The sequence below is a fragment of the Pteronotus mesoamericanus genome, unplaced genomic scaffold (assembly GCF_021234165.1).
Source record: "Pteronotus mesoamericanus isolate MK-2021 breed Mesoamerican mustached bat unplaced genomic scaffold, CSHL_Meso_final scaffold_31, whole genome shotgun sequence".
Taxonomy (NCBI): domain Eukaryota; kingdom Metazoa; phylum Chordata; class Mammalia; order Chiroptera; family Mormoopidae; genus Pteronotus; species Pteronotus mesoamericanus.
This window is the reverse complement of record NW_026555312.1, coordinates 30,150,017-30,222,105: the sequence shown is the minus strand read 5'-3', so window position 1 is coordinate 30,222,105 and position 72,089 is coordinate 30,150,017. Positions and strand designations below refer to the sequence as shown.

Below are 72,089 nucleotides of genomic sequence, written 5' to 3'. Positions count from 1 at the left end.
CATCAGTAGATGATTGGATCCAAAATTATGGTACATTTACACAATGGAATACTACACAGCAGAAAGAAAAAAAAGAACTCCTACCCTTAGTGACAGCATGGATGGAACTAGAGAGCATTATGCTAAGTGAAATAAGCCAGGGGGCAAAAGACAAATACCATATGATCTCACCTATAAGCGAAACCTAACCAACAATACAAAGATGCAAGGAAAATAAGCCCAGCAACACTGATAGGAAAAGAAACCAACAGAGACAAGAGGGAAGGAGGGAGGGGGAGTGGGGGAAAAGGAAGGGAGGGGGGAAAGTCAAGGAACATATAGCAAGGACTTATGGACAAAACTAAAGGGGTAGAGTTGAGGGAGGGTGGGAGGGAGGGAGGGGGCAAGGGAAATTGGTGGGGGGTAGGCAGAGACAAATGTAGTTGAAAAAATAAATGAATTAATTTAAAAAAAATTAAAAGAAAAGAAAATTATGGTTATGACAAAACTTAGAAATAATTTTCTCCAACATCCCTCTTTTCAGATGAATCCTCTCTACATCATATTTTACTAGTTATACTATATCCTTTGCCAAAGCATATCCAGTGATAAAACTCCCTACTTAACATTGCAGCCCATTCTATGTCAGCTCTGTATGCCAGAGTATTCTTTCTTACACTCAGTTAAGAGGGGGTTTGCTCTAACCTTCATCTTTTTTTCCCAGGTTAACCTCAGTAAATGGTACCTGGCTAATACCATCAGATACTCTTGGGCAGAGTGTGAATGCAAAAGGCAGAGCAAAGAATAGCCTCAGGGCACCAGGAGCAATCCGAAATGTTTCCCTTCATATCCAGCAGGCTGGAAATGTTATCACTTCCCAGACTCAGTTTTAACATGAAGACTGTGAACACTGGAGGAGCAAGCCAAGTGTCTCCTGCAGAAAGTTCTGGAGGTTGCTAAATGCACCATGCCATAACTTTCTGGATTGGACAGAACCTCATCTGCTAAACTAGCCCCAATACCACATTGCATGCTGGGTTCCTTGTCGATCCTCAACCAGCATAGAAAGGACCAAGGGCTCTGTGTGTGCAAGATAAGACTATTCTCCTCCTTGGTCTACACTTCCCTTGGCAGGAGTCAAGGTGAAGCCATACAGATCAGTGTTTCAGAGTTTAGAATGGAGCCCTAACAACCTGTTGGTAACATCATTCCTCTTCTGGTCCCTATATCACCACTGTGGGATGAAGAGGGGGCCCGGTCTCTGGGCCTTTACCATCTTTTCTGTTTACCCCTTTGCCCCATAACCAAATTCTGTCATGTCTGCCTCAGACCACCAGGCACCTCATCCTGCTCACATCCATCTCTGCAAAAAGCCCAGGCCTCTGGAGTCACCACCTGTATCACCACAGGGCTCTGTACAAACTCTGATTCTGTTTTCCTTCTCTCCCCATCTCTTGAAACAAGAGATGGCTTTACTATGGCTCTAATGAAGAAGCTTAGGTTTCAGGGACCCTCATGAAATGTATCCCTCCTAACTCTGGGCTTTTTCCCCTCCAGGGCAAGGGAAAGGAAGAAGCAGTGTCAGCCAGGTGTTGGAGGCCTGGGGTGCTGCTTGCCTTAGCATCTCTCTCTGTGCCCTGGCATGGGTCCTGGCCACTCCACAACAAGACACCTTACTTCCATGCACATCTTGAGCATCCATACCCTATGAGAAGCATATGAATTCTGTAGCTGATCCAGAGCCAAGCAAGCTATAAGGGCTGCAGTTTTCAGAGTGCAACCCCTAAGCAAGAGCATCTAAATAGGAATCTGGAAAAAGTTTTAGTTGTGGAATTACCAATAAAAAATTATGAAAATTGACCCCTGGCTGATGTAGCTCAGTGGGCTGAACATTGTTCTGCAAACCGAAAGGTTGACTGTTTGATTCCCAGTCAGAGCACATGCCTGGGTTGTCGGCCAGGCCCCTGTTTGTAGGCATGTGACAGGTGATTGATGCTTCTCTCACACCAGTTTTTTCTCCTTTCTTTTCTTCCTTCCTTCCCCTCTCTCTAAAGAAAATAAATAAAATCTTTAAAAAGTTATGAATATTGAAAGAAAAATGTTTTAATAATTAAAAAACAATACTAAACCTCCCAAATCCCCACCAACCATGCTTGAGAAAAGGCAGAATTATTTTGCTGTTTCCTCTATAGAAAATATTACAAAATCACTGTTGTATGGAAAGATAACTAAAGAAGATTTAGATGAATAATAGGAAATAATGTAGAAACAAGGAGTTATAGAAGTGTCAGACCATTCATTAACACTATTAATAGTATTTTTCCTAAATTTTAGGGTATTTACTTGTAATTTTTTATTCATTTTCTAAAAGGGGGTCTCCATTTGGCTTTGTCCATGGGTCCTTTATAAGTGCTCCTAGACAACTGTACTTGAACAACAATAAAAAAAAAGAGTACAGGTAAAAAAACCCCCAGCCCTCCACAGATATAGGGCTTTATCCTGAAATAACCTGCATTTATCCCAGAGTTATTTCTTAAAGATTTCATCTTTTGCTTTTGTATTTTCTCCAACTCTACTCCTATCTTAAATTTGACTTTAATATCTATGGATATGATTTTCCAGATATCCTGGCCTCTCATTTCCTTGCCATCCTCTTCTTTGAACACTATTTCCTTCACTCAGCCTCAGTCATTCATTGACTTGATTATCCCTTTACACCTTGTCCTTATTAATAGGGGCAACTCCTCCTTCATTTCAGTTCAAGCATCCCTGACTCAGATCATGACCTTTTATCTTTGTGGTGCACTTGCTTTATGTCCAAACTCCTACAAAGCTTGGGCCTTACCCAGATCCCATTGACCCATGTGTCTTTCACTGCCTCTCACCTCCTCATCTACCTTATCATTTTTTTTTTTACCCAGTGCGGAGCCTGTGCCCCACTATTATAATTAATCTCTTACACACTCTCTCGGCTCCCTCCCTCCCTCCTTTCTTTCTTTCTTTCTTTCTTTCTTTCTTTCTTTCTTTCTTTCTTTCTTTCTTTCTTTCTTTCTTTCTTTCTTTCTTTCTTTCTTTTCTCCTTCTTTCCTTCCTTCCTTCCTTCCTTCCTTCCTTCCTTCCTTCCTTCCTTCCTTCCTTCCTTCCTTCCTTCCTTCCTTCCTTTCCTCCTCCTCCCCTTCCTTCTCCTCCTCCTCCTCCTCCTTCTTCTTTTCTTCTTTCTTTCTTTTTTTTTTTTTAATAAAAACCATACAGTTAAAGCCAACTCCAGCCTGACATGTACCATCATGTTAGCTGGAGAATATTAAACCAAGTTAATGGTTCTCATTTAAATTTGTGACTGCTGGTGTCCACTGGGCCATTATGTCACTGAGTTATTGATCTATATTCACCTGGTCCCCTTACTCACCCACTTTCCCCAACTCCTCTTCACCACTTGCCTCAGCTTCCAGCTTTTCTTAGCTGATTTTCATTTTTCAAAGAACATAAAAGTACACAGGAAATATCACCTACATACTTTTACCTGCAAGTTTACCTACTTGCCTGCATATGCTCCTTTCTGGCTTCCTTCTTTTGGTGGCTGTGGTGACATTTTCCCTTCACTAATAGAATGCACAGAATTTTGTCTTCTCTTATGTAGTAGCAGCTATATCTCCAGCAATCTCTCCTCTCTCTTTCTGTATCTTTGATCTATTCCTTGTCCTGGATCATTCTTGGGGGTATATAGACATGCATTTGTCTTTTTTAGTCTAAAAGCCCCTTCTTCAGATTCCATATCTCACTGCAGCTACTACTTTACATCTCTCTTCTCCTCTATAGAAGATCTCTTCAATGTACACATTTGTTCTATCTAATTCTTCTCTTCTTATTATCTTTTGAATCAACTTCAATCAATTTTTTTATATTGTCCTTATCAAACTGAAGACCAATGTTGCTAATACAATGTTCAAATCTAAGTCTTTAGGATAGTTTTATGGTCAGTGACATCTGATACAATCATTTCTTCTTTAGTGAAACATTTGTTTTGCTAAGTTTCCAGAAGGTGACATTGCCTTAATTTCCTTCAATTTCACTTACTTCTCCTTCTCAGTCTCCTGTTCTGGTTTTCTTTATCTCTCTGATCTCTAAATTCACCTTGTTCTTGAGCTAAATGCTTGCACATCTCTTGTTCAAATATACTCACATATTAGGGTTCTCATCTAGTGTTCTGGTTTTAAGTATCATTTGATATCCTAAAAGCTCTCTGAATTTATTTCTCTAAATCAAATCTTTCTCCTGAAATAAAAATTCAGATATCTGGTCATCTCTTTGACATCTCCACTTTGATATTTAATAAACACTTAAAATATACCACCTCTAAAAACAAATCCCTAGTCATGTCAATAAGCTTCAACTTTATCCTTCTAAGTCTTTCACAGCAGTGTTTTTTACTCATTTTCTCATTCTTCCCTTTATCTCATACATCTCATCAAATCCATGAGCAAATCATGTTGGCTTTACCTTAAAAATATATCCTGAATCATAGCTGTCACCTCTCCATCATGCTCTTTCATTTGGGCCTTTAGAGTAGCTTCCTAACATATTTTTTTTTGCTTCTGTTCTTCCACTTCCTACTTCTTATCACAGTGTTTTCTCTGCAGAGCAGCCAGAGTGATTCTTTCAATATGTAAATCTGATCATGTTTTCCTCTGATTCAAAATCTTCCAAGGCTTCCCATCTCTCAAAAGGAAAATGCAAGTGCCTGATGGTGCCCTACACAGGTAGTATCCCACTGCTTCTCCGACCTTCTTGTACAAGCCCACTACTCACTCATTGGGCTCCAACTCAACTTCTTTGTTCTTCCAATGTTCCAGGTAGAACCCTGCCTTGGGGTCTTTGCACTTATGTTCCCTCTGGCTGGAACTCTCTTCCCTCAGATAGCCTTGTCTCACTTCTTTTGTTTTAAATTATATTTTATTGATAAAGCTATTAGAGTTGTCTCATTTTTTTGCCCTTTGCCCCCCTCCATCCCACACTCCCTACTCCCTCAGGCAGTCCCCACACCAACGTTTATGTCCATGGGTCATGCATATAAGTTCTTTGGCTACTCCATTTCTATACTGAGCTGTATGTCCCCATTGCTATTCTTTAACTACCTACTCTTTAACTACTTCTTCATCACCTCATATCCTCACCCATTCCCCTACAACCCCCTCCCATCTGGCAACCAACAAAATGCTCTCTGTATCTATAATTCTGTTTCTGTTCTTATTGTTTGTTTAGTTTGTTTTTTAGAGTCAGTTGCCAATAGATGTGTATTTATGTATTGATCTACTTCTTTTTCTGAAATAAGTCACTTTAATATTTCATATAATAATGGTTTGGTGATGATAAACTGCTTTAGTTTTTTTCTTATCTGGGAAGCTCTTTATCTGCCCTTTGATCCTAAATGACATCTTTTCTAGGTAGAGCAATCTTGGCTGTAGGTACCTGCTTTTCATGACTTTGAATATTTCTTGCCAATCTCTTCTAGCCTGCAAGGTTTCTTTTGAGAAATCAGCTGACAGTCTTATGGGAACTACCCTACAGATAATTAATTGATTTTCTCTTGCTGCTTTGGATTCTCTCTTTATCTTTAACCTTTGGCATTTTATTTATGATGTGTCTTGGAGTGGGCCTCTGTGCATCTATCTTGTTTGGGACTTCCTGTGCTTCCTGGACTTTCATTTCTATTTCCTTCACCAAATTAAGGAAGTTTTCTTCATTATTTTTTTTCAAATAGATTTCCAATTTCTTGTTCTTTCTCTTCTCCTTCTGGCACTCCTATGAAGAGAATGTTGGAATGCTTGAAGTTGTCCTAGAGGCTGCTTATACTCTCCTCATTTTTTTGGATTCTTTTTTCTTCTTGTTGTTCTGATTGGTTGTTTTTTGCTTCCTTATGTTCCAAATCATTGATTTGATTCTCAGCTTCACTCACTCTACTGTCGTTTCCCTATAAATTGTTCTTTATTTCAGTTAGTGTGTCCTCTGTTTCTAACTGGGTCTTTTTTATGCTGGTGAGGTCCTTGCTAAGGTCCTTGAGCATCCTCATAACCAGTGTTTTGAACTCTGTATCTGATAGATTGCTCATTCCCATTTTGTTTTGTTATTTTTCTAGAGTTTTGATCTGTTCTTTCATTTGGGGCCTGTTTTTTGGTCTCTTCATTTTGGTGGCCTCCCTGTATTTGTTTCTATATATCAGATAGAGCTGCTATAACTCCCTGTCTTGGTAACATGGCCCAATATAGTAGATGTTAGGTGTCCTATAGGGTCCAGTGGCACAGCCTCCCCTATCCCCCAAGTTGGGTACTCTAGGTGCACCGTTCTTGTAGGCTGAATATGTTCTCCACTTGTAGTTGAGCTTTGGTTGCTCTTCGCAAGTCACTGGGAGGGATTTACCCAGGCCATTCACTTGCAAGGATTGGCTGTGACAACTGACCACCATCTCCACCCTCCATGGAGGATCAACTGTGCAGGGGCAGGGTGGTGGTGCTTTGACATGGTCTGTAGCTGTCTGCTGGGTATGGCCTCACTTCTTATCTCCACCAAATCTTTGCTCAAGTGTCACTTGTCTGACCATAGTTTCTAAAATTGCACTTTCTACCCCAGAAATTCCTATCTCCCTTACTAACTTTCCTTTGTCCCATAACAATTTTCATCTTTTTTTTGGTTTATTATCTATTCTGTTTATTGCCCTCACTTAAATGTCAATTATAGTTTTGTTTTCATGGTATGCCCATTGCCTACGGGAATGTCCACTACATACTAAGTGCTCAAAAAAAATTTTTTTTCAGACAAGTGGATTAATGGTATATATGTGTTCAAATAAAGGGACCAGCAGCGATGAGATGGTAGCTGAGGCAGCAGATCCCATGACGGAACAAAGAGGAAGATAGAAGGAGAAGAGTTGGTTATGGCAGAAGATGGAGCAAGAATGCAGATAGGGAGCAGCTGTACTACCTGAATGTCAAATGATTACAGGAGGACAAGGCCTTGAACTTCAGTGAGGGAGACTTCTAGACAAACTAAGGAGTCAAGGAAACTGCTGTTAAGCTACAGAGCAATGCTATATATATTAAAAAAATTTTTTTCAATGCTCTATTTTAAATGATATTGCAGTTTCTGTGACTTCTGAGATTCTTATCTCTTTTACTTTTTTATATATATTGTATTTGATAATATAAAAGATGCATCATTTTCTCCTCAAGGAACTGTAACAGAAAATGACCCTGTATCCAGTGCCTGTGTTATGGATGGAATGTTGAAAACTGAAAACATAAAAGAACAAATTGACTTAAAGGTAGAAGGAAGTTCATATTACCCCACTGTTACTACTTAACAGTATATATAACTAACATCAATGTAATTTCTTAAATTATTTAATTACTCTGTTAACTCTCAGAAACACTTATGCTCAACATAAATGAAACATGCACCTAGAAATATTAAGTAAATGTTGATAGAAAGCCCAATCCATAAGTCCACCATGTGTGGAGTGAACTGCAGGAGAATGGCCATGCTGTGGCCTCCTAGTGGTGGAGGGACATCACTTAGTAACAGCCAAGCCTGCAGTTTCCCACTCATTGTTGCCTTATTTTAAAAAATAGCAAACCACATGTTCATAGGTAGAATTTTGGTAGTTCCCTTAACATTTTAGGTTTGTATTTACTGGTACCCTAACCCATGGCTCAAAAATAATGGAAGCTTTACTAAGTATTAATGATTTAGTAAAATAAATTAGGAACAAGGTTGCTAAGTGACATTTTGCCCACTGAAACCTGAATAAATAATAAGGATTCTATAAATGAAGAACAGAAATAAGAAGCTGGTAGATATAACAGCATGAGAAAAAACAAAACAATCTCCAAGGTGGCCAAAACCACAACATTGTATAAAATTAAATATTAAATAAAAGAAATGTAGAGAATTTAGTGGCCATTAAAATAAAAATGTATCACCAATGATTGGTGACAATAGATAGATAGATCCTCTCTTGTTCTGGAACAGGTTAATAAGGAGAATTGAGTTTTACATAATACAAAATATACTAACTGCATATTAAGTTGAAACCATCAACTTCAACAAATAACTTATGATGCTAAGAAAAAAAAAGGCTAATTTTTGCTTTTTATAGATTGTAGATATGACCAAAGTTTTTAAATTATATATCCCAAATGGAGAAAAAAGAGAAGTTGACTCTTCTTTTAATGGATGCAATTTGTGCTTATTACTACTTTTGGGCATGAGAAAATATACTACAGAATTGTGTTAGCATGTTGTGCCAATTTCATGAAAGGTCATCAAGTCTAATAATCAAAAAGAGATATTATACTGAAGAATCTCAAATAAAATTTATATTGGTTTCAATGCAAATGGTGGATACATGAGGATGAAGTCAAGTTGTTAACAGAGAGCGGTCCAGGCAATCTCAGCTTTGTTAGTCTATGCCAAGTGTTTGGAAGATACACTTATTTAGCTGTAATCCCAGAAAGGCTATGGCCATATGTAAGTTTCAGATGGGACTCTTCGTCTGTGATTTAAAGGATCAGGAAGAAGGAGTGGAACAGGTGGGTGCAAGCCTGGGCTTCTAATGTGGCCCTGATATGGAGGAAGGAAGTGGCCCTCTTTGACAAGTGTGAGTGATTTAAGACTTCATGAAATGCAAAATATCAAGAGTCAGTGGTAAAATCTTTTAAGAATGTGGAATTAGCAATGCCTCCAACTCTATGGAGAATGATTTATTGTTTGAAGATAGTGATGTCTTAGTATTCAGTAGAGAGAATCCAGTGACGATAAAAGAGAATCATCTGGATTCCAGCAGTAAGAATGTATTTCCAGGAGGGTAGTTTCCCTGCTTTTGAAGATTAGGGTTTTCTAGTCTTTGAGAATGAAGATTGAATCATTTGATACTTTTTTTCTTCACATTTATTCTGCCTATTTCATATGCATTTATAATAGTTATTGAAACAGCAGTTTCTATTAGAATACATTTTTAATCACTTTTCTTATTTGTATTATTATTAGGGTTAGATATACTTTTAGTCACATAGAAACATGATATATTTCCTTCAAATTTATTTTTCTATATATTCTTTGTAACTTAAATTTTTTTGTCTACATTTGTTATAACTACCTGTTTAGGAATTTATTCAAAGTTTTATGTTGCTGCTTATTTGTATAAGGTTTTACTGCTATATTTACTTTTTATGTTTTCTTTTATAAGTCAGTCAAAGTTATTTTATAATGTGGCTTGCTTTTTAGTTCCTAATAGTAGCTAGAATATAATAATATTATTTGTTCTTGCAGTTCCTATACATAGTGAGACAATTTTCCAGCAAATATGACCTGTTTTGTTACTTGATATATCCCCATATTAACTACCATATTTTTCTTTAGCTTTGTGATTTGACAATTTTCTTCTAGAGTTCATAGATAATATTACATATCTAAAAATTTAAAATCACTTTTAACACAGGATAAATATTTTTGAAAATAACTTCTTTATGAATGATGTGCATTTTATGTACTCACACTTTTTGTGTGAAAGTAAATATGTTTATAAGTCATTAATATCCAGGGTTATCTAAGAGTATCAATTTCCTCACAACCTGAAATTGTCTAATTCATGCAGAAATACATATGTTGAATTGTATTTATCTTAATGTAATTGTAATGTGCTGGAGTTGGTTTGAAAATAAGAGATTGGCAATAAAGAATTTGAGGAATTATGAACATTTTGTATCCAGTGTGGCTGATGTAGCAAACCAAAATATTAATTAGTAGCAAATACTGCTTTGTGATTCTGAATTTTTCTGTCTTTTTACCAGGGAAGAAATATGCAATTTATTAACAAATTTAGGAATAGAAAATAAAATACATATCTGACTTCAAATTTTTTAAAGTTTGTTAAGATATCTCAGGAAGCCTTAAATTTCTTCTAAAAGCAAATTTTGTTTAATATTTCTTGATACCTTTTATATGGAAAAAAATAAAATGTACAAATACTGAAAGTCATATAGCAAAAATTAAAGTACTCATCTTTCAATGTTAATAAATGTTTATGTGTTAAAATATATTTTAGTTTATTCTTTATATAAAGTAAGCATATAGGTAAGGTCAAAGTCTCAGGTATCTTTTCTACTAACCTAACAACTGTCAGTCACATCCTCTCCATTTGAACTTTGCAAGCTGTTGAAAAAAAACAACAACCAAAAAGGAGCAAGTGAGGGCTGGAACAATCTACAACCCTGAGATGCTTCAACTTTGATCCAAGTAATTTGGATCTAGACCATTTTGCTGCTAACTCTCCCTTCATAGTTTTTATTCAGGAAACATAGTCCCATGTGGGTGTCAGAGAGCACTGGGTTTGAATCAAAAAATTTGCAAATTCAAATCTTGAGATTATGTAGCAAACCAGATTTATCTTAACTGTGACGAACCAGGCCCAGAGAGTAGAAGAAATGGTTTCAGGACACTGAGTTAATTCATAAATGAGCAAAGCCTAATTTCAACTGTGCCTTTTTTTCCATCTCCTATTAATTCAGCTGTTTTCTAATCAATTTGAACCAGAGCCAGCAATTTTAATATTCAGGAAATTTCAAGATCATATTTCTTAAACCACATTTAGAATGGGAAAAAAACTGAAGAAATGCTTTATTGTGCCTGCTGTCTAGTAGAACTTGAGTTATAAAAGGAGAAATTGCATAATACAGCAGAAAGTTCTTAGATACAAACTATCTTTTTTCAAGTGAGTGTTGTGTGATTAAATGGTTAACAGTGAAACTTCTCGGATATCATGGTTTGCCTTCAAAATGCTCTTGGGAATGAAAATAGCATTGGCTGAATACCCAATGATAAGAAAACAGTTTGTGCTATTTGCTAATTCTAGAATGTCCCTGTGTCCATGGAGTCTTTTATGTGGGCATTCTAAGAAAATACTATGGGTGTCTTCATGCATTTTTCATCAACTTTTCTTATCATTAATGTAGCCTTAAATGGTCCTCATTGTAGGAGGAGTGGCACTGTATCAGGAGGTTCACATAAATGACGTTAGTTCATTTGATTTTCACAATAACCTGAAAGTATATATTATTTAGAAGATTCTCAAGCATTTTACAGACAGAAGTCTAAAGAGAGATTCCCTTCCCTAGCTGGTGTGGCTCAGTGGATTGAGCATTGGTCTGCGAACCAAAGTGTAGCCTGTTCGATTCCCAGTGTAAGGCTCATGCCTGGGTTGTAAGCCAGGTCCCCAGCAGGGGTGCACAAAATGTAACCACACATTGATGTTTCTCTCCCTCTCTTTCTCCCTCTCTTCCCCTCTCTAAAAATAAATTTAAAATATTTTTAAAAAATAGAGACTCCCTTTAACATTAAAAATGACTTCTACTCAACCACAGTAGGTTGTATAGTCAGTAACACATATTTTATACTCTGTGGAATTTTTGTTTCTGTGCTATAGATTTGAAAATAGATTATGTTAGTGAGCAATTTGGATACTCCTTCCAACTTTACCATTTGACAACAAGATGTATGTACAATAGATGAGCTCAGAATACGACAGAACTGACACAATTACATACAAGCTGGGTGACTTGAGTTAGTGATACAATTAATCATCTGTAAAATGGGGGCAGATGGTTATTGTAAAAATTAGTGGGAGCTGTTACTGTTATTATGCATGCAGCAAAACAAAGTAGGCACAGCAAGATGTACAGGTGTATATGTAGTGGAAACACTTGCTTAGACTGTATAAATCCCCAGATCTAGATAGCCTTGGCTGAATTCTTCACAAAATTATATTTTCTCCTAACTCCTTTTTCTGCTCCAGTTTCCTCACGAATTGAACCTATTCATGGAATCTGTTTCTCTTTGGGTTTTGCACTATTTCCTTGAGAATTACACTATTGACAAAAATAGTGGAGTGCTGCTTTGAACTTATTATACCTTTTCACATTTTGTTGTTCTATGAAGTTCCTGGTGGATACAATGATTTGTGTTAACTAAGGGCTGACATGAGAATTTCAGGTCTTTCTCGTAAACACAGAGAGGGCTGGTAGTTGCCAGAAGGGAGGGGTTGGGTCACTGGGTGAAAGAGGTGAAAGGATTAAGAAATACAAATCGGTAGTTACAAAATAGTCATGAGGATGTAAAGTACAGCCCAGGGAATATAGTAAAAAATATTCTAATAACTACATATCATGCCCGTTGGTATTGAAAATATAGAGGGGAACATTATGTAAAGTATATGATTGTCTGACCACTAAGTTGTACACCTGAAACCAAAGCAAAATAATATTGAAAATAAACTGTAATTGAAAAATAAAAATATTTTTAAAAAATAAAGGGTGTTTCAAGTCTTTGCAGCTTTCTCTTAACAGATTAGCCACAACCCAAAAAGCTGAACTTATGATGGAAATTAATCACAGCCTTACTTAAAGCAACCAGAAATCCTGAAGTGTTTGAAATGTCAGTTTAATCAATAGTCTTTCTTTGGAAATAAGACAAATCCTTACACCTCTGGACAGACTCAGTAACAGTACAAGGAGAGGATGACTTATTCCCGTCTTGGGAAGGAAGTGGTTGCTACATTAATGAATAACATGCCCACTTATTTTCTAGAATAAAAAATTAAATTATAAGAAAATTTGTACACTTTTAATCATTATGGCATTTATCTCTTCATTTCTTACTTAAGGAAAAAAGAAGAAACAGTAACAATCCAAAATAATGACAATCCTAAAATTATTTACATTTGGTTTTGAGATGTGTTTTGCACTTACATTTTAATATGTGCCTGAAGTTCTGCCTGAAATTTGTCTTTTTACAAAATAAAGAAGTCCTCTCCCTTCCCTGACTCCATAAAGCTAGAGAAGAACAAGAGAAGGGCAGGAGAAGCTAAGAAACTGTTCAGCTTCTCTGTCCAACCATGGTGCAGATGCTCCCTGGCCCCTCAGCCAACTCAAAAATAGATGACTTCTTCAAGCCTGAAGTAAGCCAAGCAGAACTGCCTGCTCTCACTTTTTCTCTCTCAAACATTTCAACCTCTGCTTCAGAGGAAAGAAGGAAGAATAAACAGACTGCAAGATGCAAATGACTAATGTAAACAGAGATGATGCTGTGACTAAAAACTGAAAATCAAGATTCGCTCCAGGTATTTCATGATCGATGTGTCACAGGACTGTTGACTATTGGAAACATGCATTTCATTTTCTGACCACTCCATCACTGTTTGAGCATCCCTATGGGGCATTTTAGCACTACATGCAGGCTTTAACGAGCTTGAACACGTGTATAATAAATGCTGACTCTTTGACATTCAATTTTGACTCAGCTTTTAAAATGGCATTAAATATAACCAATGCAATTTCTTTCTCACCTCAGTTTTTGGTATTATATTTGTAAGATCTACCACTATAAATGAGATTTTTTTTAGATCATAGAATGTAGGAATTAAAATGCAGTTTGAAAGACCTGTGGGTAACACTTACTAAAATATTTTACTATTATTCATATTTTACTTTTCATTCAGGTACTTAGACTTTTTAATAGAAATAATTTATTCAATATTTTTTAAACTAGAAGTTAGAGTATCTCAAGGCCTTAGCATCTGGTTATATTTTGCTTAAAAATTATTTTCTGTTAAAAATGGTATTTATAAACTATTTTGATACTTTTAATAAAGTTGAAATGAATTAACTAGAGTAGTTTTTCATATATGTCTATAAATATATATACATGTGTTTCTTTGTGTGTTCAAAATCAGCACGTTTGTGAAGTGCACCAGTAATCTGGAATGAGTAACAAAAAATGTAATGATAAGTTTCTAATTTAAATTCAAGATTGGACATTTTCACAAATTAGCAACGGATTTGTTAAATGCTTACTTAATGTTGGAAGTTGCAGCATGATTTTCATAATTGTGGCTTCATTTCTATTCCTTGTCTTGGCCAGCTCTGTTGAATAGTCAGAAGGGAGAGCAGTGTGGATTTTGGGAGGGCCGTGTGAAGAGATGGCCCTGATAGTCTAGTGAGTTTGTTTAGAACGCAGCCTGTCTAATTTTAGGAGATAGTGATTAAATTGGCAAGGGGAAAACTGCACACACCAGCCCTGAGGAGTATTCTTTCTCAAAGGTCTTTTCTATCTTCCTTCCCATATTATCTATTTGTTATGAAGAAAATAGGGAGGAAATGTCTCTCATCCTTCTAGCTGAGCCCTTCCCAATGAACCCTATTGTCCTAGATAGAGTCAGGCCCCAGTCGTCCGGTACTTAGGACAGTAAAGTGTAAGAGAATGAAACTAAGGGCATACCTTGAGACTTGGTCAGGAAATTAAAAAATAGTTTTCTCAATAAATGTAATGGCATATAGAGTTTTTAATCAATGGAAATAGATACATTAAAATGTTCGTAGAAGGTTTTCATGGAACTCATATTCACACATTTCATTGGTTCACAACAAAATGCATTTGTATTGTATGAAATAAAAGACTGAATCGTGATAACTCATAATTGTTTAGGAAATCTCCACAATTGCCCCCAGGAACACGGCCCCCCAGAGTGCAGGCGTGGCTGTTAACTGCCGCCTGTTTCAGTTTTCCCTTTCGGATGCTTCTAGTGATGATTTCTGTCCAAGAGGTAGAAGCAGGTAACAAACTCGGGCTGATAAGAAATGGAAGCTGTAGCCATAAAAACCCCAGTGCCGAAACAAGAACCTCTCTCTGCGTCTGGCAGTCCTGTTATCTCGTGGGTGTTAGCTGGCGGCTCCGGGTTTCCTGCTGCAGTGAGATCATGTTGGGGCTGTTACTAGAGCACACAGCTGGCTGCCCACCACAGAGAGGAGTATGCACATTTAGCCAGGTATCTCTGGCCCAAGTCTGTCTCTTATAAACTTGCTTTACCAAAAGCTTCTACCCTACCAATTTCTAACATCCCCTTTGCTCTCAGAAAATGTACTTGGAGACTGCCTTTGTCACTAACAGTCTTTTGTCTTTTCTCCCTAACCTCTGCATCATGGGAACTGATGAGAAGAAAGATCATATTTCAGCTGAACATGTGTTTTCCCTGCTTAATAGACTAAGTACCAATATATCCGGGCCATGAGACTGAATTCACTGATTTTCATCAGAGAGTGCTGGAGCTGTATACAGTTAACTGGCTATTTTCTGAGGAAAGGTAGAGTTTCTTTAAGATAAGCTTTCTCGTTCTCATTAGTCCCTCATGGCTAAAGCCATCATCTAGCATTGTGATGCCTAGAGAAGAAGTCATTCACTAATTTTTAATTTCCTTTCTTTTGATAGGAAAGATGGGTTGAGCTAGCTTTTTACAAAATGTAAAATAAATTAAAAAAAGTGTTTTGCCAATGTTTTAAGTTTCTCTTTGACTTTTTGACAAAGTTAAAATATTCAATAGTACAGAAATAAACATCACCTACAATTAAGTAAATATAAAACCACAGGGAAGGAGATAGGCTAATATTCTTTGTAGGTTTGAAATACATGGGAAGGTAAGTCTGTTTTATATAAGGAACAGTATCTTGGATCAATCTTGCAGGCAATGAATGATAAAGAAGGGGAGGGAAACCCACCCAGCATTATTTTCTATATTAAAATTTTATCATTCCAAAGAGGTACCTATAACTGTGAGTATAGAAATATACTTTAAATGTGGCATAATAATCAAGGTAACGTGCTCATCTCAACCAGTTTTTCTTTTACACATCAGTCTTGCTGCTAATCCTGAAATAATATATTCTCCTTTCCTATGATGGACAAAGGCCAACTTCCCGTTCCCATCCTTGCACTTCCAACAAGTGATGAGGTAGGTCCCTGTGTTCAAAGCACTTGGATTGGTTTCCTGAGCCTGCTCATGCTTTGTGTAATTGCAGATTTAATGCAAAATTTCTTTTTTCATTTTACTTTGCACATATATGAAAGTCTGTGTTTTCCAAAGGACATATTTATTATCCACATCTTACTTATCATACATTTAAAATATTTTATTGAAATATTTATGAAAAAAGTACCCAACTTGTATCCTTTAACTCAAAATTTTTTTTATTTACACATGAACTGATTTAAAAATTTATTAGACTTATACACTGATTTTAAAAACACATTTTAAAATATTTATTTAAAAAGTATAGTAACATAACTTGTACCCTTTAACTCAAAAAGTTTACTTATTTGCACATAAACTGATTTTTAAATACTCTGCCTTAGACAGTACATTGATGTTTTAAAATTTCCAGAAAATAGAATAAAGCACTCCCTGTAAACTTATCCAGAACATAGAAATAATAGCAAAGCCTAATAAAAATAAACTCATTCATCTGCTCTAAATGAGTTTATGATGTTAGTTCTTCTTCTTATTCTTTTTAAACCAGGAGAGATATTCAGGGTAATGAATTTTAAATCAATCATTTGCTCCTGATAATTTCTAAAGCTTTCTTCATGTTTAGAGATAATGGTTTTTTAAAAATGGCTAAATGTCTGAGATGTTTAAGCATAGATTTTGAAACTCTTTTCCTAGGATTATGGAGTTTTGTTAACAAATCAGACATAATTTTAATGTTTCCAAAGCTGGAACACTAAACTATTAAATTACAAAGACCACAGAAAGTTGTTATGAATTTTGTTTTCTTTCACTGTCTCTCTGTTTTAATTCCCTACCCCCCAAAATAAAATAAAATAAAAGAGGAAAAAAAGGTAAGCAAAGTAGTAAGTAAATATTAAAGATTTAATTTTAAAGCCTCTTAAGAATTGAGAAATACTCAAAAAGCAATAGATATGTTAAATAACTATACTAAAATCATTTTTACAGTTCTATGTCTTAGAGGAATTTTATTGTTATTTATACATGTTTTGAATTTTTGTTTCTTTTTTCCATTTCTGTTAGTGTCTCACACATTGTTTATCTCTTATGCATTTTTTTTTCTTTTGAACATTAAGGAAAGAGCTTTCAGATTTTGTTTTTGTTAAGATGGAAATGATATTCTTTAAGATTAAACATTTTCCTTGTGAAAAATGAAAAGTGTTAAGAAGGCAACAGTTTTGGACAAGGTTTTGATTACAGCTTTTAGACTAACTGAAAGCTTTATAATTTCTTTGAAAGGATACTTAACACTCAGCAATGAAATTTAAATTACGTTTTGTGCTAATTTAAAGTCTTGTGCCCTGTTCATTATTTTATGATTTAAGACAGGAAAAGAATTCTTAAGTGGTTGATTTTGAAATATGTTATTACATTCAGCCACCAGGGGTCACAAAATAATATGTAATGATTAGAGCGGTGGGAGAGAACCAGAATGGCAAAACATTTCTCATGCTTCTGATGACAAAAGTGAAACCATATTTTCATAAAAAGGAAAACTTAAAGTTTGAATTCACTTTGCAAAGTCACACAGATTACCTAAAAAGAGAAAAGAACAGATTTTAAGAAATACTTCTGAATACAGATTCATTTTTAGATCTTAAAAAAAAAAAAGCCTTTAACAAGATATAAAGGACTACATAGTGTTTGATTTTATTTTATGTGAAATGTCCTAAATCAGCAAACCTTTAGAAATAGCAAGTATGGTTGCCTAGTGCTGGGGGTGTACTGGAATGGAGGTTTGGGGATCATAACTAAGGGGAGTAGGAGTTTTTTGAGGTAAAAAGTCCTAAAATTGTGGTGATGAATTTATAACTCTGTGAATATACTAAAAACCATTGAATTATTCACTTTCAGTGATTGAATTATATGGTAAAAATTGTATCTCTATAAAACTGCTGGCTTTTAACATATGGTTCTTTAGAAATCTTGGTGTGTAAATCCTCAAATTTATTTTCTAATGAGTATTAATAGGTTTTTGGATAATCGATTATAGTATGCATTAATGATTTAAATTTCTCTCAGGTATTTCATTTCAAGCAAATATATATTGATTTATGTAATTTCAAGTGAACCCCAAATAGTTTTGTTAGTAGTTCTGGGAAAGAATAAACTTGCCAGGAGAAACTTCATAGAGAGAGGAGCATAATGCTCCAATTTTTGAGCCTGACTTGACCATGAACTACATTGGGTGTCTGGGTGTTGTTGGGTAATTTGTCTTACCTTTCTGGATTTACTTTTTCTATTTGTAAAATGATTGGCTGAGCTTTATCCCTCAGATGCCATTTTAGCTCTAAAAATCACATGGCATCTTCTCAATGCATTTGCTTATTTGTGATTTAATGAAAAGTTAGAAACCTTTTTGTTCATTTCCAGTAACCTCTGTACAATACATGGTATTTGAGTGAGGATGCAGAAATGATTTTACTGTCTAACGCTGTTAAGCCAGCAGATGTTTGAACCATTTGCTGAGTTACATGAATTTGGGTGTCTGAATAAGACATCATTCATATTTCAAAGTTTTAATGAAATTAGCTCATTATTAAAATAATTAAAATTATAAGAATTTCCAAAGTTGGAATTATATAGGTAATAAGTGATTTAACAGGCAGTCAGATTCATATATATGTTTAATAAGTGCATAGTCTAACTTGACCTTTTAACTTAGCATATTTTAATTTAGAAAAGTGATATGTGTTTTTTAGACATTGAAGTCTTTTCAGAGAAATGTGTTTTGAATCATAAAATATTACAAGTTGATTGATTTTCTACTCTTTACTGCTTTCTTCATGAAGATCTTTTGTGGTTCACTCCATTTCTATCATTTCACTGAATCTTTATACAACCAGTAATTGGAACATAGTAGCTTGGTTTCTTTTGCTCTTTTGGAAAAATAATTTAAAAACATTGAAACAAACAGTAATCTCTCTAATTTTCCCAAATATTGTACAATCTCACAGGAATGCCTAGCCTTCAGAGAGTACTTGAGATGTGGTGGTAAATTGGGTGATGTTTCCCTTGACATTTTTTATGCCGCCAGTTTTAACTCAGCTCCCCAAATCCTTCCCTTTCATTGTCTTATTTCCTACCACCAGTATCCAAATATGTACAAAGTTGAAAAACCCTAAAGTATCAAAACAGAAAAACTGCAAAAGCCTTGAGGAATCAGCCTTCCCTGATCATGTGTTCACATATGTATTGGTTTGCTTGTCTTTAGTTGATACAGTCTGATAGAGATGGCCATTCTATTCATCTCTCTGGAGGTTTATTTTTTTGGTGTTAACATTTCAACTGTCTGAATGTGTAGAACATCTCACATTTATAGGGAGAATCTTAGAATTGGCAAAGTACTTTGAGGCGATTTGGTCAATCTGTCACCCAGCAACATAACTACTTTCATCAAACTCAGTCTGCATTGAGGATATGATCTTAGATTTTTTCAGGAACAAGTAGCTGCTACTCTGTTTTAGAGTAATGAACTGCTTTCATGTTTTTATAGCTTGGCTTCTTTTATAACACATGTGTGCCTCTTTAGTTGTCCAAGGCTGCCCATCCAGTGCACAGGCCTTCTAACTCCCTTACTGAAATAGCTCACCATCTCAGAACTAGATTATATCACCTTAGAATGGAGGAGAAGGTTACTATCAAGGACCTTTGCTCCCTGGCCAGATATAAAACTGTGCTTATCTGAGCATTGGTCTTCTATTTACTTCTATTATTTATATTATAATACAACAATTAAGGCTAACACTACTGGCATGTTAAATATATTGTCTTGCTTCAGGATTATAAACCCAAATGCATTGTGTACTTGCCCCACACAATTCTAGTATACTTTTATCAGGAACAATTGATTTATGAAGTTTCTTTTTTTTCAAAACCATAAAGCACTTATTAAGAACTTATAGGCTATATGATGTTTATGGTTAAAAGCAAAGAATATTGCTTGGATTTGAGTTATATCCTCTGATTGTTTATAATTTATAGAGTAAAGAGACTTCGAATTATGTTAAAATGATGCAGAGATGGCAAAACAAGATGTTAAAACTGCGTATGATTAGTAATATATTTATGTAAAGATCTGTGTAGTTAGATATATATGTAAAAATGTTAGCTATTTATGTAAAAATCATTTTATTTATGTAAAGCAGTCAAAAATGGTGATTGCATCTTTTCCCCTTCCTATTCTGCCTTTCAGTTTTTCAAACGTGAATGGAGCCTAAATCAGAATGAATGAATCAATGAGTCAATAAATGAATAACAAGGCATACTGTGCATATGCATGCATGTAGGCAGACATACATAAACACTTCTCCTTTCTTGAAGCTCATCCAGTATAAGTTATGAGGTGTTAGGGAAAGCCCCAAAAGTCTAAATTAAGGATTGATTTTGAAGAACTGATACATAGCCTTATTTAAATTCATAAGAGCTTCAACAGGAGGAACTTACATACCTGGGTGAAGCAGCTACTCCTAGTGGTGGCCTGCCAAGAAAAAAAAATCTATGTCCCTCCCAGGACAGGATCCCTTTTTTATAGGGGGTTAATAGTAAAAACATATGGTGGGTAGCCACATAGACCACCATAAAGAGCAAGGCATTCCTAAGTTAACAGATAACACCAGGCAGTTATCACACTTTATACATTCATTAACTTCCTTCCTGTAGGCATGACGTTTATCTTTGGGCAGCATTCTTACTTTCTCAGTACTCAGCCAAGCTTGAGGCTACAGAGAGTTAAACAGAGTCCAATGTTTCGCAGATGCCTTTGCTGCTGGAGCCATGTTGCATCTACAGTGAGTTCCCTATATGCGGGCACATTTTTTTTGACCCTAAACTATGCAAAGACACTCAAAACCTAGAACCTGATGTTGAAAATTGACTTATGGAAAACAAAGTGATTAATGCATTAGTCTAGGCATTTTGACATTTAAGTTTATCTATTTCAGGTTCAGTGTGAGCATCTGGATGTTTGAGTATCAATTTTCTACTAGTATACATTTATATGTGCTAATCGGCACAGGTAGAATCGTTGCTCAGAGAGAACAAAGAGAATGAACACATTGACATTTCAAAAATCAGGATTAAGAATATTTTTGACAAGTAGAGGTAGTTTAATTACATAATTATCTTTTACATAAATATTTGTAGTAGCTTTTAAAGTTAACACTAGAGACTTCTGGGGAAGATGGTGAAGTAGGTAAGCACTGTGCTCATTTCCTCCCAAGACTACATCAAAATTACAATGATATTCCAGAACAACCATCATTGTGAATCACCTGAACACTAGCTAAACAGAATTCCTAATTACGGATATAAAAAAGAAGCCATGTCACAATTGGTAGGAAGGACTGCTATGAGATCCACACCCAAGATGTTGTGGTTAAGAAATGGGAGGGAGGGATATATTGGTTACAGAGGATCTCCTGAAAAGTGAGGGGTTTCTGGACCACATCAGGCTCTCCAGCCCAGGGATCCAGTGACAGAAAAAGGAATTTTCATAATATCTGGCTGTGAAAAACAGCAAGGACTATGGTTGAGTGAGAGGGAGGGCTGCTGAAATTCTAGACATTCATTTTTCTCTCTTTTAAAATCTAATTCACTTTATTTTTTAAAACATTTTAATTTAGTCTTTATTTTTTTACATTACCTTTTAGTCCCCTTATCCCCCCTCCCCTCATCAATTACCACACTGTTTTCAATGTCCGAGAGTCCTTTTTCCTTTTTGCTCAATCCCGCCACCCTCTAACCTCCCCACCCAACTCCAACCACCACTAGCAATGTCATCCAGCTCTCTCCGTCTGAGTATGTCCCCATTTTCCTTTTTAGTTCAGTTTATTATTGTCCACATATGAGTGAAATCATATGATGTTTGTCTTTCTCTGACTGGATTATTTCACTTAGCATAATGTTCTCCAGGTACATCCATACTGTCACAAAAGGTAAAATTTTCTTTTTACAGCCTAGTAGTATTCCATTGTGTAAATGTCTCAGGGTTGTTTTATACTCATCTATTGATGGACACTTGGGTTGCTTCCATATCTTGGCAGTTGTAAATAATGCTGCAATGAACATAGGGGTGTGTTTATGTTCTTTTGGATTAATATTTTGGGTCCATTTGGATATATTCCCAGAAGTGGGATCGCTAGGTCAAAATGGAGATCCATTTTTAATTGTTTTACGTATCTCCATACTGCTCTTCACAGTCACTGCACCAATATTAGTACATTCCCACCAACAGTGCAAAAGGATTCCCCTTTCTCCACATCCTTGCCAGCACTTATTGTCTATTTATTTATTGATAATAGCCATTCTGACAGGTGTGAGATGATATCTCATGTGGTTTTAATTTGCATTTTCTTATGATTAGTGATGTTGAGCATCTTTTCATGTGTCTATTGTCCATCTCTATGTCCTCTTTGGAGAAGCTTCTATTCAGGTCCTTTGCACATTTTTTTAATTGGGTTGTTTGATTTTTTTGGTGTTGTGTTTTATAAGTACTTTGTAAATTTTGGATATAAACCCCTTATCAGATGTATTGGCAAATATGTTCGACCATTCTATGGGTTGTCTTTTTATTTTGTTGATGATGTCCTTTGCTGTACAAACATTTTAGTTTGATGTAATCCCATTTGTTTATTTTTTTTTTTGTTTCCTTTGCCGGGGGAGATATATCCGATAAAATATTTCTAAGAGCAATGCTCGAGATTTTTCTGCCTGTTTTCTTCTAGGATTTTTTTGGTTTTGGGTCTAACATTTAAGTCTTCAATCCATTTTGAATTTATTCTTGTGTGTGGTACTGTAAGAAGGTGATCTAGTTTCATTTTTCAGATTTTCCAACCACCATTTATTTAATGAACTATCTTTAGCCCATTGAATGTGCTTGTTTCCTCTGTTGAATATTAATTGACTGTAAAGGTGTGGGTTTATATCTGGGCTCTCTATTCTGTTCCTTTGATATATGTGTCTGCTTTTATGCTAGTACTGAGCTGTTTTGATTACTATGGCCTTGTACCTAGCATCATTCCTCCAACTTTGTTCTTCTTTCTCAGGATTGCTGTTGCTATGCAGGGCCTTTTGTGATTCCATATAAATTTTTAAAATATTTGTTCTAGTTCTGTGAAATATGTCATTGATATCTTGATAGAAATTGTATTGAATAGATAGGTTGCTTTTGGTAGCATGGCTATTTTAATGATGTTAATTTTTCCTATCCATGAACACGGTATATATTTTTACTTTTTTGTATCTTCAGGTTTTTTTTTTTTAGTGTCTTATAATTTTCCAAGTACAGGTCTTTTACCTCCTTGGTTAGGTTTATTCCTAGACATTTTATTCTTTTTGAAGTAATTGTGAATGGGTTTGTTTTCTTTATTTCTCTGTTCATTATTGGCATATAAAAATGCAACAGATTCTGGATATTAATTTTGTATCCTGCTATTGTGCTGAATTCATTTATCAGTTCTAGTAGTTTATTAGTGGAATCTTTGGAGTTCTCCATGTACAGTATCATGTCACCTGAAAATATAGTTTTACTATTTACTTTCCAATTTGGATGTCTTTTATTTTTTCTTCTCCTCTGATTGCCGTGGCTAGGACTTCTGGTACTTTGTTGAAAAGACAGGTGAAAGCAGACATCCATCTTGTTCCTGACTTTAAGGGGAATGCTTCTAGTTTTTGGCTATTGAGTATGATTCTGGCAGTGGGTTTGTCATATATGGCCTTTATTATGGTTTGGTATGTTCCCTCTATTCCCCCTTTGCTGAGAGTTTTTATCATATATGGGTACTGGATTTTATCAAATGCTTCTTCTGCATCTATTGATATGTCCTGTGGTTTTTGTCCTTCATTTTGTTTATATGGTGAATCACATTTATTTATTTGTGAGTGTCATACCAAACTTGTAGTCCAGTAATAAAGTCTACTTGATCATGGTGTATGATCTTTCTGATGCATTGCTGTATTTGGTTTGTTAATACTTTGTTGAGGATATTAGTGCCTGTGTTCATCAGAGATTTTGACCTATAATTTTCTTTTTTTATAATGTGTTTATCTGGTTTAGGAATTACAATAATGCTGGCTTCATAAAATGAGTGCAGTGGCCTTCCTTTCTCTTGAATTTTTTGAAATAGTTTGAAAAGGATAGGTGTTAGTTCTTTTTGGAATGTTTGGTAAAATTCCTCTGTGAAGCCATCTGGTCCAGACCTTTTATTTGTTGGGAGTTTTTTGATTACTGCTTCAGTTTCACTAGGAGTAGTCTGTTTATTCAGATTTTGGTATTCTTCCTGATTTAGTTTTGGAAGATTGTATGTTTCTAGGAATTTATCCATTTCATCCAGGTTGTCCAGTTTGTTGGAATGCACCTTAGTTTGCCATGTGTAATGCACACTTTCTGCCCGAATTTTTGAGGGATAAATAAGGATGTGCATTTTAAATGGGTAGATCCTGAAATACCTTGTATCCGTTCTTGTGTTCTGTAATTATTTGTTACATAAAATTCCTTGTTCCATAGTATGTTAAAAAATAAATGCTAAAATTCCTTTATAATACAAAAAACAAGTATATAAATTTAAATAAGTAAAAAGTTGAATTAAAACATTAAAACAGAGACAAGAGGGAAGGAGGGAGGAGGAGTAGGGGAAAAGGAAGGGAAGGGGAAAGTCAAGGAACATATAGCAAGGACTCATGGACAAAACCAAAGGGGAAGAGTTGAGGGAGGGAGGGAGGGAGGGAGGGGGCAAGGGAAAGTGGTGGAGGGTAGGCAGAGACAAATGTATTTGAAAAAATAAATTAATTAATTAAAAAAAATTAAAACAAAAGATTTTTTTTCCTGCAAGTTTGGGCCAAAAACATGGGTGTGCATTATCCATGGCAAAATACGGTAGCTGTTTATAATATTTTATTACAGTCCTTTGTATTTCTTTGGTGTCAGTTGTTATTTCTCCTCTTTCATTTCTGATATTATTTATTTGGGTCCTCACCCTTTTTTTTTTATGAGTCTGCTTAAAGGTTTGTCAATTATGTTTATCTTTTCAAAGATGCAGCCCTGGATTTATTGATCTTTTGAATTATTCTTTTAATCTCTATGTCATTTAATCCTGCTCTGCTCTTGATAATTTCATTCCTTCTTCTAGCTCTGGGCATTGTTTGTTGTTGTTCCTCCAGTTCTTGTAGATGTAATGTTAGGTTGTTTTTTTGAAATGTTTCTATCTTTCTTAGGTAGGCCTGTATTGCTATGAACTTCCATCTCAGGACTGCCTTCATGGTGTTCCCTAGGTTGTATGTTCATTTTCATTTGTTTCCAGAAACTTTTTGATTTCTTTTTTGATCTCACTGTTAACCCACACATTGTTTAATAACATGGTATTCAATCTCCATGAATTTGATTGTTTTTTAGTTTTTTCCTTAACGTTATTTTCTAGTTTTAAGCCATTGTGATCTGAGAAAGTGCTTGATATGACTTCGATATTCATGAATTGTTGAGGCTTGTTTTGTGTCCTATCATGTGACCTTTCCTTGGGATCATTCCATGTGCATTTGGAAAGAATGTATATTTCGCTTCTTTGGGAAAATGGTTCTATCTATATCATTTAAGTCCATTTAAACTATGGTATCCTTCAGTGCCACAATATCTTTGTTGATTATTTGTTTGGGAGCTCTATCCATTGTTGACAGTGGGGTGTTAAAATCTCCTTCAAATTTCTTGGAGCATCTCTGTAGTTCTTTGAAGTTCTCTTCAAAGAACTCTTTGGTGTCCCTATCGCCATTATTCTGAGCTTGATGTCTGATAGTTTGGTTGCCTCAATTATATTTAACAGTCTTTCTGGGGATTCCTCCTTTCTTTTTGATTGGGGTTTGTTTCTTTGTCTTCTAATTTTAAGTGATTCTTCTTGTTTGTTTTTGTATGTTAGATTTAACTGCTTTGGCCCCTTGTCTTCATGGTGTGATCTGCTGTTGTAGGAGATGTGTGGGACCAGTGATGCAGTCTCCTTGATCACCTGAGCTGGATGCTCTTGCATTGCCCTTTATGCCTCTTATGGGGGCTCTCTGGTTGTAATTGGATTTTATTTCTTGTTGGATCTTGTCTTTGGTGAGCACTTCCCTCTGACTGACTGACAGAGGGTCACTCCACGCACTGTTCTTGTATACTGTGTATAGGTGCTGTCAGAACAACAAACAGCCCAGAAAACAGACCCACACCTGCAAAGATAACCTACACCTACTATTACTCTATCAACAGCCAGTGTACTAATACTAATAAAGATGTAAGAGGATTAGGACTGTTTTAGAGAGGAAGAATGAATATGAAATGACTAAGTGAAAGAAAAGAGGTTAGAGGGGGATAGAGGTAGAGACTACAATAAGAATAGGGAATAGAGACAAGGCAAAGTGGGAAAGAAAATACAATTTAATTCGTTAAAAAAAGGGGGAGGAGGGAGGAGAATCAAGATGGCGGAGGAGTGAGTGGAAGTCACACTGACCTCTTCCCAGGACAAATCTGGGATTACAACTAAATTGTGGAGAAATCACCTGGAACAAACAACAGAACAATAGTGAGAGAGGAACCTTATAACCTTGGACAGACAGAAGAATCAACTTTAGCATAACATAACTGGTAAGGAGTGTGGTAGAGACTCAAGAAGGTGGGTGGGGCATGCAAGGGAGGTAGCACCAGAAGAATATTGAAATGACCAGTTGGAGTCCCCTGAAAAGAGTGGGGTCTAAATCATAAGTGGGGATCCCCAACCTACAGGCCCAGAGCCCCAAAAGTACACAGATAACAGCCAGCTGCAAAAAGCAGCAGGGTTTCTCTCTGCTAGAGATGGACAGCTGGAGACTCAAAGAGACATTTAAAGGGCGAACACATAAATTTTTATTTGCAGCCACTTTTCCCTGGGCTCCGGCAAGGGCAGGGGCAGAGTGGGCTGGAGACACCTGAGGAGAGACTAGGAAAGAGGGCTTTGGGGAAAGAAATGAGAGAGTGGCCATCAGGATCCCAGTGCTGACTCTGCCCCCATACAGCAGCAGCCATCTTGCTCAGGCAGACCACTCCCTTGAGAGGCAACAGCATGAGAGGATGCAATAGTCTGGCCCCCAGGATGGACTCTGCCCCACCTTGTGGTGTCTAAGCAGACCTTCTGAGTGCAGAGTGACTAGATTAACAGCTGAAGGAGACAGCCACAGACAGTAGGTTTCTGGAAGTCTCAAACAGACTGCCTAAGGTCAGACAAGGTCAACATCTGACATCACCAGAGGTATTTCCAGAATAACAAAAAGTGGTCTCCTACGATAGAGGTTCACACCAAAAAGTCAGGAAGTCAAGACAGATCAATTTAAGAAGCACAAGCAAAAAAGAACAGTCTCACAATTAATGGGAAGACAAAGAAACACTATCCTCACACCCCAAGTCAAAGGGAAAGCAGGAATCCCCAAAAAGAGAACTAAGTGAAATAGCGGCAAGCAAACTATCAGATGTTGACTTCAAAACAGTGGTTCTAGGGAAGCTCAATGAGCTCTTTGAGCTCAGGGAAAATTACAAAAATCTACAGGGAAACTATGAGGAACTTACTGCAAACTATATCAGCATGAAAAAGGACATAGAAACTATCAATAAGACACAAGAAGAAATGAAGAATACAATTTCTGAATTGAAGAATACGGTAGAAAGAATCAAAAGTAGGCTAGATGAAGCAGAGGAATGAATCAACGAACTGGAGAATAAGGTAGAAAAAAGCTCTCAGAAAGAGTAAGAAAATGAAAAAAGACTCAGAAAGAATGAAGAAGCGTTTAGGGAAATGCAGGACAACCTGAACCAAATAATATCCATATAATAGGGATACCAGAAGGAGAAGAGGAAGAAGGAATAGAGAACCTGCTTTAAAAAATAATGATGGAAAACTTCCCTAATTGGAGGAGAGAAAAAGTCACTCATGTTCAGGAAGCACAGAGGCTCCCATTCAGGAGGAACCCAAAAAGGCCCACTCTGAGACACATCATCATTAAAACAGCAACTATCAAAGACAAAGAGAGAATCTAAAGACAGCAAGGGAGTAAAAGGTAGTAACATATAAGGGAGCCTTGTATGGCTAACAGCTGACATCTCAGCAGAAACACTGTAAGCCAGAAGAGAATGGCAAGAAATATTCCAAGTCATGAAAAGCAAAGTCCTGCAACCAAGGCTGCTCTACCCAGCAAGGCTCTCAATTAAAATGGAAGGTGAAATAAGGAGCTTCTCAGACAAAAGAAGGCTAAAAGAATACACCTCTACCAAATCAGCACAGCAAAATATGCTAAAGGGACTGCTTGAAGAAGATGAAGAAAAAGAGTCTATGAATACCTAGTTCCTTTACAGTCACCAATATTACCAATATTTTTAATACTTATTAATCTGATTGTGACAATGATGTGTTATTTTAATTGTTACTTTATTATTTGTTGAAACTAAACCTGTGTTTGTATTTTAAAAAAAGGGAGGAGGGAAGTTGGAATGGAGTAAGAGTAAAAGAAGCATATAGTATTAGGTTAAAATTGAAACTGAAAGAAAATATATTTGTTTGTATATATCTAGTGAGAGAAGAAACAACAACAACAAAATATATGTAAAATAATTTGGATCTTATTGCAGAAAATGCTCCACCACAGGAATATCAACAACCAATGAGCTAAGATTTATATAGGTAGAATGGGAATAAGAGAGCAAAAGGAAAGAAGGGAGAGCTTAAGACATGTTTAGGGGAAAGAGCTGTTGTTTTGAGAGGAGAGAGGGAGAAGGAATAATAAGAGTGCAGGATGATCTGGTTAAGACAAGAAAAAATAATGTGTAAAACAAAAAAAAGGAAAGGTTGGGAGGAAGGCAAAATGGAGTAAGAGAGTCTTCTTGATCTTTGGAGTAGCGAAATTTGAGATTTGAAATACAAAGACATTCACTGTGTAGAAATAAGATTGAAGACCTGTAACAACAACCACCTTTTTGATAACCTATGAGTAAAGATCGATAAAGGTAGAGAGAGTAAGGGTATTTTTAAGAATGGGAGAAGGAATGTGAGATGACTAATGACAATTACAAATTGTTTTGAGAGGCTGGAGGGAGGAGCAATATTAATAGTACAGAATAGAAAGCAGTCATAGCAAGGGAGAAAATAGAGTTTAAAACAAAAATATGAAGGGGGAGGAAGGAGGTCAATGGAGTAAGAGAAGGATAGAGCAATATATGAGATTTTAAATAAACTATATTATAAAACTTGGTGCTATATTATGCCCAGACTTGAAGGATATGAAATGAATGTTGAACAGCTTTACAAGAGAAAAGTAGTGTCTGTGTCTATTTTCTCTGCTCTGCTGGGTTTAGTAAATTGGGCCCAAGGAGCTGGGTAGCAAATAGTGTCCTGCAAAGGCTGCTATCAGTGGTTTTTCTCCTTTCTCCTGAGGAAATGCATGCAGCAGAAAACTCTTGGGCTGGCCTTGCCACTGAGCCTATAATCCTTCAAGTAGGGGTTGGGTTTGCCTGTCTGTGAAAGGCTCCTGTTGACTGGAGCATATCTCAGAAATTCAGCTCATGCCTTCCAGAAGTGAGCCTGGAATAGAGACAAGGCAAATTCAAGGAGAAGTTTTGGCCTGAATTCTCCAGTCTGCACTGCCCTCTGCTTGTAAGCCATGCCTTGTTGGGCCCCTTAAGTGTATTCTTTGTCTCTGAGTTTTTGGTTAGCCAAGCTACTGCACCCCACCCATGGGCACAGGTGTGACAGCTCAGGGTCCTGCTGAGCCTCAGGTCATGCCTCAGTTTCCCGTTTAAAAAAGTTTCTGTATGGCCCCCATGCTGTACCACTGATCGCTGGAGATCCTGTTCTCCATGTAATTCCTCACTCCAAAAATCACAGTCTCTCATGGTCAGGGCTGGCCACCTACTTACAGGGTCTCCAACAATTTTAGGCAAAGTTTCTCTCTGAATCTTTCCCAGATGGCATTGGGAAGATCCCCTCAGCTATACTACATGTGGCGGTGATGGCATGCTGTCCCTGCTCCCTCCAGAGGTCTTCAGCCATGGATATGCCTGTTCCTGCCATGCTGTTTCTGGAGCCTGCACCTACTAGGCCTTCTCTCCCAACCATGGTAGTTCATGGGTCCTGAGATGATGCACAGTTGCCTTGACTCTGTGCAGCCAGTAGTGCTGGGCTAGACAGCAGTAGCAATTGCCCTAGAAAGCTCCTGGTCCACATAGAAAGCCTGGGCCATCAGTCCCTTAGTGCCCACAGTTGGGCTGGTTCTTGCATACTCCTTAGTGCACTGCCCACACTCTCATCTGTACATGCTCTCTCACAGACACTTTGATTCACTCTCTGCTCTGTTGTTCTGATTTCAGATCCAGTCCATGTCTGAGAGCAGATGAATAGAGCTGCCAGCTATTCTTCTACTGTTTTGGATAGCCCCCCTTCATTTTTTAAAAGTCTTTGTTCTTTTTGCTGCTTTGTCTGGGTACTTTTTTCTACCTTGTCTTCCAAATCACTGATGCAGTCCTCTGCCTCATCTAACCTACTGTTTATTCCTTCCAGTGTACTATTTATTTCAGATATTGCATTCTTTATCTATGACTGGTTCTTTTTTAAATGGTTTATGTCTTTTTCCATGCTTTTGAGTGTCCTTATAATCACTACTGTAAACTCTCTATCTGATAAATTGCTTGCCTCCATTTCATGTAGTTCTTCTTTGGGAGAATTCTCTTGTTCTTTCAATTGGGGTCTGTTTCTTTGTCTTCCAATTTTGGCTGCTTCTTTGTATTTTTGTGCCTTAGTTGTTAAGCCAATCAGCCGCTAAACTGAGCAGCTGTTAAACTAATCAAGCTATAATCAGCAGCCTGGCTTAAACTCCACAGGGTGGGGCAGAGTAATTCCTGTGGGTGGGAGTTCTTGCTTTCCCTTAGGCTGATGTCATTCAGAAAGGAGTGTTCTGCCTGAGAGTAATGGCTCGTGCCATATGGGGAATGACTCATCACAGGACCCTGGTGCCTGTTCCTTCAGTTCTCTCCCCCAAGCCACCCGACCCAGAGTCTCTGGAAGCATCCCTAGTCCACTCTGCCCTCCCTCTGCCAGAGCCCAGGGTAAGTGCCTGGAAATGAAATTTTGTACATTGGCTCTTTAAGTGGCTCTCAGAGTCTCCAGATGTCACCCTGGAAGACAGAAACACTGCTGCTTTTCACAGCTGGATCATATCTGGGTTCCTTTCTGGCTCTGGTGCTGCGGACTGGGAGCCCAGCTTGGGGTTTATTCTCTACACTTCTCAGAGAACCCCCCTAGCCATGGAACTATCCCTCTGGATCTTCAGCTGCTGTTTGGAGGAGCCAAGCCTGCCCTCTCACATATATGCACTCCCAGTCACGTTGTGGTGACGAGTTTCTTCTGTCTGTCTGTGGTTATAAGCGTTCTCTCCATCTAGTGTTCAGTTGGTTATTCAGGGTGATTTCTCTAAAATTTAGCTGTGATTCCAGATTGGTCCTGGGAGGACGTTAATGTAGCTTCTACTTACTCCACTACCATCTTGGATCTCCTAATTCACTTACACATTCATTTCTCTTAAAGCAGTGGTCCCCAAAATTTTGGCACCAGGGACCAGTTTGTAGAAGACAATTTTTCCATGGATTGGTGGCGGGATGGTTTTGGGATGATTCAAGGGTATTACATTTATTGTGCACTTTATTTCTATTAATATTACATTGTAATATATAATGAAATAATTATACAGCTCATCATGATGCTGAATTGTGGGAACCATGAGCTTGTTTTCCTGCAAGTAGATGGTCCCATCTGGGGGTGATGGGAGGCGGTGACATCCAAAGTGTGTGCTTATGTCTAGTTTACTCCATAATCTCATTTTGGTTGCTGTCACTGCAGGAAACCCTGCTTCACAAAGATAGGATGTTAGAAATGGAAGCAGGCTTTTCAGTGCTTTTGTGGCAATCTCAGGACATCCTGCTTTGACTTTAATCCAAAATGTATGGAGATTGTCTCAAACATACTTTTAAAGCCACCATCATTTGCAGTTTCAAGATGTTGGTCCTCTTTTAGCATGGACAAAGTTGATTCACCTGGCTTATTTACAAATGGGTCACAAATCAATTCTTTCCCAGTTTGGGGGTCTTTTGTGGTAAGTAATGTTTAAACTCTTGGCAACTAAGATAGATGATTATGCACCAGCTGGGAGAAAGACAGCCCTGGCTCAATCTCTCAAAATCTCTGCTAAGGTTTGAAACATGTCAAAAATCCAAATGTTTACCCATCACCCCCATAATTCCAGTTTGGCTTTAAATGCAACCATGTTATCTGACAACTTGAACACAGTTCTCCCCTGAAGTGAAAGACTGAATTCATTGAGCAGGTTGAATATGTCACACAAGTAAGCAAGTTTTTCAGCCCATTCTGGTTCACTGAAATGTGTTGCCAGTGGGGACTGTTTCCATAAAAGAAATATCTGGAGTGGCTCTCATAACTCAAAAACTCTGGCCAGTGATCTACCTTGAGAAAACCACCTCACTTCTGAGTGTAAAAGAAGATGTGTGTGCTTTGCACCCATCTCCTAACAGAGCTCTGTGAACATGTGTTAAGGGTATGTACTTTAATATGTACATATTAAAGTTGATAATTTTAAACACATTGTGTAAAACATTGTTAAGTTCAGGTGACATTTTTCAGCTAGCCAGCATTTCTCTATGGATGACACAGTGCATAGACTTACATTCAGAAGCAACCTCTTTGACACAAGTAGTGAAGCCAGAAAGATGTCCAGTCATAGCAACCATTCCATCCGTGCATATACTGACACAAAATGAGTAATTCAGTTTTCCTGATATGTAATCATTCAAAGACATGAATAGTTATGCAGGTGTGGTGTTAGTTGGTGACTAAAATGTATATAACATATCTTTATGTACATCACCCTGAAAAATATACCACACAAAAACAATCATTGCTCTCTTGTTGTCAACATCAGTTGACTTGTCAACATGATTTGTATACGATGGTGACTCATTAATCCTTTCTAAGAATTGTGCCTCAATATCCTTTGCTATTTCATCAATTCGTTTAGTTATGGTGCTAGCTAAAAGAGGGACACATGCCACCTATTGAACTGCAGCCTCTCCTAAAAGTTCACAACAAGCCTTAGCAGCAGGTAGGATCAACTCTTCACCAACAGTGAAGGGCTTCTTAGCTTTAGCAATGTGGTTAGCCACTAAGAATGATGCTCTCAGTCCAGACACATTTGGTGAGGTAGTGGCCTTCAGTAATTGCTTCTGTTCTTAGTGTTCACAGTCATGTTTTTTATTTTGAAAACCCTACAAGATTCTCTTTTAACGCAGCGTGTGTGGTCTTCCTGTGGCAAAATAGTTTTAAAGTTTTCATGGCTTTGTTGGATACCTAGTTGCCACATATTATACAAAGCAGGCTTGGAGAATGTGAATAACCTGTTGCAGTGAACCTGTAATTTAAATGGGACTCTTGGTATTTTCTTTTAAATGCAGTCTTCCTTTTTTTTTTTCTTTTTTCTTTTTGGCAGTCTTAGAGCCTTCTGCTGTTTTGTCATTGGGCCTTTCCCCTTTTTCAGAAAAGCTCTCCAGCAATATTTGTTTTTTACTCATTTTGGCTAGGGATAGCTTGTGGGCTTACCAAAAGCATGACTGAGACAATGCACAGTGCCGGAAAGAAGTATGGATAGAAGTGGTAATTAAAATACTGGGTGGACTAAAATAAGTGTCAGATTCTAACTTAAAGCCTGCTACCAGATGCAGCTGTACAATTGAAGTACATCAACTCACTTGCCACTATAAAGCCTGCCACCAGATGCACCTTAATTGTCACTTACTACTCACTGAAAGGGTTTTGACATGAGTCTGCAAGCAATTGATTTATTATGGTCTCTGTGCAGTCAAACCTCTCTGCTAATGATAATCTGTATTTGTAGCCACTCCCCAGTGCTACCAATACCACCTCAACTTTGCCTCAGATTATCAGGCATTAGATTCTTGTAAGGAGCATGCATGAACTCACTCACTCTGAGCTCCACCTTTGTGGAAGCTGCTCAAAAAACACCAGAACATACAGGGATGAATTAAATTAAGTAAGTAGTTTCAGGGCAAAGGCTGGAGGGGCAGGGGTCAAGAGAACTTACTCTGGGACAGCAATGCTGACAGGTACCATTGTTTCTTTGTTGATCTTTCCTTGTACCCCACCAGCAGGGGCAGGCAGGCACTAAATCCGAGTGTTCCATTAACCTGGATAACAACTTCCATCCCAGGCTTGTGATTCCCTGAGACCTTGCTCCACCCAACTTGTATGCCTGCCAGAACTTCTACTAGTATATTGTACACAAATATGGCCTCTCCTGGCTCACACTGCAGACTTTCCTAAAATATCTTAAAGCTTCAAAAACCCCCAAACTTGCAGTTTATGGCCTTGGTATTACCTGTACTTCTTGTTAAGTGGTCCCAAGCCCAACACTATCAGTAGCCAGGCTTGGTTCCTAGCTAAGCTTCCCCCAGGCACCAGCAAGTCCAGCTTTGGTGGCAACCATCTGCAGATCACTTTGTAATTCCTACCAGGTGACTCTGGGCTGGGCACAGGCAGCAGCTGATATTGGTCTGCACTAGTTCCCCTCCCAAGTGGCCTCAGAACCAACACACCTCATGGCAATATTTCGACCACTCTGAAGCATGATCCAATGAGCACCACAAACAACATACCCAAAGGGTGGACTTGGCAGGCACGATAGTCCTGCTAAAATGAACATTGCCCCATGAGGCCAGCCCCTGAACAACAGCTCGTTCACTGTAGTTATGGCCATTCTTCACAGACAGTTCAGCCTGAGGGGCAATTTGTCCCACTGACATTGCAACAGCAATTTAGGCTCACTACAATAAGAGGGTACACACAGCCCAGACAAGGTGCATCCCTGAATCACCCAGCTCAGGCAGCCAGGCAGATTGTCCTACTGGGCCCCACAGGACACATCCTACATAATGAAATTCTGCCCGGACTGGATGACATGGAAGCAAACAGAGGTACATATACACAATGAAACTCAGCCATAAGAAAAGATGAAATACTGCCATTTGCAACAACATGGATAGTCCTTGAGAAAATCATGTTAAGTGAAATAAGTCAGACATATGATATCACTGATGTGAGGGATATAAAACTGAAAACAAAAAGCAAGTAAGACAAACAAACAAAAACTATAGACACAGACAACAGCATGGTGGTTACAAAGGGAAGGGGGACAGAAGGGTATAAAGAGTAAAGGTGGTCAAATATATGGTAATGGAAGATGATTTGACTTTGGATGGTGAGCACACAATGCAATATACAGATCATGTATCATAGAAATATGCGCTTGAATTATATATAATCTTATTACCAAAGTTGCCCCAATAAATTTAATAAAAAAGAATTATATACTCCCAAAAGAATCAAACACAGGGCGTCAGCCAAAATGAGAAGACAAAGGAATGTATCAAAAATGAAAGAACAGGACAAAACTCCAGAAAAAGTACTAAACAAAATGGAGGTAAGAAATCTACCAGATGCAGAGTTCATCTGGCTATAAAGATACTCAGTGATCTCATTGAGAACTTCAAAAAAGAGATAGGTAACACAAAAATTGAAATAGAGAAAAAACTTTAAAAAATAAACACAGATATAAAGGATACAATAACGTAAATGAAGAATACATTGGAGGGAATCAACAGATTAAAAGAAGAAGAGGATCTGATCAGCGATATTAGAGATAAGGTATTAGAAAACAACCAATCAGAACAGTAAAATGAAATGGAATTTTAAAAACGAGGATAATTTAGGGGACTTCTGGACAACATTAAAGGTGACAACATTCACATGATAGCGGTACCAGAAGAAGCAGAGAGAAAGGAAGGGATTGAAAACCTATTTGAAAAAATAATGATGGAAAACTTTCTTAACCTGGTGAAAGAAAAAGATATATAAACTCAGAAAGGGCAGAGAGTCACAAACAATAGCAGAACAAAGAGGCCCACAGTAAAACACATCATAATTAAAATGCCAAAGTTTAAAGACAAAGAGAGAATTTAAAAGTAGCAAGAAAAAAAGCAGGTGTTTTTTTTTTTTTTATGTTGAGAAATCATTGGACAGTCTTATAAAAAACTGCTTTTCCATAAAGCTGTCTGCTGATTTCTCAACAGAAACTTTCCTGGCCAAGGAAACTCTCAGATATCCCATGCAGCAATATTTTCACTGAAATGTCTCCTAAAGCAAGGGACATAAAGGAAAGAATGAAGAAGTGGGGCCGCATCAAAATAAAAAGCTTCTGCATGGCAAAAGAAAACATCAGCAAAATGAAAAGGGAGCCAATCATATGGGAAAATATATTCGCTAATGATACATCAGATAGAGGTCTGATCTCCAAGATATATAAAGAATTCACTTGACTCTACTCCAAGAAGACAAATGTTCCAATCAAAAAATGGGCAAAGGACTTGGGCAGACGCTTTTCCAAGAAAGAGATACAGAGGGCCCGGAGACATTTGAAAGGTTGCTCAGCATCACTAGCCATCAGAGAAATGCAGATCAAAACCACAATGAGGTACCAACTCACATCAGTCAGAATGGCCATCATAAACAGATCAACAAACAACAGGTGCTGGTGAGGCTGTGGAGAAAAGGGAACACTAGTACACTGCTTGTGGGAATGCAGACTGGTGCAGCCATTGTGGACAGCAGTGTGGAATTTCCTCAAGAAGCTGAAAATGGAACTGCCTTTTGATCCAGTGATTCCCCTGCTGGGACTATACCCTAAGAACCCCAAAACGCCAATTCAAAGGAACCTATGTACCCTGATGTTCATAGCAGCACGATTTACAATAGCCAAATGTTGGACAAAACCTAAATGCCCATCAGTAGATGACTGGATCAAAAAATTATGATACATTTACACAATGGAATACTACAGAGCAGAAAGAAAAAAAGAACTACTAAACTTCGCAACAGCATGGATGGAACTAGAGAGCATTATGCTAAGCGAAATAAGCCAGGGGGCGAAAGACAAATACCATATGATCTCACCTATAAGTGGAACCTAAACAACAAAAGATGCAAGAAAAATAAGACCAGCAACGCTGAAAGGAGAAAGAAATCAACAGAGACAAGAAGGAAGTAGGGAGGGGTGGGCGGGGGAAAAGGAAGGGAAGGGTCAAGTCAAGGAACATATAGCAAGGACTCATGGACAAAGCCAAAGTGGGGAAGGATTGAGGGAGGGAGAGGGGGTAGCGGGACAGGGCAAAGTGGTAGGGGGTAGGTAGAGATGAATGTATTTGGACAAAAATACATAAATTAATAAAAAAAAACTTTCCTGGCCAAAAGTGATTGGCATAAAATATTCAAAGTGAGGAGAAGCAAGAACTTACAACCAAGATTACCCAGCAAGGCTATCATTAAGAATTGAAGGAAAGTAAAAAGCTTCCCAGACAAGAGAGAAAAAAAAAACTAAAGGAGTTCATCACCGCCAAATCAGTGTCACAAGAAATTTTAAGGGGTCTTCTTTAAGAAGAAAAAAATAGCTACAATTATGAATAATAAAATGGTAACAACCACATATGTATAATTAAAGTGTAAGTGAATTAAATGCTCCAATCAAAAGACATAGTGTGGCTGAATAGATAAGAAAACAAGACCCATACATATGCTAATTAAAAGACACATAGGCTGAAAGTAAGGGATGGGAAAAGATATTTCATGCAAGTAGAGATTTTTAAAAAGCTAAGGTAGCATTACTTTTATCAGACAAAACAGACCTTAGAATAAAAGCTATAACAAGAAACAAAGGACATTTCATAATGATAAAAGGATCAATTCAACAAGAGGATATAATCTTGTAAACATTTATGGACCCAACTTAGGGGCACTTAACTATATAAAACTAATATTGATAGTAACTCAGTAATAGTAGGGGATTTCATACCTCATTTACATCAATGGATATATCATCCAGACAGGAAATGAACAAGGTAATAGCCTTAAGTGACACGTTAGACCAGATAGAATTAATTGATATTTTAAAAGCATTTCACCACAAACCAGCAGAGCGTACATATGTTTCAAGTACACATGGAATGTTTTCAGGATAGTCCATATTTAAGGCCACAAAACAAGTCTCAATAAACTTAGGAAGATTGAAATCATACCAAAAACCTTTAATCACAGTAGTATGAAACGAGAAATCAATACAAGATAAAAACTGGAAAGCACAAACACAAGGAGGCTAAATAACATTCTACTAAACAATGAATGGGCTAACAATGAGCTCAAGGAAGAAATCAAAAGACACCTTGAGACAAATGAAAATAAGAAAGAAGACCCAAATAAACAAAACCAGAAATGAAAGAGAAGTGACAACTGTCACCACTGAAATCCACAGGATTATAAGAAAATATAGTCATACCTCAGTACTTGTCTGCTTCAGAACTTGTCAAACCCTGGACTTGTATTTTGACAAGAAAAAAATGTTTCAGCACTTGGTGCTTGCTTGGGACTCATCACACTTGCTGGAAATTGTATGAGTCACACCACCCTGCAAGAGAAACTGCTTCATTGGTCAGTACTTGTCGGTTTCGGCACTCATCACAAGTTCTGGAGAAAATTAACAATGACTACTGAAGTACCACTGTGCTATGAACAATTATATGCCAACAAATTGGACAAACTAGAAAAAATGGATACATTCCTAGAAACATATAATCTTCCAAGACTGAGTCAAGATGAAACAACAATCTGAACAGATAAATTACAACCAATAAAATCGATTCAGTAATAAAAATAACTCCTAACAAATCTTGGACCAGATTTCTTCACAGGTGAATTTTATCAAACATTTAAAGAATTAACACTTGTACTTCTCAAACTATTTCAAAAGTTGAAGAAAAGGCCCCCAAGCTCATTTGAGACCAGTATTACTCTGATGCTGAAAACTCAACAAGCACATTACAAAAGGAGAAAAATGGTAAGTCAATATTCTTTTTTGAAAAATACTTTATTTATTACATTTAGAGAGGAGAAAAGGGAGGGAGAAAGGGAGGGAGAGAAACATCAAAGTGAGAGAGAACATTGATTAGTTGTCTCTCATACAAGAGCTGACTGGGGACCAAACCTGTAACCCAGGCAAGTGCCTTGACCAGGGAATCAAACTGGAGACCTTTCACTTTGCAGGAAGATGCACAACCAACTGAGCCACACCAGTCAGGCCTAGGCCAATACTCTTGATGAATATAAATGCAAAAATCCCCAACAAAATATTAGCAATCCAAATTCAGCAATATGTTAAAAAGATCACAAACCATGATCAAGTGGTATTTATTCCTGGCATGCAAAATTGGTTCAATATCTGCAAATAAATTAATAAGACATGAGACACATCACATTAAAAAAAAGCATAAAAAATTGTATGATTAGAGACTTCTGGCCAAGATGGAGGTATAGATAAATGCACTTTGTTTCCTTGCACACCCAAAAGATAAAAACCAATTTAAAAACAAAAAACAAGAACTGCCAGAAAATTGAACTATATGGAAGTCTGACAACCAAGGAGTTAAAGAAGAAATATTTATCCAGACTGGTAGAAGGGGCAGATATAGGCATCCAGGCAGAGAGAATGCACAGTAAGGAGGCAGCTGGCAGCTGGCAGACCCAGTGGGTGAGGCAGCAGCTAGTGGACTGGGCAGTCCCACATTCATATGTGGATAAACCAGGAGGAATAATGAGGGAGTGAGACAGACCATACAACTCAGGGTTCCAGCACCAGGAAATCCTCAAAACCTCGGGCTGTAAAAACTGCGGGGGTCGTGGTGGTGGGGTAAACTTCCAGTCTCACAGGAGAGTCTTTTGGGGGGCCCACAGGGTCCTAGAATGTATACAAGTCCACCCTCCTGGGAATCAGCACCAGGGCAGCACCTGATAGGATGTAATTTGCTTGTGGGAGGTGGGGGAAGTGACTGAAAACATGGTGAGAGCCAAGCAAGCCCCTCTCTGACCCCTCCCCCACATACAGTGCCACAACACAGTGAAGTGGGTTGTCCCACCCTGGCAAATAGTTAAGTCTCTGACCCTTACAATGTAACAGGTGCACAGAGACAAAGAAATATGGCTCAAATGAAAGAACAGATCAAAACTCCAGAAAAAGAACTAAGCAATGTGGAGAAAGCTAACCTATCAGATGCAGAGTTCAAAACACTGGTAATCAGCTTTTTCACAGAAATGGTTGGTTATGGTTGCAAAATAAAGGAAGAAGTGAAGGCTACAGAAAGTGAAATAAAGCAAAGTATACAGGGGACCATCTGAAGGGAAGGACATTGGGACTCAAATCAACAATTGAGAGCAAAAAGAGGAAATAAACATTCAACCAGAACAGAATGAAGAAACGAGATTTCAAAAAAAAAAAAAAAGTTGAGAGGCTGAGGAACCTCTGGGACAACTTTAAGCATCCCAACATATGAAGCATAAGGGTACCAGAAGGGGAAGAGGAAGAGCAAGAAATAAACTTATTTGAAAAAATAATGAAAGAGAACTTCTCCAATGTGGCAAAGGAAATAGACATGCAAGTCCAGGAAGCTCAGAGAGTCCCAAACAAGCTGGGGACACACCAAGAGGAACACACCAAGACACATCATAATTAAATTACCAAAGATTAAAGATAAGGAGAGAATCTTAAAAGTAGTAAGAAAAAAAGCAGTAACTTAAAAAGAAGTTCCCACAAGACTATCAGCTGATTTCTCAAAAGAAACCTTACAGGCAAGATGAGGCTGAAAAGAAATATTCAAAGTCATGAAAAGCAAAGACCTACAGCCAAGATTACTCTATCTAGCAAAGCTATCATTTAGAATGAAGGGCAGATAAAGTATTTCCCAGGTAAGGTAAAGTTAAATGAGTTCATTCTCACCAAACCCTTACTATATGAAATATTAAAGGAACTTATCTAAGAAAAAGAAGGTCAAAATTATAAACAGTAAAATGACAACAAACACAAATATCAACAACTGAACTCCCCCAAAACAAAAACAGAAACAAAAACAAACTGAGCAAACTAGAACAGGAACAGAATCACAGAAATGGAGATCACATGGAGGATTATCTGTGGGGTGGGGGAAGAGAGAAAATGGGGGAAAATGTACAGAGAATAAGCAGCATAATTGGTAGGTACAAAAGAGACATGGGGATTTTAGAATATTATAAGAAATGGAGAAGCCAAAGAACTCATATATATGACACATGGATATGATCTAAGCTGGGGGGAATGCTGGAGGGAATGTGGGTACTGGGTGGAGAGTGATAAAGGGTAGAAAATAAATGGGACAACTGTAATAGCATAATCAATAAAATATACTTAAAATTATATGATTACATCAATAGATGCAAAAAAAGAAATTGGAAAAATTCAGCATTAATTATGATAGAAGTATTCAGGAAAGTTGGAATAGAGGGAAAACACCTCAAGATAATAAAGGTCACATGTGACAAACCCATAGATAACATACTCAACAGGGTAAAGCTAAAAGTGTTTTCCTTAAGATCAGGAACAAGACAAAGATATCAACATTCACAACTTTTGTTCAATATAGTACTGGAAGTCCGAGCCACAAGAATTAGACATAAAATAAATAAAAACATCCAAATTAAAAAGGAAGATGTAAAACTGTCATTATTTGCTGATGACATGGTAAAATATAGAGACCTATTAAGACTCCACCAAAAACTATTAAAACTGATAAATTTGGTAAACTAGAAGATTATAAAGTCAATATTCAGAAATCAGTTGCATTTTTAACTATTATAAATACATAGAAAAACAATTCCATTTGTAATTGCATGAAATAATAAAATACCTAGGAATAAATTTAACTAAGGAGGTAAAAAACCTTTAGTTGGATAATTATAAGGCATTGAAAAAAGAAATAGAAGAAAATACAAATAAATGGAAGTCTATATTGTGCTCATTGGTAGGAAAAATTAACGTCATCAGAATGCCCATAATGCCCAAAGAAATCTAAGATTTAATGGAATCCTGAACAAAATCTAATGCCATTTTTCACAGAACTAAAATAAAATATTCTAAAATGTATATGGAACCACAAAGGGCCCCTAAGAGTCAAAGCTATTTTGAGAAAGACGAAGAAAGTTAAAGGTATCAGTCTACCTGATATCAAGCTATACCACAGGGCTATTGAAATCAAAACAGCATGGTACTAGAATAAAATCAGACACAGAAATCAATGGAACAGAACAGAGAACTCAGAAATAAATCCACATATATATAGTCAATCTATGAAAAAGGAGGCATCAATATACAAAGGGGTAAAGACAGTCTTTTCAATTAATGGTGTTGAAGAAACTCAACAGATAAACATGAAGTAATGAAGCTGGATCACTTCTTACATATACAAGAATAAACTCAAAATGGATTAAAAACTTAAATGTACCTCATGGTGGTTTTGATCTGCATTTCTCTGATGGCTAGTGATGCTGAGCATCCTTTCAAATGCCTCTGGGCCCTCTGTATCTCTTCCTTGGAAAAGCATCTGCCCAGGTCCTTTGTCCATTTTTTGATTGGATCGTTTGTCTTCTTGGAGTAGAGTCGAGTGAGTTCTTTATATATCTTGGAGATCAAACCTCTATCTGATGTATCGTTAGCAAATATATTTTCCCATATGGTTGGCTCCCTTTTCATTTTGCTGATGTTTTCTTTTGCCGTGCAGAAGCTTCTTATTTTGATGAGGTCCCACTTGCTTATTCTTTCCTTTATGTCCCTTGCTTTAGGAGACATATCAGTGAAAAAATTGCTGCGTGGGATATCTGAGAGTTTCCTGCCAATGTTCTCCTCGAGGACTTTTACGGTGTTGCAACTTATATTTAAGTCTTTTATCCACCTTGAGTTTATTTTTGTGTATGGTGTCAGCTGATGATCCAATTTCAATTTTTTGCATGAAGCCGTCCAGCTCTCCCAACACCATTTGTTGAAGAGGCTGTTATTGCTCCATTTTATGCTTCTGCCCCCTTTACAGATCCACAAACAACAGGTGCTGGCGAGGCTGTGGAGAAAAGGGAACCCTAGTACACTGTTGGTGGGAATGCAGACTGGTGCAGCCACTATGGAAAGCAGTGTGGAATTTCCTCAGAAAGCTGAAAATGGAACTGCCTTTTGATCCAGCGATTCCACTGCTGGGACTATACCCTGAGAACACCAAAACGCCAATACAAAAGAACCTATGCACCCCAATGTTCATAGCAGCACAATTTACAATAGCCAAGTCTTGGAAGCAACCTAAATGCCCATTAGTAGATGATTGGATCAAAAAATTATGGTACATTTACAGAATGGACTACTACACAGCAGAAAGAAAAAAAGAAGTACTAAACTTTGCAACAGCATGGATGGAACTGGAGAGCATCATGCTAAGCGAAATAAGCCAGGGGGCGAAAGACAAATACCATATGATCTCACCTATAACCGGAACCTAACCAACAATGCAAAGATGCAAGGAAAATATGACCAACAACACTGAAAGGAAAAGAAATCAACAGAGACAAGAGAGAAGGGGGGGGGGTGCAGGGAAAGGGAAGGGAAGGGGAAAGTCAAGGAACATATGGCAAGGACTCATGGACAAAACCAAAGGGGAAGAGCTGAGGGAGGGAAGGTGGGAGGGGGCAAGGGAAAGAGGTGGGGGCGAGGTAGAGACAAATGTATTTAAAAAGTAAATAAAAAAAAAACCCTTAAATGTAGGACCTTAAACCATAATGCTTCTAGAAGGAAACATAGACAGTGAACTGTAGAATAACATCAAACTAAATAATATTTTCACAGCAAAGGAAATCAGCAACAAAATGAAATAACTTATTGAATGGGAGAAGATATTCACAAATGATACATCTGATAAGGTATTAATATCCAAAATATATAAGGCACTCATTTGACTTAACACCATAAAATGGACAGAGGACCAGAATAGATATTTCTCCAAAGAGGACATACAGATGGCCAAAGAACATATAAAAATATGTTCACCGTCACTAATCATGAGAGAAATGCAAATTAAAACACAAGATAACACCTCATATCTGTCAGAATGGCTATTATCAATAAATCAATGAACAAGTGTTGGTGAAGATGTGAAGAATAGGGAACCCTCGTGCACTGCTGGTGGTTTTGTAAATTTGTTCAGGCAATATGAAAAACAGGGTGGAGGTTCCTCAAAAAATTAAAATTAAACTACCATATGACCCAGCAGTTCCACTTCTGGGTATTTATTTGCAAATCCAAACACTAATTTGAAAAGATATATGCACCTCTATGTTCACTGCAGCATTATCTGCAATAGCCAAGATATGGAAACTACCAACTGACCTACTGTCCATCAATAGACGAATGGGTATAGAAGTGGTCCATATATATTCATCCACAAAAAGCATGAAGTCTTGCCCTTTGCAATACCATTGATGCACCTACAATGTATTATGCTAATTGATATGTCAGGCAAAAAATGACAAATATCACATGATTTCACTTATATGTGGTATCTAAAAAATAAGATAAGTGAACAAACAGAACAGATACAAACTCCTAGATACAGAGAATATTTTGATGATTTCCAATGAGGTATTGGGGGTGGGTTAAAAAGGGGACAGGATTAAGATATATAAATTGCCAGTCATAAAAATAGTTATATGGGGGGCAGGGGAAGGTGGTGGGGGGAAGGCAGAGACAAATGTATTTGAAAAAATAAAGAAAATAAATAAAAAATAGTTACAGGAATGTAAAGTACAGCTCAGGCAATAGTCAATAATATTGTGATAACTACAGGGGTGGGCAAAAGTAGGTTTACAGTTGTGAGTACATGAAACACAGTTTATTCACTATTGTAATAATCACAACCTACATGTCTTTTTTTGTACAAATAACTGTAAAGCTACTTTTGTCCACCCCTGTATGTATGATGTCAGATGGGTACTAGACTTAAGTAATGTAATTGATCACTATGTTGTATATCTGAAACTAATACCACATTGTATTTTAACTGTAATTGAAAATAAAAATAAAGTTAATACTAAAATAAATCCATGAAATACAACAGATGTAAATTTTTCTCACAGGATATTATACAGTATGTTTATGCTACAAATTGTAAAACAAGTATAACTTTTGCAATATCTTGTCATTCAAAATATTCTCTGTACTGTTGCGTTCAATCTGGTATGATCTGTTATATTTCACTTACCGATTCTACATGCTACAATTTGCTATAATTTAAACCAATTTCAGAAATTATATTTGTCATATCAATAAATATGCAGAATTCTCTGAGAAAAGAAAACTGAGTTTTGTAGAGTTGCCATAAGGCCACTTTTGAATCAGGCTGTTTGGTATTTGAGCTTTTACACTGCAAGCAAAATTAAACAGACTTCATTGTTGCATGGAATAATGCAATCAGCTCACTCCCTCTCCAAGTTGAAGTTCTCTGATAATTGGCCTCAGGTTGTCAGAATCAAGGCCTCCTGGTACCTGTGCCATGCTGGTTGGTATAACCTAAATTTAAATTCTCACTACCTTCCTTACCAGGAAACAAGCAACCCCACAGAAAAGAAGTATGTTCTCATTCTAAAATGGTGATTCATTGTAGAGACTTGTTATTTTCTTGTGTATAGCAATATCTTTTTCTGAGTACAGAATGCCTAATAGCTTTCTTAACCAAAAACACTGCTTACCATAAATCAAGTCATTTTTCCTTAGAGTTTAAAGTGTTTTCTTTAATTTTAAAATATTAATGTTCTTTTTAGCATTTTGTTGTAAAAGTAAAATGTCTAGCAGTACTTAGTTAAATTAAGTTTACACATATTCATTTAGTCAGCAGTCCTGCTCCTGGTATTATATACTAAAGAATAATATCTTGCTTCATGAGGCATTGTTTGAGGAGGCAGGGAGTTGGGCAGCCAAGAGCTCCATTTCTGGTAGAGTGGGTATAGTGGGACAATGAGAGGCAATGGACAAACTGTACACCAGCTTCAACATGGATAACATAAAAAGCATAGTGATAATTTTAAAGGTGAGGAACAGAACATATAACACAATATCATTTATATAAATTAAAAATATGTTCATATAAAACACATACAGAGAAAGATACATATTAAATATGTTAGTATTGCTGCCTATAGGGAAAGGCAAATGGGGATGAAAAATGGGAATAAAAGGGAGGAACTCACAAATATGCATATCCATAAAATTAGAGACAAGCCTGGAATAGATCAATGATAATAATATGTTATAAACAAAAATTATTTAATGCTCTCAACCTTAGGTTGAAAAATGCAAACTATATGTGAAGGTATAAGTACATAAAGTTAATGTGAACATTTCTTGCGTACCCTGGTCCAATTCCAACTTCTAAAACTAGTAACTGTTTGTAGTTTGAAATAGTTTATTGTATATTGTTCCAGCATAATTTCTGTGTGTATAAAAAAATCTAATTTCATTTTGACAAAAACAAGATCATGCTATGCTTACTGTTCTTTTCACTTTGTTTCTTTCACTTACACACAATTACACATATTACACACACATAATAATAAACACATATAATTGTTGCACTCCTATATCTATAGATATGGATCGTCTTCCTCTCCCCTACTTTTCTGCCACCCCTTTCCCTCCCTTCTCTTTGTCCTTTTTGGATCCTTTTTAATGAAATGGGAGACACTTTGAAATATCAAGCAAGTTAGCCCAGCTGTGTTTCTCACATTTCCCATCTTCAGCTTCTAATTTTTCATTGTAACATTATTATTTTTACAATGTCAAGGTTTTATAACATTTACTTTCATTTTCATAACTGTTATTAATACAGTACTCAGCCTTAGTCCTCTGCCTTTGCTGAGTCAGTGCACACAGTACATACCTGTCCCTTTGTGGAAGTTGGCCCCTCATCATTTTCCAGCTCTGAATGTTGTAATGTTGGTAGGGAAAGGCAGCACTAAGTCAGTCTGAATTTCCTCCTTTGCATATGACTTACTTCTGCCTGTGTTGTCATAAGGTTTTTTCTTTTCCCTTCAAGACAAATAACCAGAAAATGTCTGTGTTGACCAGCATTTGAGCGTTTCTTTTGCTTTATTCATTTGGTTGTATCTTTTCCAGTTTGTATCTAATAGTTCTTGAAATTTTCTACCACTTTTATTTTGTAATTGCTCTCCATTTTATTTTGCACAAATTTCCTGAAGGCCATCAATGTCATTTACTCTACTTTTTAGCAGTATGCATTCTACATCCTGTTGGTTTTAATGTGGTATTAATATCTGTAATATTATAATTTGGGGGTCACTACCAGTGCAGGAAACTTGTTACTGAAATCTGGGGAAACTCTTGGGACATTATATGTCAGCAATGATAGAAAAAAATTATGTTATTAGAGGTTACTAATAATATGGCACAGAAATAGCAAAAATATGAGGCATGAAAATACTCAAAGCCAGAGGCTGCAGCTCTGGTGTCAGGTTTTGTTGTGGCCCAAAGCCACCGGTTCCTTCACTGTCCTTGAGTAAGTATGTAGCAGATGAGTAGTTTTTATATGAGATTCATAATTCATAACCATCATTATTCTTAGCCTTCAAAACTTATCACCAACAGCAAGGGACATTCTATTCTAGATGTTCCAGTTAGCCATTTACTAGAGGAAGGAGGAACATGGTTTAGAGAATTAGAAGCTTCTGAACTGGATTTGTTCTGTAGCCAATTCTAGCTGAGAACTATTGAATAACCTTAGGTTCAATCCAACTCTAAGTTTGTGTTTTCATTTTCATTGCAACAATTATTGAAACTAGCAGTTAGGCAATTACATAATTTACAAAGTATTTCCCCAATAATTCAGGTACCTACCTGGCACCATACATAACTGTTACAATATTATTGACTAGATTCCCTGTGCTGAACTTTATATCTCCATGACTAGTAACTACCAATTTGTACTTCTTAGTCCCTTCACCTTTTTCACACAGGCCCCTACCTCCCTCATTTGAGTTGTTCCATATCTTGGCTATTGTGAATAATGCTGCAATGACTATAAGGGTGCATATATCTTTTCTAGTTAGTGTTTTGGGTTTCTTCAGATAAATGCCCATAAGTGAAATTGCTGAGTCATATGGTAGTTTTATTTTTAGTTTTTTAAAAAACTTCTGTACTATTTTCCATAGTGCCTGCCCAAATTTGTAGTGCCACCAACAGTGCATGAGAATGTCTTTTTCTCCATATCCACATCAATATTTGTTTGTTGACTTTTTGTTAATTACCACTCTGACAGGTATGAGGTGATATTTCACTGTGGTTTTCATTTGCATTTCTCTGATGATTAGTGATGGTGTTAGCCATCTTTTCATATGCCTGTTGGTCAACTGTATGTCTTCTTTGGAGCAATGCCTATATAGGTTTTCTGTCCAATTTTTAACTGAATTGAATATTTTTGATGTTGAGTTGCATGAGTTGTTTGCATATTTTGAACATTAACCCCTGATTACTTACATTATTTGCAAATATCTTCTCACATTAAATAAAATGACTTTTTAATTGTTGTTATGTATGGTTTATTTCTCTGTGCAAAGCTTTTCAGTTTGGTGCAGTCTGAAGTCAGAGGAAGACAAATACCCTGTTATTTCACTTATATGTGTAATCTAAAAGAACAAAACAAACAAGCAAAACAAATCAGAATCAGACTCATAGAAAATGAGAACAAACTGATGGTTGCAAGAGGAGAAGATAGTAGGGCAATGGGTGAAAAAGATGAAGGGGGATTAGGGGTACACAATTTGGGTTATAAAAATAAGTAAATAAATCATGGAGATTTAATGTACAACACAGACAGTATTGTCAATAATATCATAATAACTTTATATGTTGACAGATGGTTACTAGACTTAGCGTGGTGACCACATTGTAGGGTATATGCATTTTGAATCACTATGTTGTATGTGTAAAACTAATACACACACACACACACGCACACACATATGTGTTGGCTATACTTTAAAAAGTACAAGAATTTCAAAAAAATATATAGTACATGGTTATATTTTGTTTGCTTATATTAATAAATTTTGCATATTGGATTATGACTTGACTTAAACTTTCCTTTCTTATACTTTTCCCTCATTTTGAATAGCTTCTTGGTATATTGTTTCTGGGTTCTCACCAATGGTTAAGTAAGAAATTTTGTAAATAAATTTCTTTTCATTCTAAAAAACATAGAAAATTACAAAGAAGAAACTAACAAAGAAAAAATTAATTAATTAATTGAAATAAAGTACTTTGCAAAAACAAAACAAAACCAAACAAAACAAAAAAACCTCATAGACCAGACAACAGTATGATTACCAGAGGGAAAGGGAGGTGGGGAGAGGTAAAAGAGGGTAAAAAGGAGAAAAATGGTGATGACTTTACTTGGGTTGGTGAACACACAATACAAAATATAGATGATGTATTGTAGAATCGTACACCTGAAACCTATATAAATTCAATAAAAAAAGAAAAAAGGAACAAAAAATTAGCTATAACATCTTAGCATATTTGTGTCTAATCTTTGCTTCTATTATTGTTTTAAAGAGAAAAAAAGATTCTATTGTTTTTTTGGAGAAATGGTTTGCTTTTTTTGTTTTAAGTAATTTAAATGTTGCTGGAATTTTTACATGTAAATATTAAAATGCACCGCAAACTGCACCCTCAGGTTACTGATCATTAACATTTAATGAACATTACTCTAGACATTGTTCCACATATATAAATAAATAGAAGCATAAGTAAATACAAATAATTTTAGGAAATGAGAGCATTCTATAGATGTTATTATTAATTTTAAAAGTGTCAAGCTTAATGTCACTTGAGTATACTAGAAAGAAAAAAAAATGAAGTAAGCTCTGGCCATGTGGTTCAGTTGGTTAGAGTGCTGGTCCATGCACAAAAAGGTTGTGGTTTAGATCACCAATTGGGGTGTGTACAGAAGGCAACCAATAGATGGCTCTCTCTCTCCCCTGTTCCCCAGATATCAATTAAAAAAAAATCCTCAGGTGAGGGAAAAAAAAAATCAAAGTAAAACCAAAGAAACTATTGAACTCTAAATAATGAAACTAGAAAAATTTTTCCATAAAAAAGTTATTTGTTCCAAAAAGTTTCCCCTAAAATTAAAAAAGGTGATAATAATAAGTACAAAGTCATTGCATTTTTAGAAAGATTTTATTTATTTTAGGGAGGGGGAAGGGAGGGAGAAAGAGAAGGAGAGAAACACTGATGTGAGAACTGAACCCACAACCCAGTCTTGTGCCCTGACTGAGAATCGAACAGCAACCTTTTGCTTCGCAAGACACGCCCAACTGAGCCATATTAATCAGGGCAAAGTCATTGTGTTTTTAAGTGACATAGATTCATTTTAATTAGTATCATTTGATAGTCTGTAATGAAGAACCAGCACAGTTATATTCTAGTACTTTACATTTTCCTTCCCCTTATTTCCCAGTATTTGTTATATTATTTTACATTGTCTCAATTTATAATATGCACATTCCATCTGCAACAAAAATGTCTGTAGTTATTTAATATTATTTCCATATTTAAATGGAGTTAGTGCTTACCATATGTCCTGAAATATAGCTACTTCAATACTAATGTTATTTTATTTTTTAATTGTTGTTCTATTACAGTTGTGCCAATTTTCCCCCGTTGCTCTCCCCTGCCCTGCCCTCCCCCAGAGTCAATCCTCACCCTGTTGTTCATGTCTGTGGGTCATTTATACTTGTTCTTTAACTAGATCCTTCCCCTTCTTTCTTCCCCTATTCCCTTCTTCCCTTCCTTCTGGTCCCTATCTGTTTGTTCCTCGTTTCCATGCCTTCAGTTCTATTTTGCGCATTTATTTGTTTTGTTCATTAGATTCCTGTTATAGGTGAGATCATATGGTATTTGTCTTTCATCACTGGGATTATATTGCTTAGCGTTATAATCTCCAGTTCCATCCATGCTGTCGCATAAGGTAGGAGTTCCTTCCTTTTTTCTGCTTCTTAGTATTCCATTGTGTAAATGAGGTCTGGAATTATTGAGAGTAGTTTTGCTGCTTTTAAGACATGCTCATAGACATTGTACTCTGTAAATAGTCTCTAAATATGTTTTAGAATTTTAAATTCTTTTAAACTTTCATGATACCAAAAAACTCCTCAGTCTTTGGGCCCCAGTTTCCTTCAGATCTTTGTAAAAATATTTCATTGTCTTTGGCATTAAAAGTTGACATTGACAAATTTAATGACAAACTAAGTTTTTTGCCTTAAAGTTAATTTGTTTTTCCTGCATGGAGTACTAAAGATTTCTTCCTTTATCATTAAATTAGAATAACTTAACTAAGATATGTCTTACTTTCCAGTGCTATTTATTAATTTTTTTCACATTTTTATTTATTTGTTTATTTTATTTTATTTTATATTTTATTTTAAATTAATTAGTTTGTTTTTTCAACTACATTTGTCTCTGCCTTCCCCCCACCACTTTCCCTTGCTCCCTCCCTCAACTATATACCTTTTTTTGTCCATGAGTCCTTGCTATATGTTCCTTGACTTTCCCCCTTCCCTTCCTTTTCCCCACCTGCCTCCCTCCTTCCCTCTTCTCTCTGTTGATTTCTTTTCCTTTCAGTGTTGCTGGGCTTATTTTCCTTGCATCTTTGTATTGTTGTTTAGGTTCTGCTTATAGGTGAGCTCATATGGTATTTGTCTTTCGCCCCCTGGCTTATTTCACTTAGCATAATGCTCTCTAGTTCCATCCATGCTGTTGCGAAGTGTAGTAGTTCTTTTTTCTTTCTGCTGCATAGTATTCCGTTGTGTAAATGCACCATAGTTTTTTGGTCCAATCATCTACTGAGGGGCATTTAGGTTTTGTCCAACACTTGGCTATTGTAAATTGTGCTGCTATGAACACCGGGGTGCATACGTTCTTTTGAATTGGCGTTTTGGGATTCTTAGGGTATAGTCCCAGCAGGGGAATCACTGGATCAAAAGGCAGTTCCATGTTCAGCTTTTTGAGGAAATTCCACACTGCTGTCCACAATGGCTGCACCAGTCTGCATTCCCACCAGCAGTGTACTAGTGTTCCCTTTTCTCCACAGCCTCGCCAGCACCTCTTGTTTGTTGACCTGTTTATGATGGCCATTCTGACTGGTGTGAGGTGGTATCTCATGGTGGTTTTGATCTGCATTTCTCTGATGCCGAGTGATGCCGAGCATCCTTTCAAATGTGTCTGGGCCCTCTGTATCTCTTCCTTGGAAAAGCGTCTGCCCAGGTCCTTTGCCCATTTTTTGATTGGATCATTTGTCTTCTTGGAGTAGAGTCAAATGCGTTCTTTATATATCTTGGAGATCAGACCTCTATCTGATGTATCTTTAGCAAATATATTTTCCCATATGGTTGGCTCCCTTTTCATTTTGCTAATGTTTTCTTTTGCCATGCAGAAGCTTCTTATTTTGATGAGGTCCCACTTGTTTATTCTTTCCTTTATGTCCCTTGCTTTGGGAGACATATATCAGTGAAAAAATTGCTGCATGGGATATCTGAGAGTTTCCTGCCAATATTCTCCTCTAGGACTTTTACGGTGTTGCAACTTATATTTAAGTCTTTTATCCACCTTGAGTTTATTTTTGTGTATGGTGTCAGCTGATGATCCAATTTCAATTTTTTGCATGTAGCCGTCCAGCTCTCCCAACGTTATTCGTTGAAGAGGCTATTATTATTCCACTTTACGCTTCTGCTCCCTTTGTCAAATATTAGATGCCCATATAGATCTGGGCTTATTTCTGGGCTTTCTATCCTGTTCCACTGGTCTATGGGTCTGTTCTTGTGCCAGTACTAGATTGTTTTGAGTATAGTGGCTTTGTAATACAGTTTGATGTCTGGTATTGTGATCCCTCCTACTTTGTTTTTCTTTCTCAAAATTGCTGCATCTATTCGGGGTCATTTATGGTTCCATATAAATTTTTGAAATGTCTGTTGTATTTCTGTGAAATATGTCATTGGTATCTTAATAGGGATTGCGTTGAATCTATAAATTGCTTTGGGTAGTATGGACATTTTGATGATATTAATTCTTCCAATTCATGAGCACGGTATATGCTTCCATTTATTTGTGTCTTCCTTAATTTCTTTCTTCAATGTTGTATAGTTTTCTGCGTACAGGTCTTTTACCTCTTTGGTTACATTTATTCCTAGGTACTTTATTTTTCTTCTTGCTATATCGAATGGTATTTTTTTTTTCTGATTTCTTCTTCTTCTATTTCATTGCTGGTGTACAAAAATGCCTTTGATTTCTGAATTTTGACTTTGTATCCTGCTGTTTTGCCAAATTCACTTATTAGGTTGAGGAGTTTTTTGGTAGAGTCTACAGGGTTCTCTATGTACACTATCATGTCATCTGCACACAATGATAGCTTAACTTCCTCCTTTCCTATTTGGATGCCTTTTATCTCTTTTTCGTGTCTGACTGCTGTGGCTAGGACTTCCAATACGACGTTGAAAAGAAGTGGTGAAAGTGGACATCCTTGTCGTGTTCCCAATCTTAGTGGGAAAGCTTTCAGTTTTTGCCCGTTGAGTATGATGTTGGCTGTAGGTTTTTCATATATGGCCTTTATTACATTGAGGAATGCCCCCTTTATTCCCATTTTGATGAGTGTTTTGATGATAAATGGGTGCTGTATGTTATCGAATGCTTTTTCTGCATCTATCGAGATGATCATGTGGTTTTTGTCTTTTCTTTCATTTATGTGATGTATCATGTTTACTGATTTGCGTATATTGAACCCTCCCTGCATCCCTGGGATGAATCCCACTTGATCGTGGTGGATAATATTTTTAATGTATTGCTGGATGCGGTTTGCCAATATTTCATTGAGGATTTTAGCATCTATGTTCATCCGCGAAATTGGCCTGTAGTTTTCTTTCTTTGTAGGGTCTTTATCTGGTTTGGGGATTAGGGTGATGCTGGCCTCATAAAATGAGTCTGGGAGTCTTTATTCCTCTTGGATTTTTTGGAATAGTCTGAGAAGGACAGGGGTTAGCTCTTCCTTAAATGTTTTGTAAAATTCTCTTGTGAAACCGTCTGGCCCAAGGCTTTTGTGTGCTGGGAGTTTCTTGATTACTGCTTCAATTTCCCCAGCTGTTATCGGTCTGTTCAAGCTATCTGTTTTTCCTCCTTCAGTGTTGGAAGATTATACTTTTCTAGAAATGTGTTCATTTTATTAAGGTTTTCCAATTTCTTGGCATATAATTGTTCATAGTAGTTTCTGACAATCCTTTGTATTTCTGTGGTATCAGTTGTTATTTCTCCTCTTTCATTTCTGATATTATTTATTTGGGTCCTCTCCCTTTTTTTCCTGATGAGTCTGCTTAAAGGCTTGTCGATTTTGTTTAAATTTACAAAGAACCAGCTCCTGGATTGGTTGATCCTTTGAATTGTTCTTTTTGTCTCTGTGTCATTCAGTTCTGCTCTAATCTTGACTGTTTCCTTCCTTCTACTTGCTCTGGTATTTATTTGTTTTTGCTCTATGAAATACCACAATCTCCATGGGATCTACTTTCCTTCAGTCTTGTAGACTTTGCTGCCACCCCAAAACCCAAATGGATGTCTGCCATGGACTACACCACCACTCCCTGGTACTGAGAAGTATTTTCAATAATTCGACCCAGTCCAGATTTTAACACATGGTTCCCATACAGGAAGGATTGCTCTGCTGCAGGCTTTATCCACACTTTGTACTTGGCATACAGTACAAGGTAATCCAGAGCTGTGACATGCAACCGGAGTTTGTGGGTCTTAGTGAATTTTCTGAAGCAGGTCCCCAGTGACACCAGCTTGTCACCAGAGATGTTGGCAGCCAACTTCAAGATCTTTTCACTCATGTAGTACACCCGGTCATTGTGCAGCCTGAAACAGTAGGTGCCATCAGACCTGTCGACCAGCAGCTGAGGGTTCTCCCTGATGTATTTTCCTATCTTCTCAAACATGACATGAGTCTCCTCTTCAGTCAAAGGCCACATTTTCCCACTGTTGCAACAGTGGCTCCTCATGCCTCTATGCATTTTTCAATAAGTGTTCATTGAATCCCTATTTTGTGTAATCTGGTAGGTATTACAAATACAAAATGTATATTTCCCTAAATATTCCAAGTTTTCTTTTAACATGTACTTTAGAATCATGAAAAAACCATTAGAACCTATATATAATGATAAAACAGTCAAGAAATCAGACAATTAGGATAAAGTATGTTAATTAAGACAGTTAAGCATAGCAAACTGGATATGCTTAGATGTCAGGAGCCAAGTACAGACTGATACCAAGCAGATGTTGACAGGTCAGTATAGAAAGAGATGGTTTCTGATTATACTCATGTGCAAATGGAAGGATCCAGTACAGGAAGACCTGTAATTGATGGAAAAAGAGCCCTGAGAATGTAAGAAGGGAGTGGTTGTGCATTTAGGAGTAGGAGGCAAGACTTTTTCCATTGTGACAGCAGTGAAAGAGGGAAGGATGAACACTGTATCAGTTAGAAAAGCTCTTGGATCCATTAAGATAAGCTTAACTAACAGAGATTTGAACACTAATGACATTTAATTGTCTCCTGTATTGAAAGTTCTAGGGTAGAGATAGTCCAGAGTTAGAAAAGGAATTTAACAATGTCATTAGGGACCCATACTGCTGTCATTCTGAACTACCATCCTTACTGTGTGGGCTTTTCATCTTTAGCCTCATTGTCTTGTGTATTCAGACTTTTTAGTTTATGCTGAAGTTACCAACAATGTCCAGATTTCAGTGGCTTAAAAGAACAAAGGTTTATCTCTCTCAGATTATGTTGTCTTTAGGTTTTCATTTTATTATAAGGTTGAGAAACAGCCACCATCTGGAACATGTTATTCTATTTAGATAAGGAAAAAAAGGCAGAATTCAATCAAAGAATGGTTCTCAAAAATCATATTGGATATGGCATGTTCCACTGACCACACCTAACCATCAAGGGTGAACAAATATTCTCTCACAGAGAGGCATTGCAAGTTACATGGCAATCAGCAGGGATCTGTTATTTTTTAATAGGAAGAAAATAAATAATTGGGTGCATCAGTATATTTTATCACCCCTTTTAAGATTGCAAAATGACTGCACATTATTACCCTGTACAACCCGGATCAGAATCTGAATAAGGAGAAAATTTTCTTCCTGTACCTGTTTATGCCAGAAAGGAATATGTGTTTGCAATGAATGGCTGAATAGTATCTAGTTTGATGTTTTCATTAATAAATCAACAAATGTTTCTCTAAAAAGGGGTCATAAAATACAATATTATTTCAATACAACAAATGTCTAAGAAAATATAAAGACAAAGAAATATTTATTTACTGCCAAAATTTCTTCAATATTTGTGCCAATTCCCAAAGCAGAACAATAATCACATTCTTCCAGGTCTTATTCAATTTTCAGTGTACCTTTTTTCCCTAGTCAGTCATTGTTTTTAGTTCTCTAGAAAAATACAATTCATTGTGAAGAAGTCTCAACATGAGATGAGTCTTCAAGGTTGGGCAGTGACTGACATCCAAATTTGCCATGTTGGTGCATGTTAAAAAATATAAACACCCAATATCCATCTCCATTGAGCATAAATTTCCATATTAATCTGTAGATCCTATAATAATGGGATCTACAGAATGGTCTAGCATAAATTGGTATACTTCCTTTCAGTAAGCAAGAAGTTCATCAGTGCCTTTCTAGCCTTAAAGTTTAGAATAAGGACTGGCCTAATTTGTGAATCTTTTTCTATACAATCTGAAGCTATCAAGTTGTTTTGTGTTATTTCCCCTAAATATTCTTCAACTCTCCCAGTCAAATCACACTGTTAACTCCACGATGCCCTAAGTAAGCCTGAATTATTAAAATGGAGGAAGTGTTCATTAGAGAAACTTCATCACTACTTTAAACCATTCCATATGGAATGTTTTGTCTGAAGATATATCACTGTCATTTTGGAAAACAATTATTATATAGTTTGATTACAACATATGCAGAATATCTTAGAATTGTTAATATGAACATTAAATATAAAACCCTTTTGGAGCCTGTCATGGATTTTAAGTCTGAAAACTGTGAAGATGTATACAACACAAACTGTCCTATTGGACACTACCTGCCAAGTGCTCCTTCATTCTACATTGACCTTTATTAAGAAAGGGAGATCTTGTTTTAGTCTCTGGTTAGTGTGAGAAGCCTATGTTTGATTAGGTATTGATAGAGGATATATGGGGTTAGAGTTAAGATTCAAAGATCAAGCCCCTTAATAGAGAAGGGATTGGGATATTCAATGGATGAAATTAATAAAAATGCATAAAATATTTGGTTATAGGGGAGACATTTCAAAAGCACTTATGGATGTTGGTTGAAGTAAATTAAATCAAAACAATGGTTTTTATTGAAATCCTCCCCTCCTCCAAATTTGTTGCAACTTGGACAAAATCTAGCATCGAAATGCAGAGAATTAAGACATTTTCAGTTAATATTTATTCAGTTCTCTAGACTCCTCAACAGTACCCTCAATGTATTCTGCTACTTCATTCATATGAGCTGGAAGAGTTACATTTTTTCCTTCAAGAAAGAATGCCAAAAGTTTCATGCAAAGAATATTAGTAATATTTTTAAAAAGATTGTTGTGAAGTACTTCCAAGTGGGGAAGATTTAAAATATTAGAACCAAACCTAAATGTGCACTTATAAAACCATTTTTTTTACAATGAAAGGAAATAAGAATCACTGAAATTCATGGATGACCATAAAATCCCTAATTTTAGTTTATTTAATTACCTTGCTTTTACAATTATTTTACCAGAACTGTTGAATATCAGTGAACAAGAACTTGATAAATTTTACCTTTTTCTTTTTAAAAGCATTTTTAGTTTTCAGTTATAATTGACATTCAATGTTATATTAGTTTCAGGTGTCCAGAATACTGGTTAGACATTTATACAACCTACAAAGTGATCCCCCATTAAATCTTACACCCACCTGATACTATGTACTATTATTACAATATTATTGACTGTATTCCCTAAGCTGTACTTTACATCCCTTGGATATTTTTTAACTGACAATATGTACTTAATTCCTTCATCTTTTTTACCCAGCCTTTCAATCCCCTTCCCATATGGCAACCATCACTTCATTCGTTGTCTCAATTTGTTTGCTTCTGTCTCACTTGTTCATTTATTTCATTGTTTAGATTCCACATTTAAGTAAAATCATGGTATTTGTCATTTTCTTTCTAGCCTATTTCATCACTTCAATACTCTCTAAGTCTATCAATGTTGTTGCAAATAGGAAGGTTTTATTCTTTTCTATAGTCAAGTAATATTCCATTGCATATACATACCACATCTTCTTTATCCATTCATCTTTTGATTGGAGCATTTAATCCATTTACATTTAAAGTAATTATTGATAAGCATGTAGTTATTGCCATTTTATTAATTGTTCCCTGGTTGTTTTTGTAATTGCTCCCTGTTCATTTCTTATTCTCTTACTCGCTTCTCATGTATATAGATGACCTGCTGTAATGTTATGTTTGGATCTCTTTCTCTTTATTTCTTGTATATAACCTGCATATTTTTGATTTGTGGTTACTATGCAATTCATATATACCGAGCTATGAGCATGCTTATAGCAGTCCATTTTAACTTGATATGGTTGTTAGGTTCTAGCACATTCTAGAATCACTGCTATTTTTACTTACCCTCTCCACATGTATGCTTTTGTCATTATTTTTGACTTCTTTTGTATGGGTGAATGTGTGTGTATCCCTTAATTTAATGTTGTAATTCCACATGATCTCTCTTCTTTTGCCTCTTTACTTTTGTACTAGCTTTAGTGTTGGTTGTTCCACTGCTTTTATTATGTGTTTGCCCTTGTCTGTTAGATTTTTTTGTGATATTTTCTTATTCATATTTTTTATTTTTGTACTCTTTAAAGAGCAGATGTATCTGTTGGGTCCCTCATTACCTAAATTCTACAAACTGTTGGAGCTGGGATCCTTGTGGTTTACTTAATCTGTGACATCAACTTTGCCCTCCTTCTATTATGAGATTTGTTTTCATAAAATAAACTGTTATTTATCTGAGCTCATTTAAGCAGTTTTTTGTTCCTAAACTTGACACACTAAGTCAAGTAGATTTTATTTACAGAGCAATGTAGTTCTTCCAAAGCTCTGTAAATGCATTTAACTCAGCACAAATAGCAGCCATCTCAGATTGCTTTATAGCTTAGGAAGGGCAGCCCAGGGCAAAACACAGGCAGGGGGTAACCTTGGCCTGCACAACCTTGGAAACCCCAGGGCCAGCACACCCAGTGGGCACCTACAGACCACTTTAGAGCACCACTATCCTGACTCAGCACAGCTGATCCTCCATGGAGGTCAGAGGTCAGTGGTAAGTGGTCACAGCCAGCCCTTGCAACTCACTGGCCTGGGTAAATCCTTTCCATTGTCTTACCAAAAGCTACCACAGCTCAGCTACAAGAGAAGGATGTATTCAGCCCACACAAAGGGCACACGTCAAATACCCAGCTTGGGTGACAGGGAAGGCTGTGCCATTGGACCCTACAGGACACCTGCTACATTAAGGCACACTACCAAGACACAGAGTTAAAGCAGCTCTACTTAACATATAGAAACAGAGAGAGAGGCTGCCCAAACAAAGAGACAAAGAAACATGGCCCAAATGAAAGAACAGAGCAAAATTCCAGAAAAAGAGCTAAATGAAATAGAGATAAACAATCTATCAGATGTGGAGTTCAAAAGACAGGTCATCAGGATGCTCAGGGAACTTAGTGAGGACCTTACCAGCCTAAAAAAGACCCAGTCAGAAATGAAAGATTCACTAATTGAAATGAAGAACAATTTACAGGGAAGCAACAGTAGAGTGGATGAAGCTGAGAATCAAATCAATGATTTGGAACAGAAGGAAGCAAAAAGAGCCAATCAGAACAACAAGAAGAAAAAAGAATCCAAAAAAAATGAGGGTAGTATAAGCAACCTCTGGGACAATTTCAAGAGGTCCAACATTTGCATCATAGGGGTGCCATAAGGAGAAGAGAAATAGCAGGAAATTGGATATCTATTTCAAAAAAATAATGAAAAAAAAAACTTCTGTAAGTTGGTGAAGGAAATAGATATGCAAATCCAGGAAATACAGAAAGTCCAAAACAAGTTGGACCCAAAGAGGACCACACCAAGACACATCATAATTAAAATGCCAAAACTTAAAGATAAATAGAGACTCTTATAAGCAGCAAGAGAAAAGCAGAGTTACCTACCAGGGAGTTCCCATAAGACTGTCAGCTGAATTCCTCAAAAGAAACTTTGCAGGCAAGAAGGGGCTAGGAAGAAGTATTCAAAGTGATGAAAAGCAAGGACCTATAATCAAGATTACTCTACCAGCAAAGCTATCATTGAGAATGGAAGGGCAGATAAAGTGCTTCCCAGACAACGTAAAGCTAAAGGAATTCATCATCACCAAGCCATTATTATATGAAATGTTAAAGGGACTTATTTAAGAAAAAGAAGATCAAAACTATGAATATTAAAATGACAACAAACTCACAGCTATCAACAACTGAACCAAAAATAAAAAATAAAAACATGAACAAAAAACAAACTAAGCAAACAACCAGAACAGAAACAGAATCATAGGTATGAGGATCATTTGGAGGGTTATCAGCTGGGAGGGTGAAGGGGGGGAAAAGGGGAAATGGTGTAGGGATCAAGAAGCATAATAGGTAGGAACTAAATAGGGGAATCCAAAGAACTTACACACATGACTTATGGACATAAAGAGAGGAGATTCCTGGAGGGAAGCAGGGTATTAGGTGGAAAGGGGCAATGGGAAAAAAATTGGGACAACTGTAACAGCAAATCAATAAAATATACTTTAAAAAAGTAAAAAAAAAAAGAAAGATGAAACATGAAGTAGCTTTCTCAGGGTCACATAAAAAATCCTCAAAAATAAGCTGAAAAGGGCATTTGAAAAAGAGGTGTATTTTTACATTTCTTACTGGCTTTGCCTATGAGTTCACAGACAAAAACTGTCCTCTCCGCAGTGGGCAGAGTACAGAGCACCATGACTGCACTTGGCTCTACTGCAGGGTGCTATGGCCACACGTTCAGCTTGGAGCAAGTGGCTCTCAATGCTTAAAGGTTATGAGAAGAAGTTTTAGCAGGTAACTTTTAAGCATAAACACTTAATTTCTTTCACTTAGCTTTAAAACCCTAATATATTTAAAATTAGGGAATTTAAAAACAAATAGGGCTTTAATAAGGATTATTACTTCAGAATTTTGACTTCAATGACAAACTCATATTCTAAAAAAAAGCTTTTATTTCTTTAAATTGGGCCAATCTAGGATTTCTATTTCAAAGTATTTTAAGATAATGTAGCTATTACTGTAACCATTCAGTCTTGTAAAAGGAAATGCAAGGAGTCAGACAGTGACTGTGTTTTTATTGACTTAGTTATAATTGTTAAAATTTGGGGAAGGCCAAAAAAATAGTACTTTTTGTTCTCATCTTCAGTGTTTGGAACCAAGTGAGGTAAGGCATAGGAGACACTCAGATGGAAATTAAACTGCCAGATAAGAAGCTGAAGAGATTAGAGACTGGGCTTTAGATGGATGGGAAAGTGTTTGATTGTTAAATGTACCTACTTACTTCTAGGAAGAGCTGGACAGAGGCAGGCCTCCTCAACTTACTATGTATCTGAGATTCCCTCCCATGTGCAGGAAGAAAGATCTGTAAGACACACAGAACTGCTGAACTCAGCCAGAATAATTCTTTCTCCCAAACTTATAAATCTGCTCATTTGGCTTCTCCCTCATGTTCAGGGGCAAGTGAAGGAAGGAGTGTCCATGCCAATCAGGTGCAGTGGGTCTCAATTTTGGCAGCACATAAGAATGATGGGACATCTCTAAAAATCTTGATGCCTAAGCTCACTCTACATAAATTACATACACACTTCTGAGGGCATTAATATTTTTAAAAGCTTTCTACATGAATCCAATGGATAGCCAAGTACTTCAATGGGAATTGTACACATGGTAACAAGATGCCAGGGAGGTAGAACTTAACCCTCATCTTTGACTATTACCCAGAAGGAACAAGTGATTCAGGTTTCAGGTGTTGCTTTGAGCCCTGCTACAAGAGAATAAAAATAATTTTATTAGTCTAGTGATTTTCAACTGGTCTGCCATGGTAAACTGGTGTGCTGCAAGAAATTTTAAAGCATGAAATACCTGTCTAGTCAGGTACACTGACCTCTTTTCCCTTAGGTTGTCAAATAAAAAAATGACAATAGCCAACACAACAATACACATCCAGTATCAATGAATCAAAATTGTACCTATTTTTTGTCATATCTGCAAAAAATATGTATTTTTTTCTGTTCTGAAGAATTTTAGTAATTAGTTCATGTGTGCCATGAGATGAAAATGTTTGAAAATCACATTCTTAATATATTGAGAATGTGCCAGTTTATTGCTTAGAATTGTATAAATGTTCCCAAGAGTATTTTGCTGTTGAAGGAAGTTAATCCAGTGGAAAGGTTAAACTTCATTCCCAATATATGCATTGTTTAAGCCCAGGAAAATTAATATTCTTTTCAAAGACTAAAACCACTCTGTAAAAACAAATGGTTGAAACAATATTTGAGACAATCAAAGGCCAAGACCCTGCAAGTAATTTTTATCATTTGTGTGTGGCTTGAGGACATATAAACTTAATGATGCAACTTACCTTCTGCCCACTGCATTAACATGGTGTTATTGTTGACACTTGGGCATGTGAGTGTCCAGCAGAGTCCAAAACAGTCTTTACACACTGTCTTTGGGATATATTGGAGAGGGTAAGACACAACAAAAGTATGTTGGTGTGCAAATGGGACAATGTCATCATTGCTTAGTTTACCAGCAATTTGGAAGGAGCATGGTGAGAATGCTCCCCTTGTTTTCTGTCTTATCCCCTCATGTTTGGGCCATTCACCTCTCAGTGTGAATATCCCAATAGTTATTATTCTGTTCCTAGTTGCCAAAGATAATCAATAACTGGTTGCACTTATGTTGTGGATTTGAGCAAATACTTTGCTATCTCTGGGGAAAGGAAAGGTGCTTCAGAGAATCTATCCCCATGGTAATAGGTCATCAATAATCCTACAACTAATGAGCCATGAATGTTAGATTATCACAGATCTAAACATTGTAGATAACAAAAGTAACAAAAAGAATTCTAGCCCATGGAATACAATAGCTGGTTAGAGAGATAATGCATACCCACAAATTTAAATATCTAGATACAATCTTAGTGTTGAAAAAGATCAGGAGTTGTAAGACCTACATTCTGTAGGAGAAGAAGTGATCACTGGGTAACTCAGAAAGTCTTCTTGTTCAAACATTTTCTGTGTGATAAATGTTTGAAAACCAGCTGTAAAAAGAAGTCTGTTCTTCATAAGTGATGGCCAACAGTGCTTTATACTAAATTTCTTGGTTTTTAAAGATTTTATTTATTTATTTATTTATTTATTTAGAGAGAGGGAAAGGGAGGGAGAAAGACTGAGAGAAACATCAATGTGTGGTTGCCTCTCACACACCCCCTACCAGGGACCCGGCCTGCAACCCAGGTATGTGTGACTAGGAATTGAACAGGTGACCCTTTGGTTCACAGGCCAGCACTCAATCCACTGAGCCACACTAGCCAGGGCTATATTTGTGTTTTTATTTTGATGCTGACATCTGGAGCCTTGCTGATTTTGTAGGGACTGCCCCTCCCAAGATTAGCTAAATTCTTAGACACACAAACTCTCTAGGGGGTATGCCTTTCAAATGCAAACAAACCAATGCCTAGACCCCCACGCCATGGGACTCTCCAACTCTGGGCCATTCACCATGCTCCTGCTCTAATCTCCATGGCCAGATACCAGACAACTAGAGATAGCCTCTGTGCTCCAGGGCCCACTGAAATCATTCACCCTAGCCAATCTTAAACCTGTGAACCCTGCCTCACCCTTTCATTCCTTGTGGAAACCATAATAAAGGTTCTTTCTCCATCTTGAGTTTATTTTTGTGTATGGTGTCAGCTGATGATCCAATTTCAATTTTTTGCGTGTAGCCGTCCAGATCTCCTAACACCATTTGTTGAAGAGGCTATTATTGCTCCATTTTATGCTTCTACCCCCTTTGTCATATATTAGATGCCCATATAGATCTGGGTTTATTTCTGGGCTTTCTATTCTGTTTCACTGGTCCATGGGTCTGTTCTTGTGCCAATACCGGATTGTTTTGAGTATAGTGGCTTTGTAGTAGATTTTGATGTCTGGTATTGTGATCTCTCCTACTTTGTGTTTCTTTCTCAAAATTGCTGTGGCAAAAATAAACTGAAGATGGATAAAAGACTTAAATATAAGTCGCAACACCATAAAAGTCCTAGAGGAGAACATTGGCAGGAAACTCTCAGATATCCCACGCAGCAATTTTTTCACCGATATGTCTCCTAAAGCAAGGGACATAAAGGAAAGAATAAACAAGAGGGACCTCATAAAAATAAGAAGCTTCGGCACGGCTAAAGAAAATATCAGCAAAATGAAAAGGGAGCCAACCATTTGGGAAAATATATTTGCTAATGATACATCAGATAGAGGTTTGATCTCCAAGATATACAAAGAACTCACTCGACTTGACTCCAAGAAGACAAACGATCCAATCAAAAAATGGGCAAAGGACCTGGGCAGATGCTTTTCTAAGGAGGAGATACAGAGGGCCCAGAGGCATTTGAAAGGATGCTCTGCATCACTAGCCATTAGAGAAATGCAGATCAAAACCACCATGAGGTACCACCTCACACCGGTCAGAATGGCCATCATAAACAGATCCACAAACAACAGGTGCTGGCGAGGCTGTGGAGAAAAGGGAACACTAGCACACTGTTGGTGGGAATGCAGACTGGTGCAGCCACTGTTGAAAGCAGTGTGGAATTTCCTCAAAAAGCTGAACATGGAACTGCCTTTTGATCCAGTGATTCCCCTGCTGGGACTATACCCTAAGAATACCATAACGCCAATTCAAAAGAACCTATGCACCCCAATGTTCATAGTAGCACAATTTACAATAGCCAAATGTTAGAAGCAACCTAAATGCCCCTCAGTAGATGATTGGATCAAAAAACTATGGTACATTTACAGAATGGACTACTACACAGCAGAAAGAAAAAAGAACTGCTACACTTCGCAACAGCATGGATGGAACTAGAGAGCATTATGCTAAGCGAAATAAGCCAGGGGGCGAAAGACAGATACCATATGATCTCACCTATAAGCAGAACCTAACCAACAATACAAAGATGCAAGGAAAATAAGCCCAGCAACACTGAAAGGAAAAGAAACGAACAGAGACAAGAATGATGGAGGCGGGGGGACGGGGGAAAAGGAAGGGAATGGGAGAGTCAGGGAATGTGTAGCAAGGTTTCATGGACAAAACCAAAGGGGAAGGATTGAGGGAGGGAGAAGGAGGGGGCAGGGGAAGGTTGGTGCGGGGAAGGCAGAGACAAATGTGTTTGAAAAAAATAAAGAAAATAAATTAAATGGAAAATAAACCCCAAAACAAAATCTCTTTCTCATGTTTTCCCCTTGTGTTTTCCATGTCTGGACTGATCCTGGTGCTTCCTTAGGTGTCCTCTTGGGAACTGTGAGTAATAAAGTCTCTTCTCAGTGGCCACTGCCTCTTGATTTGTTTGTTTCACCGTACCTGAATAATAATAAAATCTACACTTTATAGCACATCCTCCCTCCTGCTCTTTGGAATACAGTCTGTATGAGAGTTAGTATTTAACTGTATTTTATTTATTTTTATTGTTTTTTATTACCTTTTATAAATGTATTCTAGTTGCTAACAGTAAGATTTCTGATGTATCGAATGTGAGGGTTGGGATATTCTAAAGTATTTTAGAGAACCTTGATATTTTTATGTCATCTACCTTCCTTTCATTGATGTTCCCATTCACTTTTAACACTTCTTTAAATATATCTAGAATTTTTTTAAAGAATTGTCTTTTTGAGATAATTGTAAATTCACATGCAGTTGTAAGCAATAATGCAGAGAAATCTCATGTACTCTTTGCCCAGTTTCCCCAGTGGTAACATTTTGCAAAACTACAGCCACAATATCATAATCAGGAAATTGTCATTGGTAAAATTCATGGATCTTCAGATTTCACCGATTTTGCCTGTACTCTTTTGTGTGTGCACATTTAGTTCCAACAGCCGTGTACGTTCTTTTGGCCATCAGTCAGGGCACAGAGCACAGAGCGCTTCTATCACAAAAATCCTTTGTGCTGCCTCCTAGAGCCACAGCCTACTTCTACTCCACCACCTCCCAAACTCCCGGCAACCACTAACATGATGTCCATCTCTGTAATTTGTTATTTCAAGGTGTTATTAAATAACGTGGAATCATTAAGAATGTGGCTTTTTGAGACTTTTTTTCTTTTAATAAATTTCCTTTGAGACCCATCCAAACTGTTTATCAATAATTTGTTCCTTTTAATTGCTGAATAACATTTCATGGTATACATGTACCATGGTTTGATTTATCATACAGCCATCGAAAGACACCTGGATTGTTTTGGCTTTTAAAAATATATATATTTAACATCTGTGTTAGTCACCAACATCCCACATGTATTGCCTCCAACTTGCCACTATTATTCTTCTCTTCCGCATCTGCCATGTGACATTCCTGTGTTCCTAACATCAGTGGTCACTTTAAAGAGAAAACCTTTATCTAAAATTAGAGAACAAACTCTTCTTTAACCTCAGGATAATTGCTCATTTTCTTTAAACCTCATTCTTCAGGAAATTCTCATTTCTCTTTGCTTCCTTTCACTTCTATCCATGGAACTAGTAAGTGTTCTTATTTCTAGTGTCGAAAGGTTAACGTGATCAATTATGTCTACACAGCCTGAGAAGAATGGGTTATATAAATTGCTCAGATATGCAGGTGTGAGTCTCCCCAACTAGACTTGGTGTTATAGGGAATCAAAAGCAGCTCTGACAACTGCCTGCCACTTCTCCTTGGCCAGGCCCTTTACCCAACAACATTTAGTTCCCAGGATCCTGTCTTTCTGTGGGTCCAGTGCTTAGACTTTTTCCTGCACAAAACACTTAATTAAAATTGGCAGGCACACTAAATTATGCATTACCACTTAAGAAGGAATTAGCTGAACCTGTATAAAATTGGATTCAAAACTCAATTAAGATATTAATTAGAAAGATGACTAGGTAAAGTTCAGACAGAAGCCATGTAGGGCACGTGGAGGCAGTCTAGCTCCCTCACCTAGATGTGTGGGTAACTGGAGGGAGCAACTCCTCACAACCTTGGAGGAGTCTGATAAAGCAGCATCCCCACGCACTTTTGCCCAGGTCTCACAGCCTTGAGCCCCGGGTGTGATAAATTGCCCTGTAGCCTTGAGTAGGATTGCATGAGCAGCTCAAGACAGTTACTTCACCCTCTGGCTTAATTGCCCTGCTTTGTTTGGGGTTAGTATAAAAGGGATAGGAGATTTGGATGGGGTGGGGTGTCAGGGCACTGACGTGGTCGTGGGCTTGTGGCCTGTGTGACTCCCTCCACATGAGCTCGTGGCCTGTGTGCGGCACAGATACAGGCTTTGAGGCCTGTGTGATTTCCCTGGACCGGGCTTGTGCCTGTGTGACTCTCCCGATTAACGCAATTCAAGCATCCCAAAGGCTCCACGCATCTTCTTCTGTCTACCTGAGCCCCAAGCAGACCTGTCCAGCCTAGAGAGGCTGCAACACAAGCCATATGCATTTTTCTCTTCAGGCTAAACATATGCCTTTATTATAGACTATGTGCTTAATATGTCTGTCTTTTACTCATCCAAGTATCAAAAAGCAATTATTATGCATTTAGAGCCATCACGCAAAAATATCTGGAAATGTAGACTTGTTGGCATTTCAACCCAGGTTGAATTATCACTGCCTGAACACCTTAAATCCAGAGCTTGGAGGAGAAGTGAAGCTCTTCTCATGGGCTTGCAACATCTATTGCCAAGGATGATCACTCTGGGGATCTGGGTTGTACCAAGAACCTGATTTCTAAATTTTCCTCAGTGATTTTGATGATCAGCCAGGTCTGGGGAATCTTTCCTGGGGGACATTCTTTGCCTTCTCCTTGAAACATGTAAAGTCAGGAAAAAAAAATGCTGAAATTGAGATACAATTGACTTGAAGAGCCTGGGTGTAAAGCTGGAGTCTGAAGTTTTCTGAAATTGTGTGGCATGGCTGGTGCACCTATTATCTGATCCCCTGGCTTCAGAAGCAGAACAAGCATGAACTTGATAATTGTTTAGCCTCTGTTTGCCTCTATGGTTAAGATAGATTCTTTTCTAGGTCACTTCTAGATCAAAAGTTCTGCAGTCTGCTTGGGAAACCAAACTCCCTCGTACAGATCAATAGGACCCAAAGTAAGGTCAGTCTGACTCTGGGACCCTGAGAAGCACATCCTGTTGTGAGGAGAATTAAACACATAATAGATAGTTCATCAGTGTGAATAAATGAAGGTATGGTTGAATCAATGAACGGGTAGGATGGGAAACCTCATTGCTCAAGAAGTTTGGAATGTTGTGACCATGCACACATTCCTTCTCATAGCTGGTCTCTCAAAGGTCATAATCTGGCTTTACTTCCTAAGACTGAAGTCCAGGGAGAGGCCTAGAAAGGTAACTTGTATAGGAACTTTTTTCTGTCATTTCTACATTGTCAGAAGGATTTCACTAAATATAATAGAGAAATAAATGAGTCTGTCTCCAGAACTTTTGAGTGCCACATATTGGCCAGCTGATATGGTTCATGAAAAAACCAATTCTTCTATAATGACATCCAGCACATTAACCCAAGATGATAAGTTTTCTTTTCCTTAAGCACAGGAAATACTGCAAGAGGGGATTATAATTTTTCTCAATTTCTCTTGTAACTTGTGCTCTGAAAAGTTGAAGCACAGGACATTTGTTTGTGTAAAGCAATAATTCATGTATTGATTAAGAAAGCAGAGAGTTGTATCTATCTTTGTAATCCTCAGCTTACACATTGGAAATAATTGTACTGATGGCGACTCACATCAGAGTGTGGCAACAGCTCCACTGTGCACCATAAAGACAATGTAAGCATATATTGAAGCAGGAAGCATATATTTAACTAAGCAGGAAGCGTATATTTAACTAAGGAATTGGAAATCTTGCTAGCTTTATGTTCTAAGAGCTAATATTATATTCTATACTCGGTTGGTGTATACTTTGGGGCATCAAATATAAAATAATGTACTCAAGCTTAGACTAGTATTACACATTATACAAAAGAGAAGTTCTGAGTAACCAGCTTGTTTGCCTTCTAAGTACCTAGGCAGGAAGGTACCTTGCTGAAAATCAGAATGAGACACCTGCCTTTTACAATAATTGCTATAGCAAATTATGTGTTTGAATGGCACTGGTAGAGCCTGATTCCTAGAAAATTAAAAACAGGCAAGAGGGATTTTATTTTAAAGAGAAAAGCTTATGAATATTAAAAAAAGTATGCTAATTTTTTTAAGTAAGCCTCTGTAGATTCAAAGTTAATTTTTTACTTGGAATATATTCCAAATACATGTTTCTAAAAATCATGTCAGGTAAATTTAAAAAAATTCAGGAAATTATCAATCTACTAATTTACTATACTGTTAAAGTTTTTTTGCTTTTAAACATGTAAAGTTACAGGACTTCGAATTTTCTGCAACATCTGAAAATCACCTTTCTATCAGTATGGAGTTATATGGGGTGGCATGTTTCATAATGAAGTCAAACCCTTTCAGTTTTTTAAAAATTAAATTTATTGGGATAACATTGGTTAATGACATTGTATGTTTCAGGGTTACAGTTTTACAATACATCATCTGTATATTTCATTTTGTGCTCACCATCCACACACCATCCTGGCTGGGCCAGGGTGGCAGTTCACATGGCCTCCTCAGCACCACAGGCTGAAGTCCACCTATGATTCTCACAAATGAAAGAACTGAAACTTAGATAAATCTCTTACCGAAGTTCACAGTGCTAGTAAAGAACCCAGCCAACAAATCTCACAGTCATCTTGACATTTTGTTTTACAGTGCTGACAACACGATGGGAAAGAGAAGGAATAAAAACCTAGGGTAAGTACATGTAGACTGTTTTTCCCCTTCTAAACAAAGAGAGATTGAACCTGTCTTGTAACAGTAATGTGGGTCAACAATTTCAATTTATGATGGTATAGTGAAAACATCTGACAGTGGCTCTCTACTTTTGAAAGATATGCTTCCCATAACAGCATTTAATTTAATGCTACATGGCATAGTAAAATAACTACCCGTTTTGCAAGTTCTCTCATTATAATGTTTCAACAATGCTGCTGCCATTTTAAAGAACTTTGAGTTACACTAAGTTCCAATGAGCATCCTTTTGGAGTTTTACAACTTCTTATAGTCACAGAAAGCCAAAAGAAAAGGGAGGGAAGACCACAACATGTGATCTAGTGGAGAAAGCAAAATTAGTCCTTACGCACAACACACATCACTGCTTAGTTTGGATGCCTTGGGTTAGAAAGGCATTCATTTTAAGGCAAGGGATATTTGTTGAAGGTCTGGTACTTGGCATAGGGAAGGGACTAACAGAAAGATGAATAGCACAGTTCTTGACTTCAAGAAGTTCGACATCTGCTGGGGTAGATGGACCCAACTACTGCTAACTCAAATGTGACCCCACAGAGCAAGTTCTAGTATAGTCCTCTCTCAGCTTCTTGTACTCATGCCTGATTCTTTAACCCTCTTTGCAGCTACCTTTTGTGTGTATGTCAAGTAAAAAAGGTATCTCTTCCACCTACATCAGCTAATAACAAATTCCACCACAATATAGTATTTCCAACAAGGGTAACAAGAATTTGTATAGTGCTTTGAAGTTTACAAAAACACTTTCCCATTCAATGGGCCTTAAAACACAGACTCAGAGATATTTAAGTCAAGAAATATTTTTTTCAGTTGAAAGCATTTATGTTCATCTTTTTTTACAATTAGCAAATTTCAAGGATTACTCTTTCAAATATTGTAAAGAAAACCCCGTGCAGCCTGTTCCCATCTATGCCAAAATGCATGCTGGCACCATTCAAGTATTAAAAAAAGCAAGCCAAATATTTCAACTCTTTTGACTGTGTGAACCAAGCCAGTGGGGAATGCACATGACTCTGCAGAAACAAAGAACATCATTCAGCAGAAAAGACATGTAAGAAAAGACATACTCTGCATAAGCCTATAAAATAATTTTCCCTAGAGCATATTTTAGATCATTGAATGACAGAATACCAATTTCTTTTGGAAACAAATTGATTATCAAAAGTTACCAAAAGTCTGTTAAAATTGGCAACTAATCTAAATTCCTTGTCTGACAAGCACTAAGAAAAATTACATACCCATAACCATTAGAGGGATATGCTATATGATTCATAAATATATATGTATATATAATCATATTAAAACTAATAATTTCACTGAGCTAAGTTCTTAGTACACCAGATGCTTTTATTTCAATCCTTACTTCATGGATTCAGGAAAGCATTGGATAGTCAAGAATGAAGTGCATAGAGGGGGGCCAGCTTGGGTGAGCTGCTGTCCTAGGGCCTGGTTTTACCTCTTCACCCTGAGAGAGCCAGACTCTAAGTGGGGATTTAAAAAAGAAATATATAGATATATAATCTCCATATAATATATATACAGACATCCACACAGTTTGATTTTCTAGTAGTTCTGGTTATTTTTTGTTTTTAAATTTGTTGACCTTCCTTTGACTGTGTGAGGAGGCAAAGTGTATCTCCCTATACTTTCATCTTGGCTGGAAGTATCTCCAAGGGAAATTCCATACTTTTTTTTTTTTACAGAGGCTGCACCAATTTACACTTCCATCAGAAGTGTATGGGCATTCCCTTTTATTCACATCTTCTCCAACATTTTCATATATTGAACCACCCTCACATCCCTATAACAAACACCACTTGATTGTGGTGCGTGATATTTGTAATGGATTTCTGTATTTG

General features: G+C 37.0%; 1 pseudogene; it reads right to left on the bottom strand.

The window, feature by feature from the left end:
- Positions 1–25,792: 25,792 nt before the first annotated feature.
- LOC129085588 (60S ribosome subunit biogenesis protein NIP7 homolog) lies at positions 25,793–54,951 on the bottom strand (annotated as a pseudogene).
- Positions 54,952–72,089: the final 17,138 nt, after the last annotated feature.